Here is a 71807-nt window from a genome sequence, read left to right as displayed (position 1 = left end):
ATTTGTGTTTGTGAAAAACATGATAACATTTTTCTTTCATTTTTTATACTCTTGTTAATTGACGGATTACCGTTACATGTTTCATTTTAAAAATTTTAAAGTAACTTTAAAAAGCAATGTACGTATTTGTTGTTGGTTAATAGTAAATCTTGGACTAACATAGTCATATGCAGACCATGTTGATTAGATGAATCGTAAAATCTATGAGAAATAAGACGTAGCAAAATCGGATACGTGGATATACGAGAAAGAAATGCAGACAGTATCAACGTTACAAAAAGAGAATCAATTAAATCTATCTCTAAGTCTCAACAACGATATTCATCTGACACCTACTCCAGTTCAAAACTACAAAACCCAGAAATGAAAAATAGCTATGACCTCTCTTCTATTCCCTATCACACAGTGTAGTGTTGCTGGATCGTCTCAATGTCCAGGCCCTTCAGCTTCACAACTGACTCAACGTGCCCCTTGAGAGTATGAAGCTCTCTTAACCTGATAAAAATGAGGAGGGATGTGCAAGGGACAAGATTAAGCAATATCATAACTTTGATCGGTAGGTGATCGTGATTTCTCAAAAACAGTTACCTAGCAATTTCAGCGCGCTTCCTGGCCTGTTCAGCTATTTCAGACAATTCCCTATAGTTGTTTTTGTCGTTAAAGAGCTCTGAAGTATCGGGTTGCTGGAGGCCATGCAGTGTACGTTGTGCTGTAGCCCATTGTGCTTCCCTCTCTCCCCGGCCATAATCCTTCTTCGATGTGAACGCGGTCTGTGGAAATTTAATGAAAGAGTTATGTCTTATTAGTGTCTCATCTTCGTTAATACATAGAAATGGGTTGGTAATACTTACCTTGTTCTCGATCATATTATCCCATGCTTTGCCACTAAGCGCAAATCTTATAAAGAACTTGAATATGTCTAGTGGGATGTAGAAAATAATGCTGTAAAGCCATATGACACCAGCCCAGCCCCAACCTATGCCGTGGATCCTTGCAAATCCCCAGTTTGCATACACCGCAAGTAAAGTTGCAATCTATGGATGAAACAATATAGGATGGTTACATAATGTATATGTTCCTAGAGAGGGGACAGTGGAACTAATATTTACTACAATTACGTGCCACTTACCAGTTGTGCTATAAAAAAGGCAGACAAAAGGAGGAGACCGGGCCGTTCAATATAAGACCAGCTCCGTGACCTGGTGACGAAGATGAGAGCCTGGCTAACGATACTGACTTGAAGATAAAGAGCTGAATTGAGCTCGTGGTAGCTGTCCCTTATTGATCTTACGCCAAATTTATCCTGAAAATTAGTAGTGAAGGCAGAGTATCTGTAACTTGATTTTCTGATGCTGGATTATTATAAGTTAGGTACTACACCCCATTTGCGTTTCAAGAATAGTGTTTCCTACCGTGAAAAAGTCAGATTCTTGAGCAGCCCAAAAGAAAATAACGGTCATCACTGCAAGGTAAGTGCCAAGAACAATTCCAGTGAAAAAAATTTCCTTCAGCTTCCACGAGTCGGGCATGGGCGATGGCTTAACTTTGTCTTTTGAAATGGTCATAATGGTTCCATCATTAAGGATTGCGATAATCAAAACCATGAAAGGTGAGAAATCAAATTTCCAGATGAGTGCGATGAGCATGAAACCAAGGACAATACGAATGGTTATGGAAACTGCATAGATTGTGTAGTTCTTCATCCTCTGGAATATGGCACGGCTGGTCAAAACAGCACTCACAATCACACTTAATCCTGGCTCTGTAAGGACTATATCTGATGCACTCTGGGCAGCGTCAGTAGCGTCGGCCACTGCAATGCCAATATCTGCTTTCTTTAATGCTGGGGCGTCATTGACACCATCTCCCGTCATTCCACAGATATGGTTTCTTTCTTGCAGCTTCTTCACAATCTCGTATTTGTGTTCTGCGTCGCTCTCCAAGTCAGTAAGCAATCACCAATGTAAAAATGCATGAACTTAACTAATCAACAAATTTCAACTTTCAATATACATGTAGGGGGATTATTTGGTAATTTATGTAGTTCTGATTTGTAAAATCTTGTCAGGCTCACCGGGAAAGACACCAGCAAATCCATCAGCCTTCTCAATTAACTCTTCCACGGGGAGGTGTGCAATACTTTCATCTTTGTGCTGTCCAAGAAGTGAGGAAGAAGGATACATGTTCGTTCCCATTCCCAGCCTTCTACCTGTCTCCTTAGCAATTGCCAGTTGATCACCAGTGATCATCTTAACATTGACACCAAGATTAAGGGCACGCTTAATTGTCTCTGCACTGTCATGCCTTGGAGGGTCAAAAAGTGGCAGAAGTCCAACAAAGACCCAGGGTCCTCCAGCACTCTCCTTGGTTTTTTCTGGTACAGTCTGTGAAGCTGAAAACAGTCAAAGATATACATTCGGATACCTTGAGGAAGAAGTATTATAATATATGAACCTGTTGACAAACAGCAAGGGAACGAAGACCGCGTTCAGCAAACTTGTCAATGATGGAGTGAACATTCCTTTTTACATCATCCTTTAAGTGGCAGAGCTCAACTATCTGATTGAACATTTAAAACAATAATGGATCAAGGATGACTAAGGATTAGAACTATGCTGCAGTTACAAAACAAATCTATAACTTTCAAAAAATGATATAGTTTTAAAACCTGTTCGGGTGCACCTTTGCTCACTCGGTGCCAATTGCCATTGTCATCTATATATGTAATGGCTGTACGTTTGTCCACGGGATTAAAGGGAAGGAAATGCACCTCAGTAATTCCTGCTCTTGCCTAGACGAACAAAGAATGGAACAAGACTCTTAATCCATGGGTATTGTTGAATGCTGAGTTTGTTAATTCATATTAAGAATTTTCTGTTTATAGTCGTAGCATCATAAGATCTGCTCAATTATAAATACCTCCTTGGGATCAGAAAGCATCCCAACAATGCAAGCGTCAATTGCATCCTGATTCTCCACCCTTGAAGCTCTAGCCCCCAACAGAACTACTGTCTCCTTGTCCATGTCCTTCACATATACCTATAGATTGCGAATCCATGATTAGCAAGTATTCCTCTTAAGTCGGAGTTAGTATACAATAGTAATGCTATACCCCTGAAAAGTTAATCAGATCACTTATTTTCGATATAATTAGTTTTCCTTTGTAAATCACCAACCTCAATTAAGCTTTTGTCCACTGTGAGCTTGTTTAGGGTGAGAGTTCCAGTTTTGTCACTACACAGAACATCCATACCGGCCATTTCTTCAATTGCAGTCATCCTCTTAGTGATTGCACCCTGCTGTGACAACCTGTGCGATCCAATTGCCATTGTTACAGATAAAACAGTTGGCATGGCAATGGGAATGCCTCCAATGAGAAGAACCAGAAGATTGTCTATTCCATCCCTGTATTTTCTTTGCTGAATTGGGAACATAACTAATATCTCGATGATGATCCCCACAGCAATAGAACATATGCAGAAGTTACCTATGGACGTTAACACCTAGCCAAATAGAAATGCAAATATGCAATTAAGATTTTGAAGGAGAATTAGCAAACTTATGGCCAGATGCGATGCATAGTACCCACAGAAATTGTTGGTTAACAAAATAGGGAAAAAGAATAAAGGTCTACTAATGAAGCATTCTATTTCTTGATTTTTGCTTCCTCTTCATCAACTACTTTCAATTCATGCAAACCAATTAATCATCAAGGTAAGAAATGTAAAAGGTTTTACCTTCTGGAAGTGCCCAACTTGCTGGGTGCTGTCAACGAGATGTGCAGCTTTACCAAAAAATGTGTTAATTCCAGTGGCAATGACAATAGCCTCGATCTCACCTTGTTTGCAAGTGGAACCTGAAAATACTCCAGACCCTGGATGCTTCGTCACAGGCAATGACTCGCCAGTGAGTGCAGATTGATCAATTTTAAGTGGATCCCCTTCTAGTAGTCTGGCATCTGCTGGGATGATATCTCCCAACTTAATGCTGACTATATCCCCAGGCACCAGGATGGCAGCTTCCTGCTCACTCCATCTGCCATCCCTCAGTACCTATGTGTGAATAAATTTATTACAATCAATTTCAGGCCAATAATAATAATAAAGTAAAATGCTTCTTGCGATAAACATGAAAAAGAGATCACCTTAGTCTTAGGTGCAAGGCCTGCCATGAGAGCAGCTGCAGCATTGCCTGCATTATTCTCTTCAATGAAGCTAATGGTGGAGTTGATGATTAATAAAGCTAGTATGCCGACAAAATCCTGCCAATCTGGCGGTCTTCCCTGTGCAATTGTTTTTTTTTCAACAGTTGTGAAATGTGAAGGAAGAATGATCAGATGAAGAAATCATGGAGACATGCTTCAATAAAAATGCTTTGGTCGTGCAAATATGTATCTTACCTGTCCGTTAGCCAACGCAATAGCGATAATGGCAGCAGATTCCATCACCCATGACAAAGGATTCCACATAAATCCCAAGAATTTGAGGAACTTGTTTTCCTGTTTTGTGATTAATTATAGAAATGACTGTTTTATTGCCATGTGATAAGCCGAAGACATATTGAAAACGGGAATAACAAAAGAAGAATACCTCCTTCTCCTCTAGCTTGTTGGGGCCAAACATTTCGAGCCTCTTCTCAGCCTCACTGCTTGTCAATCCCTCCTTTGTACACTGCAGTTGAATAAATACTTCCTCCAGGGGTATGTGCTCCTGTACTCCAAGAAAAAATAAATAGAATTTGAATAAACAAGACAGATATATCGTTCTAAATAAAAGACAAGCACTAAAAAAAATCTTATTAACAATATTATCCTATTCTTAAACACTGAAAATATCGCGCTATATTTCCAATTATTGATCTAGATCTTTTAGGCAGAGACAAATCACAGTAACTATTTGTCTTGTAACACTTTCACCTTACGTTCGAGACTTCGAGTAGATTTCTCGTACAAAAATTACACAAAGATACACCTATTTCTTATAGCTGCTGCTGTGTAAAAGATCACCAGAGACCAAAGAAAATGCATATCCTCAAACTTGATTCAAAGCACTAAACCAATTGCAATTACATTTGTCTATTAAACTCCACGGTATTGATCAATTCGTGAGAATATATCTGACGGTCGAAAATACTCATCTTTTGGGAAGTAAAGATTCAATAAACTGAAAACAATGCTGAAAAAAAAGCACATGATAAGCAGTAAAGAATCATCCGAATCGGCATAAAACGAGAATCAAAATGCAACACGATTCAAATCAGTGGATCTTTTACGTAAACAGAGAACATGCATGTACAACAGTACAAGTTTAAATACAAAACCAGTGATCTCTCGTAGAAGAAAAATAAAATCGAAAAACATGATTAAAAGATGAATTTCCAGGATTCAAAACAACAAAAATTTCATACCAGATCTACATTCTCCTTCTTTATCTCCTCCAAACCGATACCACTATTCGCCGCCATGGTCTACTCTACTTCACTCTACCCAAAAAAAGAACGTGCAATTGACGGTGATCCTCTATATTAATCTGCCAAAAGGCTTCGAGATCGAAAACTTTCGTATCCGCTTCAAAAAAATCCAACTTTGGAACACGATCGAGAAAAGTATCGCTCCGCTTGCTAGGGCTCCATGTGAGTTCCGATATTGTTTGGAGAAGGTCGAGTCCTTATATGAGTCGAGAGTCGCGGTAGCATTTACTATTTTTTTGATTAAAAAAATTAATTAAACTTTATAATAGTGAGAAGATGATGGATTACCAATGCTTTATCAACTGCCGCTAAATGCCTTTAGATGCCATTTAATTAATACTTTATTTCATAATTTAAATATCTTACTAAGCTGATGAATGGTATCGTATTATGAGTCCGTTTGGATTTTTCATTTATTTTTTAAAATAAGTGCTTTTTTAAGCTATAATTTTTTGCTTTAGAAAAAACTCTTTTTTTGACTTAAAAAAATGTTTTTTAAGCACTTATTTGGTCATCCAAACACCTTATTTGCCAAAAAAACATTTTTTTAAAAAAAAATAGTGTTTTTTTGGCCTGACTTTTGATATCAAACGGGGCCTATATCATTAAAGACTGACTTTTGATATCAAACGGGGCCTATATCATTAAAGAATTTAAAAAATCTCTAATTTTGTAATGAGAAAATCGACCTATTTGGGTCTTGGTCTATCGACGGATCAAAATTAGGTATTGGTTATGTGAGCATAATTAGTTCTTTTTGTTCTTATCTCGTCGGAATTAGTGTTATATGCTATTTTTATAAGAGCATGTTCAATGGTGAGATGAAGTTGATAACTTTATTGCATGATGATGTGAGCGATGAAAACTTCATTGCTTGGTTCTACGAGGGTGAGATGATGTTGTAGAGAGGATGTTAAAATATTAATTTTTTATTTTATTAAATATATTTTTATTGAAACACAAAATAAATTTGTACAATTAAAAAATTAAAATTACACATAATTAAAATTTTAATATTACAAAAAAATAAAAATACACGAGATTAAAAAAATTTAAAATTACAAATAATTAAAACAAATTACCAATAACAAAATAAATTATTTTTCAAATCAAATTAATTTTTTTATCATTAATTTTATAATTTTAAAATTATTTTTTATATTTTAAAGGGTCAGATTAATCTGAACCGTTGGATCTCCAACAGTTTAGATTAATCTGACCATTGGATTTAAAAAACAAAATAAAAAATAAATAAATAAAAAAAACAAGATTGCAGGAGGGTCTCCGCGCGGAACCTGCCTGCATCATCGCACGAGGAGCTTTCCTCGTGCGATGTCCTCGCCCCTTTAGGAAGTGGGGCGAGGAAGCCCACTTCCTCGTGGGGCTTTCTCGCTTCTTTTACATGCCCTAAGTCATAATTATTCAATGTTACGCTAACGCACGATCAAAATTTTTTGATGATATAATAACAATAACCAACCAAACACAATCAAATATGTGTTTTAAGAAATGGTCGTGTTATATGGTTATTATTATATTGTTGCAGCTGTTAAATTGTGGATTATGAGGGAAATTTTAGAATCATTATGAAAGGTAACAACTTTTTTTAAAAAACTTAATTTTCAGTTGAAAGTAGCTAGGTAGTATTCTATTTTTGTTTTTTGTTTTTATTACATTCTATTTTTGTTAAATGTTAAGAAGTAAGTATAGGCATATAATATAATAATAATAACATACTAAATGTGACTACGTGATAATGATAGGCATAAATCTTTTTCTAAAAAAATAATGTGGCATTGATTTATATTTTGTCCTTTTCTTGTTTTGTGGGCTTTCATACAAATAAAGCAAGAATTGGATGGAGGCGAGGGATTCTTGTTGTATATTTATGTATGTTTAGCCCGGGTCAAATGCCTACTGTTCAAACTCTTTCTTTCTCTTATTGTTTGGCATGTGTACATATAAACTAGGTTAATATATGAACATATTAAAGTTATTTTATTTATTTCAAGTAAAAAATGTAATAGTAATATAGGCATATTTATTCATTTTTCTTATTTTTACAACGATCTCTTCTTTAGAAGTTTGAACTTTTTTGGATGTCATAAAACAAGATGAAAAATAATAAAATTTCATGTTGTCACTTGTCACATATAAAATGAGGTTTTCGACCTCTGAGAACTGCTAATTTGGGATAATTTTATGAGTAGGTAAACATGATTTCATCTAGTCTAAGCAATTCAAAAACATAAAAACAAAATAATTAGTTAATTTAGAATAAATGTACAACTTATTTATTACCATCAGTATTTTAATCCAATAAATGATTATATCATAATGTAATATGAGTTATTTATATTTCAAATTTTAAAATAAAATGATTATAATTTACACACTTATATATATATGTATGTATACTTGATGTACCTCAATTAAGTGATCTCCCTGAATGAGCTAGCTAATCAAGCTAATGAAACTTCTCCAAGAGATAATGAGCTGTTGCTGACCTGAAATCACGAACAAGAGTGTTAAGGGGGGCCAGAAGGTGTTCCGACGTATCCTCTCTGACGCTCAAGTCAGATGCTAGGATAACGAAATATGATGAGTAGTGTGTGCATACGAGTGAAAAATTGAGATCCAAATAATGAAAGTAAACCTGATATTTATAGGAGAGGGCTCCGGATCTTACGCTTACCTTCCTTATCAAGAACCTGAGAATCCCGAGATCACAATCCCGAATATCTAGGCTGAGATCTCGGCCGAATCTTGTTCAAGAAAGGAAACATTAACATGCACGTTTCATCCGAGCTAAACTACCATCACCAAGACACTATATTGTTGCTCTCCCTGGAGTCATATGGAGAGTGGTGAGTGAGCTATTGCTGAACCCCTGAACTCACCATAAACACTGGTCCTACCATCTTTGTTACGCCTTAAACGCATAAAAATCTTGTGTTATGAGATTAATATTTTTAATGCATTAACAAGTCTCATAATATTATGTTTTGATGATTACAAAAACTCGATTAATTGTTACTAACCATTTAAAGTGAGATTTTGCAGATTAGATTTATTGACAAATAAATTATTGAAAGTTATTTTGAAGCTATCAATGTATTTATGAAGTTTCATATTGCTCATATAATGAACACAATGTTATGTGGATGCCATGAAATATTGTTATGAGGATATGAAGAAAGGGACAAGAAGAAGCCAAAGTATGGAGCAGCAACTTCAGAAATTTACTGGGAATTTTATATGCATTGAAATCCGATCTCCACCGGTCATAATCTAGATGAGGAAGTTTTAAATCTTCTGTCCAAATTTGAGAGAAATCCAATGGCCATATTGAGAGATATGATTTTTTCAAATATGCTGCACAATACCTACTCCTGCAAGGAACGAAACCATGAAGAGGCAATTTCAAAAATTTACTGGAAACGTTTGAAACATCTCTTATCCCTTTTACTGCTTTATTTACATTAAGCATTTATTTATTGCACTTATATTTGATTGCTTTAAGTCTTCCGCTTGCGTACTAACATAATCGTTTTAAATTGCTAAATTTGCCAATAGAACCTAAATCCCCCCCCCCCCATTAGGTTCTAACAAGTGGTATCAGAGCCACACTTTTGAAAAATATTTCAAAAAGGCTCTATGGCAAATCTAGCTAGCGATTATGCTCAAGGGCAATCAATCAATCGTCTTCCTCTTTTCAACGACATAAACTACGGATATTGGAAAAATTGAATGTCCCTATATATTCAATCCGTAGATTATGATCTTTGGAAAGTTACGGTAAAAGGTCCCTACAAACCAATGAAAGAGGTTGAAGGGATTAAAATTCCTAAGGGAATGGATGACTTAACCAAGGAGGACATGCGATTAATTTCTCAAAATGCTAAAGCTATGAATATTTTGCATTGTTCTTCAGATATGAACGAGTACAACCAAATATCAATGTGCTCATCTGCTAAAGAAATATGGGATAAATTGGAGATATGCCACGAGGGAACAAACCAGGTCAAAAAAACAAAGATTGACCTCCTAGAGCTCAAACATGAGACATTTGAGATAGAAGCCTATGAAGATAGCGATGAGGAGAAAGCCAACATTTGTCTCATGGCCAAGGATGATGACAATGCCTCCGACGACGATGATGAGGTACCATCTTACGATGAATTACTACAAGCTTATAAGTTTATGTTTGACATGACTAAATCACTTAGAAAAGAAAATAGAAACCTCAAACTTGAATTAAAAACTAAGGAACATGAAAACCTAAGATTAAAGGATGACATAGATCACTTAGAAAAATCATTTGATAAGTTTAATGTTAGTAGTAATAAATTGAATAATTTACTTAGCATGTAAAAATGTAGTTGTGATAAAGGTGGAATAGGGTACGGTAAGAAATCAATAGACTTTACTAGCCTCATTGCTAAAGCAAAAATGAGATCACCCTCTACTTGCTCTTATTGTTGTAAAATAGGTCGTGCTAGACATAAATATAGATCTTTAAGATTTCAATATGATCAAAAGAGCTATATGAAATGGAGGCCTAAGAGTACTTAACAACTCATTATTCGATATTATGAGATCATGATCTAAGGGAGTTCATCATAGACCGGTTTAAACTGCCTTGACTTGCGACTGGTCTTCCTGATGAACGCTGCTCTGTCCAAGGAAATAGGTTTTTAAAGAGGTCATAGTCTTACCTGCTACTGGGAGCACTCTTAGAAAGTGGCGATGATGTTGCTATGAGAGACTGAACTCTTAGAAGTCTATTTTGTATCTCTCTTTTCTAACACTGTGGACCCAAAAGAACTAAAGGGTATCAAAATCAAATTCTTGTAGGAAAATAGGAAAACTGTTCTTTCTAGCATATGGTATCTAGACAGTGGATGTTCTAGACATATGACGGGGAACAAGGGGCTACTCCAATCGATCAAACCAAAGGAGAAGGGATCTATCACCTTTGGAGACAACAACAAAGGAGTTATCGAAGGAATCAGCTCAATAGGTATTTCTAAATCCTGCTTGATTGATGATGTACTCCTAGTGAAAGGACTTAAACATAATCTACTAAGCATAAGTCAATCGTGTTATAGAGGTTATGAAGTCAAGTTTACTCCCCAACACTGCACTATATCACTCACATCTGACAAATCCATAAATTTCAAAGGATATAGAAGTGAAAATGTTTACAAGGTTTCTTTAAATAATTTATCTTTATCAAATATTAAAAGCCTTGTATCCTTGAATGTTGATGACAACATTCTTTGGCATAGACTACTAGGTCATGTTGATCCTAGTACAATAGAAAAACTTTTTAAACTTAACTTAGTTGTTGGTATGCCAAAACTCAATTTAAAATTAGATTCTGTTTGTGATGCGTGTCAACTTGGCAAACACACAAGGGAATATTTTAAATGCAAAAATTTTGAAACGCCCGAAAACTCGCGGGAATTTTTTTTTTAATATAGATTTAAATACCACATATATGCCCATACATATAAGCGTCATTACTAAAAATAATTTTATTCCACGTGATATAATATATAATAAATTGATTGAACTCTAGCAGTTTAAATTGTTCGAATAATTTAAAATAATGTAAGCGCGAGAAATACGATATCGCAAAATGCGGAAATACATAGTTTAAAAATACTCGAACATGGTAAAATCATACCGTGAAAGGTAAAAATAGCAAACATGCACTGTAAATAGTTCAATACAATCCTCAGAATAATCTCATAAAAGTGCGGAAATAAATACTGCAATGGTCACGGGCAAGCAAGCTAGCAATGGATGCTCAGAGGTCCTCGCCACCAATCGGGACCACATCGGCTACGAAATCAAACTCACCTGCACCATTTAGATCTAGTGAGCCTAGAGGCCCAGCATGCTCTATAATATACATAACGAATACTACTAAATAAAACCACATGCAAGCACGACGCATATAAAATAACATGAGGATTTAATGCATGCATGAACGTAAAATCATATGCATAATAATAAATCGTAACATAATCATATCATAATTACATAACATAAATATGACATGTCATAGTCATAAAAATATTTGTTGTGGGTCATATCAGTGAAGTGTAACCTAATTCGATTGATCAATCTAAATCCATCATACGTGGTGGCGGTCTGTGGGGTGTAACCCCTAACGCCCTATGCCACTTCACCCAACCTTTGGAGATCCATAGACTCATAATCGTAAGTGAAAAGGTCATCGGGCCCGGTATCCCGATCTCCAGTCCCGTGTTTGTCACAAATCACATCAATTTTCCCAAAATTATTTTTCTTCACATGCCATCAATTTAACGTAAATCATATGCATGAATCGTGAATTAAAATATTAATTTTTCTTGAAAACTTTGCCCGTAAATATATATTTAATTCATGTTTATAAAAATAATATTCATATAAAAATATTACATATACGTTTATTAAATATATTTACGGACTATTATTTTGTCACGGCTGGTTCGAGTTGCTGCCCCTTAACTTAAACCCTTTAACTAAGTCTGACCCAATTACACTTATTTAATTCTTAAAGCTCACTTTTATATCCTAAGCCCAAGTAATTATTTAATTGAAGCCCTAATAACGCATTTTCTAGGCCCAAGTGGTTATTTAAGCACAATAACTAATTTGAGCCCAAATAATAAAATTAAGCCCAGTTTAATAACTTGGGCCCTAACTAAACTGTTGGCCCAAATTAAAATAAACTGACCTGGACCCATCCAAAACTTATGTCCCGAAACACTAACTTAAGCCCACTTAATTATTTAGCCCAATCACTAACTTGACCCTAATACATTGACCCGACCCGGATAATTAAGTCATAACCCATGACTTGACCCGACCCAGATCTCGACCCAGACCCAGCCCACTAAAAAAAAATCCCAGCCCAACAAGCAGCCCCCTTCTCCAAGCCTATCACCCGAGCGCCCCTTCTCTTCTCGGTACCCAGCTCTGGTCACCATGACCGGAACCCGGCCGGCAGGACCACCCCAGGGTCCTGCCGAGCTTCCCTGGACTGTCCATGGCCTGAACCATGAGCCACACGGCTCGGCCATGGACCAAGAGACCACCTCAACGCACGCGCAGAACCCAGCTGCACCAACACTCACAAAAGCCATACGCCATCGGCCTTACACCCTAAACACTTCCAGCCTCGAACCCAGCTCTAGCCAGCCAACTAACCCAGCCCAGCAACCTTCGAACCCGCCCAGCCAGATAATAAGATGAGACCGAGCCATCAAAATAAGAAAAATGCGAACAACGACAACAAATGGAAAAATTAGTGCGCAAATCTTAAAACCGTGAGCTCAAACCACAAACTACAAGCACAGGCACAAATTTTTAAACCATAAAAGTGCATATAACGATCTAAATGGCGATAGACAAAAAAATTCGAACATGCCTAAATCGATAAATGAGGGTATGGAAACGAAGCTCGTTGCGTGGTGATCAATAATCCGCAAACATCTTGAAATTCTACCAAACTAACAGGTGAGGTGTGTGCAAAGTGAAGGAACGACTATGGAGTTCTGTTTCTCAGAAAGAAATCGTGTGAGGGAGAGGAGGGATTTGGGTAGGGCTTCTCACAGTTAAAGAGAAATGGTTCATGCATGGGCCGCTGAAATTTTGGGCTTAATAAAAAAATAAGTCTTAGCCCATACCAACATTTTTGGACTCAAAAATAAGGGCAAATTTTCGGATTTATTAAAATTTCATTTTAAAAAGTGCCCTAAAAGTCCATAAAATGGCCCGATATGCTGAAAAATGGACTTTAAAATATTTATATATATAAAACTGAAATTTTTCAATAAAATAGATCTTAAAATAATTATATTAGACTCTTAAAATCCTTAGACAAGAATATCGATAAAACATTTATCTCGATCGGTCGTCGTCCCGTCAACTAGCTCAAAAATAATATTTTTCCAAAAAAATTTCATAACTCCTAAAATACCCGGATTAAAAATTCTAAATAAAATTTAAAACAGCTAATCATGATAAATGAAAGTCGTTTAAACCTTTAATTTAAATTATTATATTATTCTATTTAAAATATTAATTATCCTAATTATGCATACGGTTTATGTAAGAGGAAATTCTAGGCGTTACAATTCTCCCCCCCTTAAAAGAAATTTCGCCCTCGAAATCGAGATACGTACCGAAAGGATCCGGATAACGCGTCCGCATTTCGGTCTCAGCCTCCCAGGTGGCCTCCTCCGCAGAATGATTTAGCAACCGGACCTTGACCATGGGAATATCTCGCGTCCTCAGTCTTCGCTCCTCACGTGCCAAAATCTGCACCGGTCCCTCCTCGAACGACAAATCTGACGCCAGCCGTAGAGGCTCAAAATCCAGAATATGCGAGGGGTTGGAGATATACTTTCTCAGCATCGAGACATGGAATACATTGTGCACCGCTGCAAGACTAGGAGGCAGTGCTACACGATAAGCCAAGGTACCAATCCTATCCAAAATCTCAAATGGACCGATAAACCTCGGACTGAGCTTGCCCTTTTTACCAAAACGCATAACGCCTTTCATGGGCGCGACTCTCACAAATACATGGTCTCCTACGGCAAACTCAAGGTCGCGTCGTTGTCGATAAGCATAGCTCTTCTGACGACTCCGTACGGTCCTCATCTTGTCTCGAATCCGCAACACAATATCTGCAGTCTGCTGCACCAACTCAGGCCCTAAGAGAATCCTCTCACCAATCTCATCCCAGTGAACGGGAGATCTACACCTTCTCCCATAAAGAGCCTCATAAGGAGCCATACCTATAGAAGCTTGATAACTGTTATTGTATGTAAACTCTACTAGAGGTAGCCTCGACTCCCATGAGCCCTGAAAGTCGATCACACAGGCTCTCAACAAATCCTCAAGGACCTGAATAACCGCTCTGACTGTCCATCAGTTTGGGGTGAAAAGCAGTACTAAACTGTAGCTTCGTCCCTAAGGCTGCATGAAGACTCTTCCAGAAAGAAGAAGTAAACCTCGGATCTCTGTCTGACACAATCGAGACTGGAATCCTATGAAGTCTGACAATCTCTCGGATATACAGCTCTGCATACTGAATCATGGTGAAATTAGTCCTCACCGGCAAGAAATGCGCCGACTTGGTGAGTCTATCGACAATCACCCAGATCGCGGTGCATCCTCTAGCGCTCCTTGGCAATCCAACCACAAATCCATAGTAATGTTCTCCCATTTCCACTCAGGGATAGGGAGTGGTCGAAGCAACCCTGCTGGTCGCTGATGCTCTGCTTTGACCTGTTGACAGGTCAAACACTCGGATACGAAGCGACTAATGTCTTGCTTCATCCCTGGCCACCAATACAATGACAGCAAGTCTCGGTACATCTTCGTACTCCCAGGATGGATGGAGTAGGGAGACGCGTGCGCCTCGGTCATAATCTCAGTCCTCAACTGTCCCGAACTCGGCACCCACATCCGACCTTTGTACCGTACAATGCCATCATCGACTGTATAAAGTAGGCCTCCCTTGGCCTCATCCCTCTGCCTCATAAGAACCAACTGCTCATCAGAAAACTGTCCATCTCTAATCCGATCTCGTAACGTAGGCTGTACTGTCAAAGCGGATAAACTTGGCGTGAGACCACACGAGTAGACCTCCAAATCAAACCTCTCTATCTCCGTCTGGAGAGGCCGTTGCACAGACAAACAAGCCACTACTGAAGTTTTCCGACTCAATGCGTCAGCCACCACATTAGCCTTACCCGTGTGGTAGCTAATGTCACAGTCGTAGTCCTTCACTAACTCCAACCATCTGCGTTGCCTCATATTCAACTCCTTCTGCGTGAAGAAGTATTTGAGGCTATTGTGATCTGTGAAAATCTTACACTTCTCACCATACAAGTAGTGCCTCCATATCTTGAGTGCAAACACTACTGCAGCAAGCTCTAAATCATGCGTCGCATAATTTTGCTCATGAATCTTCAGTTGTCTCGACGCATAGGCAATCACCCTGTCACACTGCATCAAAACAGCGCCTAAACCCAACTTAGATGCATCGGTGTAAACCACGAACTCCTCATGATCCACCGGCATTGCCAAGACTGGCGCGGAAGTAAGAGCTTACTTCAATCGGTCAAAGCTCCACTGACCCTCCGAGCTCCAAACATACTTCGCATTCTTCCTGGTCAAAGCAGTCAAGGGCCCAGAAATAGAAGAAAAGCCCTTGATGAATTTCCGGTAATAACCCGCTAGACCCAAGAAACTGCGAATCTCCGAAGCATTCTTCGGAATCCTCCAACTCTGAACGGCTTCCACCTTGGACGGATCAACAGCTATCCCATCTCTAGAAACAATGTGACCTAAAAACGCCACACTATCCAGCCAAAACTGACACTTACTAAACTTGGCATACAACTGCCGCTCCCTCAAAATCTGCAAGGCTGTCTGCAAATGCTGTCTATGATCTTCCATGCTCTTCGAGTAGATCAAAATATCGTCGATGAAGACAATAACAAACTGATCAAGATACGGCTGAAACACTTGGTTCATGAGATCCATGAAAACCGCTGGAGCGTTCGTAAATCCGAAAGGCATCACCATAAACTCATAATGGCCGTATCGTGTCCTAAATACAGTCTTGGACACGTCCTCCTCCCTGACCCTCAACTGATGGTATCCAGACCACATATCGATCTTAGAAAATACCGAAGCTCCCTGTAACTGATCAAACAGGTCATCAATCCTCGGCAACGGATACTTGTTCTTCACCGTCACCCGATTGAGCTCACGATAGTCAATGCAAAGTCTCATACTTCCATCCTTTTTCTTAATGAAGAGCACAGGTGCACCCCAAGGTGAGAAACTAGGACGAATGAAGCCCTTCTCAAGCAATTCCTGGATCTGTTCCTTCAATTCTTTCATCTCGGTAGAAGCAAGATGATACGGTGCCTTAGAGATGGCACGGTACCTGGCAGTAACTCAATGCCGAATTCAACCTCTCGGACTGGCGGAATCTCGGCAACATCCTTCGGGAAAACATCTGGAAAGTCACGGACCACATCTACATCCTCCACTGATCCCAAAGATGGTTCTGCCACTGCAACCACACTATCGAGAAATCCATGGCAACCCCTACGTAATAAATTCCTCGCACGTACGCAAGAGATAACGTGCGGGACTCCACTACTATGGGCTGCATAGAAGAAAAACGGGTCTCCTCTCATGGGGTTCAATGCTACCGACCTCAACCAAAAATCAATCGAAGCTCCATTGGCCGACAACCAATCCATACCCAAATAAGTTCAAACCCTGTCATCAGCAAAACCACTAGATCAGCTCTAACCACATGCCCCTCAAACTCCAACTCCAAACCACTGATAACACTGGTGGTAGAGAGAACCTCACCAGAAGGCACGGTAATATTGTACCCTGAACTAGACACCTCGGGTACAATACCCACCCGCTCAATAAAATACTGAGAGATAAAAGAGTGTGTTGCTCCAGAATCTAACAACGCAAATATCGCAACACCTCTAATACTAATTTTCCCTGCACGCAGAAAAGTTTCCAAACAGATATAGACTGTACCAACTAGCATAATAATTCATCCCAGTTGCCAACAAAATCCATCCTAATTACGCAAATCCATAAATTCAACAATTCCAATAAAGCTTAAGCATGCAGTTCTAAATCACAAGTACAAACGATAGCATAATCGTCCAGGCAAATCATTAACTAAACAACCCAAGAGTGGCGGTGTAGTAGCCCGTAACCAAAATCAATGATTAAGGATAAATCAACGCTAATTAAATAGATTGGGTACCGGACGAATCGGAAGCTCCGATGCAGAATCGGACGTTCCGATCGAGATCGGAAGCTCCGATGCAGGATCGGAAGCTCCGATGGTATTACGTCAGGCATGACGTGTGGCAGGATCGGAAGCTCCGATCGCCCCTATCCGAAGTCAACCAGTGATATTTTGACACATGGCAGATGAGGATCTTCGGAAGCTCCGATGGCAGGATCGAACGTTCCGATCGAAGATCGAAAGTTCCGATCGATGTCTATAAATAGAAGGCTGAGGCTTCACTTTCATTTGCCAATTCCGAGTTTTCCTTTCCATTCTAGTCCTATTGGAGTAGTTCTAGTCTTCCTAGGCTTGACCCGGGGGTTGGCGAGGCGTTCGATAGTCGTAGCGGAGTTGTGCCCAAGTTCTGGAGGCATCGACATCAAAGGGCTAACGACGAACGAAGGTATAGCTTTTGCTTCCTATAAATATTTAGGAGTATGAAATAGCTTAGTTAAGGCTTTTAGAGCACTTTAATGATAGTAGTATCATTTGGCAGTGTAGAACAGACTATAGGCGTGGACCTAGAGTTGGTAGAGCTTGCACTGATTTGAGGTACGAAAGTACTGTTCGAGATATCCTGACTGAGTATGCATGTATTATGTGACTGCATGGTTTATATGTCATTGATTTATGCTGCATTCATTTGCATACTGAGCTATCTCCTTCGATATGTCTATTAGTAGGGTTGTACCCTATCCTGTTAGTGGATGGACTTCCATGGCTTTGGGTCCGGTAAATCCACTGGTATTATGGTATGGGAGCCACCTTCTGAAGCGACGGCACAGCGTTCTACATACCAGGGCCCGGTCTGTCTTTGTATCTGATCCTTGACCTCGAGTTATAGGGAGTTCACTTTGCATGCATGTATACTCATACTCTCGTACTGAGCGTTTTATGCTCAAGTCTCGTACTCTGTGTTTCTGAACACCCTATTCCATGGGGCAGGTTTGCGATTGGATGAGGCGGGTGGATCCAAGAGGGGCTAGGCAGTGGTTGACCAGCTGGAGCTTCGTCTAGGTTTTATTCTGTTGTTATTTGGATTGATACAGCTGTTCGATCTGGTTGTATAATATTTGGGTATTTACAGATTCCTTTACTTGGGATTGTATAATGTCTATGTTTTCCACAGTTTTATTCTGATATCCATTTAATTAAGTTAATTGCATGCCTAAGTTCTGTTTAGTAGGTGATCCAGGTAAGGGTCACTACATTTATGGTATCAGAGCATGCAAAGTATTCTTGGGATTTAGATTCTACATAAGATAACCGTTAGGTTAATTTTGTAGATGGCAGATCGTGATGACCAGAGCTCTCATGGCAGTATTGGTGGGCATTGGGGTGATGCCGACCGGGAGCCTCGTCGGAAACGCCGCCATCGTCATCGATATGAGGACCGTTTCAGTGTACGTCGATTCTTGCAGATGGGGCCTAAGCCCTTGGGCGGAGGCGAGTCTCCGAAAGAGGCGGAGAACTGGTTAGACCGCATGGAGACGACTTTTCAGACTTTCCAATGCACCGAGGAGCAGAAGATGGAGACCCTAGGTTATCTTCTGGATGGACGTGCGCGCAGGTGGTGGAGGTTTACTTCTGCACCTTTTGTTGCGGTGAGAGGAGTGGCCACCTGGGCCGAATTCCGCACAGCTTTCCACAAGCTATATTTTCCTCCTGCACTCCGACAGACGAAGGCAGGTGAGCTTCTGAGCTTGCGGCAGGGAGCTTTGTCTATTGATGAGTACCAGCAGAAGTTCTTTGATCTGTTAGCCTATTGCCTGGAGATTGTCGACAGCTCCGAGATGAATTATAATCTGTTCCTTCAGGGCCTTAACCCTGAGATCCATGACCGTGTGGCGGTTGGTGACGACATGTCCTACGAGGGTTTGGTGAGCCGTTGTCACCAGGCGGAGGACAGCATTCGACGGAACAGGCCTTTCTCTCAGTCGATACCTGCTAGTTCTTTGGGTCCCCGTGCCCAATCTTTCAAGAAGTCTGGATCTACTTCTTCTTCCTCTGGTTCTGCTGGTGTTGTCCGTTTTGAAAAGAAGGACAAGTGTGATCACTGTGGGAAGAACCATCCATCCGACAAGTGCCGTAAAGCTTTTGGAGCTTGTTTTCATTGCGGTGAGGTGGGTCATATCCGGAGGGATTGTCCACTATCTGGGGGAGGCGGTTCTGGTTTTGGTTCAGGATCTGGTTCTCAGGCCACCGTTCAGCAGAGGTCGTAGGGACAGCCTGCTGGGAGTTCTCATTTGAGGCCATGAGCTTCTGGCCAGGTGTTTGCCCTGAGACATGATCAGGCAGTGGAGGAGAATGAGAAAGTCATCGCAGGTACATTTCTGCTTTATGTACACCTGCTCTTGTACTTATTGACACTGGTGCATCTCATTCCTTCATTTCTACATGTTTTGTTAAGAGGCATAAGTTACCATGCATTGCACTAGACGTAGTGATGTCTGTTTCTACTCCGACGGGCCAATCTGCTTTGGCTAAGCGTCTAGTGATGGGTTGTCCTTTAGAGTTCGAGGGAAACATTCTGTTAGAGAATCTCATGGTTCTTGCAATAGATGACTTCGATTGTATTCTGGGGATAGACATGCTGACTACCTATCGAGCTTCAGTGGACTGCTATAAGAGATTAGTACGCTTTTATCCGGAAAGGAGTGAGAGCTGGTTTTTCTATGGTAAGATAGCACGACCCCCGATGCCACTGGTATCTGCTTTGAGAGCCTATCGAGCTCTAGAGTCTGGCAGGGAAGGTTACCTTATCTATGAAGTTGATTTGTCCGCTGAGAGCATCGGGATAGAGAGTATTCTTGTTGTGAATGAATTCTCAGATGTATTTCCTGATGAGATTCCGGGTTTTCCTCCTGTTAGGGAAGTCGAGTTTGGCATAGAGTTGATGCCGGGTACTTCACCTATTTCTCGAGCACCGTATCGTCTGGCTCCATTAGAGATGCGTGAGTTGAAGAATCAGCTACAGGATTTTTTGGACAAGGGGTACATTCGTCCTAGTGTATCTCCTTGGGGAGCTCCTGTTCTTTTTGTAAAGAAGAAGGATGGGTCGATGCGGCTGTGCATTGACTATCGGCAGCTGAATCGAGTCACTGTGAATAACAAGTATCCTTTGCCTCGTATTGATGACTTGTTTGATCAGCTGCAGGGCACTTCAGTTTACTCCAAGATTGACTTGAGATCTGGGTATCATCAGTTGAGGGTCCGAGATCAGGACATAGCCAAGACTGCATTCCGTACTCGCTATGGGCATTACGAGTTTCTAGTGATGCCATTTGGTTTGACTAATGCGCCGGCTATATTCATGGACCTGATGAACCGTGTCTTCAGGGAGTATTTGGACAAGTTTGTCGTGGTCTTCATTGACGACATCTTGGTATATTCGCGTAATACGGAAGAGCATGTTTCTCACTTGCGGTTGGTACTACAGACTCTTCGGGATGAGCAGTTGTATGCCAAGCTGAGCAAGTGTGAGTTTTGGATGGATCGAGTGGTCTTTCTTGGCCATATCATATCCAGGTAGGGGATTTCTGTTGATCCAAGCACGATTGAGGCGGTGCTTAATTGGTCGCGACCGACGACGGTTGCTAAGATCCGTAGCTTTCTGGGTAGAGCAGGATATTATCGTCGCTTCATTTTGAATTTCTCTCAGCTAGCTCGACCTTTGACGCAGTTTACCCGCAAGGGTGTGGATTTCGAGTGGTCCTCCGAGTGTGAGGAGAACTTCTGTGATCTTCGACGGCGGTTGACTTCTGCACCAGTGTTGGCATTACCGTCAGGATCTGGAGGGTATGTGGTGTACACTGATGCTTCTCTTCAGGGGTTAGGTTGTGTCCTGACACAGAATGGGCATGTGATCGCATACGCTTCTAGACAGCTGAAGCTTCACGAGGACAACTACCCAGTCCATGATTTGGAATTGGCAGCCATTGTGTTCTCTTTAAAGATCTGGCGTCATTATCTGTATGGCGAGAAATTTGAGATCTTCACCGACCATAAGAGTCTCAAGTATTTGTTCACTCAGGCGGAGTTGAACATGAGGTAGAGACGTTGGATGGACTTGCTTAAGGACTATGATTACGAGATTAAGTACCATCCGGGAGCTGTTAATCTCACCGCTGATGCATTGAGTCGCAAGGTGCGACTATCCGCACTTCAGACTTGTTCGATGTCTAGTGCGATCAGTGACTGTTGTACTTCAGGATATACTTTCAAGCATAAGAAAGGTATGCAGAGTATCCAGATGTTTGCGATATTATCTGAGCCATCTTTGTATTCGCGGATTCGAGATGCTCAGATGTCTGATTTGAAGACCCAGCGTTTAGCTCGTCTAGCTAACGAGGGTAGCTCATCTGGATTTCATTATCATTCAGATGGCTTTCTGTATTTGTCTGGTAGGCTTGTGATTCCGCAGGATGTAGAGTTGCGAGAGGAGATTTTGTCTCAGGCGCATCGCATTAAGTTGAGTATTCATCCTGGAAGCAACAATATGTACAAGGATCTACGTACTCGTTTCTGGTGGAAGGGAATGAAACGCAGTGTTTATCAGTTTGTTTCGAGATGTTTGGTGTGTCAACAGGTCAAGGCAGAGCACCGACGACCTGAAAGATTGCTTCACAGTCTGCCTATTCCTGAATGAAAATGGGAGTTTATCACAATGAACTTTGTGAACCATTTGCCGGTATCCCCGAGAAACTGTGATGCTATCTGGGTTGTGGTGGACCGAATCACCAAGTCAGCGCATTTTATTGCCTATAGCCGGGAGTACAATATGGATCGTATGGCTCGGTTGTACATTCAGGAGATCGTTCGACTTCATGGAGTGCCTGTGTGACGCCCGGGTCTGAAGAGGCAGGGAGTGATCGCCGGTGCCAAGAGGTTGCACGGACAATGAGCGGCTCCTGGTAGGCTTCTAGGCGGAGGGAGACATGAATGAACCGATCTTGTGCCGGAATAAGAGGGGATTCTGAGACTGTGTAGGTATGGGACTACATAATTGAGGAGGGCTTAAAAGGTTTCATATGTACTGCTCATATCACGAAGGTGCATCTTCTTTTCGGAAGCTCATCACATAAGAACTCCAAAGTTAAGCGTGCTTGACTTGGGGCAATTATAGGATGGGTGACCCCCTGGGAAGTTTTCCAGGGTGCGTGTGAGTGAGGACACAAGCACGCTGAAAAGACCCGTCTTGATACAGTGGGTCGTTACAAATGGTATCAAAGCCGACCTCTCTTAGTACGGTATGGTTTGGGGACGAACCAAGCGGAAGCTGGTGGGCATGTGACGCCCGGGGCTGAAGAGGCAGGGAGTGATCGCCGGTGCCAAGAGGTTGCACGGACAATGAGCGGCTCCTGGTAGGCTTCTAGGCGGAGGGAGACATGAATGAACCGATCTTGTGCCGGAATGAGAGGGGATTCTGAGACTGTGTAGGTATGGGACTACATAATTGAGGAGGGCTTAAAAGGTTTCATATGTATTGCTCATATCACGAAGGTGCATCTTCTTTTCGGAAGCTCATCACATAAGAACTCCAAAGTTAAGCGTGCTTGACTTGGGGCAATTATAGGATGGGTGACCCCCTGGGAAGTTTTTCAGGGTGCGTGTGAGTGAGGACATAAGCACGCTGAAAAGACCCGTCTTGATACAGTGGGTCGTTACAGCCTGTGAGCATTGTCAGCGATCGGAACCCCAGGTTTACTTCTAGATTCTGAGGGAGTGTTCAGCGTGCGATGGGTACTAATCTCAGTTTGAGTACTGCCTATCATCCGGAGACTGATGGTCAGTCAGAGCACACTATCCGTACTTTGGAGGATATGCTTAGAGCGTGCGTCATGGATTTTGGTTCAGCCTGGATGGATCATTTGCCATTGATCGAGTTCGCGTACAACAACACCTATCATACTAGCATTGTGATGGCACCTTTTGATGCGTTGTACGGACGACATTGTCGTACTCCACTTTTCTGGGAAGAAGTGGGGGAGAGACAGGCTGAGGGGCCAGAGTTAATCCAGCAAGCTACAGAAATTGTTGATCAGATCAAGAAACGAATTAAAATTGCACAGGATCGTCAGGCCAGCAATGCTAACACTAAGCGTAGGCCTTTGCAGTTCGATATCGGGGAGAGGGTGTTTTTGAGAGTGTCACCTTTCCGCAGGATTCTCAGATTCAGCCTTAAGGACAAGTTGTCTCCCAGATTTATCGGTCCGTTTGAGATCTTGGAAAGCATTGGCGATTTGGCTTATCGACTAGCTTTGCCACCGCATCTTTCCAGTATTCACGATGTGTTCCACGTATTTCTGTTGCGACGATATGTGGCGGATGAGTCCCATATTCTACAGCGGTCTGAGGTTCAGGTGAGCAAGGATTTGACCTATGTTGAGAAACCTATTCGTATCCTGGATCATAAGGATAAGGTTTTGCAGAACAAAGTCATTCCTCTGGTTTTAGTTCAGTGGCAGCACCGACGCACTGAGGAAGCTACTTGGGAGCTTGAGGACAGGATGCGTGAAGACCATCCTGAGTTGTTTTGATTTCATTCTTAAGTTGTATTCAGTTGCAAACTCTGTGTAACACCCGGTATTTTAAATACGTAAATCCGCATGCATAATTAGGATATTTAATTACTTAAATTTTAGATTTATGGGTTAAATAATTATGTGAATTATTTGTGCATGAGTTAATTTATTTTTAAGCATTTAACCCATAATTAGTGATTTTTATGATTTTTAGTATTTAATTATTTTTGATCGCGTAGACGGGACCGTGGACGGACGAGATGACAACTTTCTAGCCAATTTATTCCATGAGCATTTTTAGAGCCTAAAAATATTATTTTGAGTTTTATTGCCTCAAAATTTTTAGTATTTAATTTTATATAATTTTAGGAGTCCATTTTTATCCAAATTTAGCCATTTTAATGACTTTTAATTATTTTTAAAATTCCCTAAATTTGTAATTTCGGGATTTTTATATGTTTAGCTTAAATTATCATATTTTAACTTTTAATGGGAGTTTTTAAATTTTATATTTTATATTTAAAACTTTTAATTATCCTAAAACCTATTTTAATTATATTAAAAACCCAAAACCTAATCTACCCAAAAACCTAACCGATCACTCACACATTCAGCCGCCTCCCTCCCTACTATTCATCATCTTCTTCCTCGAACCACAGCCAAGGAGGTTCCATAGCCGAATTTCTTCGAAGTTTCAAGGTCGTCCCGGAATCGTCCCACGCACGTTTTTCTCTTCAATTTCGGTGAAAGGCATGATTTTCTTCCATTTTTTTCGTACCTATCAGATATTATATTGTGTGGATTGTGTATGCATCAAAAACTTTCAAGTTTTTCAGAAAATGGTTCGGTTGTTTCGGTTTATGCGCAAGGTTCCTTGTTTTCCTTCTTCATGTTCACGTTTTCAGGTCCAACATGGCTGGTATGGCTGCTGGTCAGAGTCCTAGGTAGGGTGAGGAGGGTCTGGACCGAATGGCTCGAGGGGCTCGAGCCAAACGAGCCCAGGAAACCACCTAGAGTCGATCGGGTCCCAAGGAAGCGCAGCTAGGGTTTCGGGGAAGGGGGCTCGGCGGTTGACCGGTGGGATGCATGGGCCGGGGGCAGGGGCTAGGTTCGAACCGCCCAGACGTGGGCTACGTCTGGGCGGCGGGGCTCCGGCCAGGGGTGGCCGGAGCAGGGCGGCAGCAGCCCTAGAAGGGCTGCTGCTCGCGGCGGCCGAGAAGGGAAGGGAAGGGAAGGGCTGATCGGGTTTAGGGTTTCAGGGCTGGTCCGGGTCGGGTCTGGAAGTTTGTGGGTTAAGTTAGTTGGGTCCGGGTCCGGGTTAAGTTAGTTGGGCTCGGGTATTTTTATTTTTAAGTTTTTAGTTTAATTAATGGTTTAATGGGCCTAATTAAATCTCAAAATTTAATTGGGTTCCATTTAATTATTTTTGGGTTGAATTTAATTATTTGGGCTTAAATAATTTTAATTAAGTGAGCCCACTAATTTTTATGGGCTTTAGGGCCCATAAAAGTTATTGGGCCAGTCTTTGGGCTTTTGGGCCCATTGGGCCAGTTTAAGTTGTTTTTGGGCCTAGAATGCTTTAATGGGCTTTAATTATTTAATTGGGCTTAGAATAATTTTTATTGGGCTTAAATATGTTATTGGGCCAGTCTCAGTGTTAATGGGCCAGATTTAAGTAAATGGGCTTGAGTGTTAGGGCCAGCAGTCCAGTACAATCCATGAGAAATTTTCATGTGTCCTGATTATATATTTAATTATTTTTATGCATTGAAGTTATTTTAATATTTAGTAAGAAATTAAATTAAATATATATGAAGGACACACATTTTATTTAAGTACATGCATTCATGAAATAATTTTATGCATAATTAAATGTTTAAGGTTGAGCAATAATAAAATATTTTATGTTGGAAGTTGAAGTAGTATGACAATTTAAGGGGGGTTCGTCCCCATATGTGAACTATTGAAGGGCAGCTTACTGCCAATTTAAGAGGTGATTCGTCACCGCCACGTACGTTGGTTTCCACGCTGATCAGTATTTAATGTATGATTTAAGGTTACACTACGGATACAACCATGCGATGTTAGAAATTTAACTGCTCAACAATGTTTATGTATTATGTTATTTAAGTTAATTTAAGTTATGTTTATGTCATGATATTTTTAAGCATGCTCATTCATGTATATGTTATGAATTAGTATCAAAGTGATTTAAATTATTTTAAACCCTTGTTATGTTAGCATGTTGGGCCTCTAGGCTCACTACACTGGTATGGTGCAGGTGAGTTCGTAGAGGAGGATGTAGCTCTACCGGCGGCGAGGACATATGAGCGGACATGCAGTGACCCCGTGACCGTGATAGATGTCTGAGTCACATTGCATGTTTTAATTATGTCAGCATGTTACACTTTTTAATTATTTTTCAGTGGTTGTGGTTTTGAATATTTTCAGTGCATGCAAATTTTACATCATTTTTCTTATGCAGTAATTTTTAATTAAATGTTTGACTCAGATATTTATTTTATTTAAAGAATGCAATTCTTATTTAAGTTATTTATTTATTTATTTTAAATCTTTTAATTATGTGCATGTATGTATGGGCATAGATGTGCATATTTTATTTAGTAAGTATATATATATAAAAAAAAAATTCCGCATATTTATTTATTTTATAATTATAGAGTTAGGGTCGTTTCACTCTGTAAATGTTTGATTTGAATAAAGAATTTTTCTGATTTCTGTATTACATTCGGTACTTAAGATCTGATTTCGAGGACGAAATATCTTAAGTGGGGGAGAATGTAGTAGCCCGTAACCAAAATCAGTGATTAAGGATTAATCAACGCTAATTAAATAGATTGGGTACCGGATGGATCGGAAGCTCCGATGCAGGATCGGACGTTCCGATCGAGATCGGAAGCTCCGATGGTATTACGTCAGGCATGACGTGTGGCAGGATCGGAAGCTCTGATCAGGATCGGAAGCTCCGATCGCCCCTATCCGAAGTCAACCAGTGATATTTTGACACGTGGTAGATGAGGATCTTCGGAAGCTCCGATGGCAGGATTGGACGTTCCGATCGAGGATCGGAGGTTCCGATCGATGTCTATAAATAGAAGGCCGAGGCTTCACTTTCATTTGTCAATTCCGAGTTTTTCTTTCCATTCTAGTCCTATTGGAGTAGTTCTAGTCTTCCTAGGCTTGACCCGGGGGTTGGCGAGGCGTTCGATAGTCGTAGCGGAGTTGTGCCCAAGTTCTGGAGGCATCGACATCAAAGGGCTAATGACGAATGAAGGTATAGCTTTTGCTTCCTATAAATATTTAGGAGTATGCAATAGCTTAGTTAAGGCTTTTAAAGCACTTTAATGATAGTGTATCATTTGGCAGTGTAGAGCAGACTATAGGCGTGGACCTAGAGTTGGTAGAGCTTGCACTGATTTGAGGTACGAAAGTACTGTTCGAGATATCCTGACTGAGTATGCATATATTATGTGACTGCATGGTTTATATGTCATTGATTTATGCTGCATTCATTTGCATACTGAGCTATCTCCTTCGAGATGTATATTAGTAGGGTTGTACCCTATCTTGTTAGTGGATGGACTTCCATGGCTTTGGGTCCGATAAAACCACTGGTATTATGGTATGGGAGCCACCTCCTGAAGCGACGGCACATCGTGCTACATACCAAGGCCCGGTCTGTCTTTGTATCTGATCCTTGACCTCGAGTTATAGGGAGTTCACTTTGCATGCATGGATACTCATACTCTCATACTGAGCGTTTTATGCTCACGTCTCGTACTCTGTGTTTTTGGACACCCTATTCTATGGGGCAGGTTTGCGATTGGACGAGGCGGGTGGATCCAAGAGGGGCTAGGCAGTGGTTGGCCAGCTGGAGCTTCGTCTAGGTTTTATTCTGTTGTTATTTGGATTGATACAAATGTTCGATCTGGTTGTATAATATTTGGGTATTTACAGATTTCTTTACTTGGGATTGTATAATGTCTATGGTTTCCGCAGTTTTATTCTGATATCCATTTAATTAAGTTAATTGCATGCCTAAGTTTTGTTTAGTAGGTGATCCAGGTAAGGGTCACTACAGGCGGCTAATCATAAATGAGAATTACATGTGATAAGCGAAGTGTCGGGATCAGCCTCCTCAGCCTGCATCACAAACAGGCGCCCCGTCATCTGCTTCCTCCTCGGACAGTTCTTCGAAACGTGACCCGACTCCACGCAGTGATAGCACCTGCCTAAACCTGCCATACACTGACCGGAGTGGGGCCTCTGACACAACCTACAGACGGGCACTCCTCCAGGGTTAGGGGCAACTGCCCCCTGCTGCTGCTGCTGTCTGGGCTGGCCTGTGGCCTCTGCTGCTGGGGCTGCTGCGGTCTAGGGGGATTTGTGAAACGACCCTAACTCTATAATAAATAAATATGCGGAAATTTTTTTTTTTTTTTTTATACTTACTAAATAAAATATGTACATATATGCCCATACATATATGCACAGAGTAAAAATATTTAAAATGAATAACCAATTAAATACTTAAATAAAAATTGCATTCTTAAAAATATAATAATAAATATCTGAGTCAAACATTAATTAAAATATACTGCATAAATAAATAAAAGTTTGCATGCACTGAAAATAATAAAAATATGTATCATGCTGACAACACAAAAACATGCATAGCGACTCAGAATATTTCACGGTCACGGGGCCACTGCATGCATGCTCATACGTCCTCGCCTCCGGTGGGTACAACGTCATCCTCAACGTACTCACCTGCACCATACCAGTGTAGTGAGCCTAGAGGCCCAACATGCTAACATAACAAGGGTTTAAAATAATTTAAACCAATTTAATACTAATACATACATATACATGAATGAGCATGCTTAAAAATTTCATAACATAACTTAACTTAAATAAACATAAATAACATTATACATAACATTATTGAGCAATTCATTTTCTAACATCGCATGGTTGTATCCGTAGTGTAACCTTAAATCATACATTAAATACTGATCAGCGTGGAAACCTACGTACGTGGCCGGTGACGAATCACCTCTTAAATTGGCAGTAAACTGCCCTTCAATCATATGGGGACGAATCCCCCTTAAATTGTCACACTACTTCAACTTCCAACATAAAATATTTTTATTGCTCAACTTAAACATTAAATCATGCATAAAATATTATTTCATGAATGCATGTACTTGAATAAAATGTGTGTCCTTCATATATATTTAATTTAAATTTCTTATTAACATATAAATATTAAAATAACTCAAATGCATAAAAATAATTAAATATATAATCAGGACACATGCAAATTTTCTCATGGATGGTCCTGGACTGCTGGCCCTACACTCAAGCCCATTAACTTAAAACTGGCCCATTAACATACTTAAGCCCATTAACTTAACTTTAAGCCCAAATAATTAGTCTAAGCCCAATTAAATTAAATAAGCCCATTAAAATTACACTAAGCCCAATAACACTTAAACTGGCCCAATGGGCCCAAAAACCCAAAGACTGGCCCAATAACTTTTATGGGCTCAAAAGCCCACAAAATTAATGGACTAACTTAATTAAAATTTTAAAAGTCCAAATAAAATTATTTGGGAGTCCAAATAATTTTATTTCAATTTATTAGTCTCAAAAACACATAATTTTGTAAAATACTTAAAAAATAAAATACTCGAGCCCGGCCCACCAAACTCGGACCCGAACTCACTGACCCGACCCACTACCTAACCGACCCGACCCGGACCACTCAGACCCGACCCGGACACCTAAACTAGCCCAGCCCGATCCCCCTCCCCCCCTTGCCTCTCGGCCGTGAGCAGCAGGCCCTCTTGGCCTGCTGCCGGCCGGCTCCGGCCGCCCCTGGCCGGAGCGCCGCCGCCCGGACGTAGCCCACGTCCGGGCGGACCTAACCCAGTCGGGCCCCAGTCCCCATGCAGCCAGGAACCCTGAACCCGAAGCCCCTGAACCCGTAACCCTAAACTGTGACCATCTTGGGGCCGATTGATGTAGCTCGGTCATGGCTCCATTCCAGCCTGAACCGTCCGACTCCAACCGACCCTAAGGCTCCTTAGGACCCTCCTGAACCCTAGCCAACAGCCCTTGACCGATCTATATCAACAAAACGTGAACATGAAGCAAGGCCAGAAAAAAAAATCGAACCCTTCAACTCTTTTCTAAAAAAATTTCGAAAGATTTAATGCATAAACCATCAACACAATATAGATATCTGATTGGCACGAAAAGTTGAAAGAAAATCATGCCTTTCACAGATTTGTAGCGTTAGAAACGTGTACGACGGACTTCGGGACGGCGGGACGACAACGGGGTACCTTGGCCTTGCTTGGAACCTTCGAATTAATTGGCTATGGGGTCTTGGAGGTTGCTGGAGCGTTGGAGGGGATGATGAATAGTAGGGGTGGCGGCTAGGTGTGTGATCGGTAGGTTGAGGGATGGGTTTGGGTAGATTAGGTTTTAATATATAAGGAAATAGGTTTTTAGGTTAATTAATAATACTAGAAAAATCATATAAATTTAAGCATCCTAAATACACGTTCAAATCATAAAATTAGATTAAAATTTATAAAATCCCGAAATTAAAAATTAGGGGAATTTTAAAGATAAGAAAAAGTCATTAAAATGGCTTAACTTTGAATAAAAAGGACTCCTAAAATTATATAAAGTCAAATACTTAAAATTTTGAGATAATAAAACTCAAAATAATATTTTAAGGCTCTAAAAAGGCTCATAAAATAATTTGGATGGAAAGTTGTCATCTCGTCCGTCCACGGTCCCGTCTACGCGATCAAATAATTAAAATACTAAAAATCATAAAAATCACTAATTATGGGTTAAATGCTTAAAAATAACTTAAATCATGCATAAATAATTCACATAATTATTTAACCCATAAATCATAAATTTAAATAATTAAATATCCTAATTATGCAGGCGGATTTATGTAATTAAAAATACCGGGTGTTACAATTCTCCCCCCCTTAAATTGAATTTCGTCCTCGAAATTAAGGTACTTACCCGAACAACTCCGGGTAGCGAGTCCTCATGTCTGCCTCGGTCTCCCAAGTAGCTTCCTCCTCCGAGTGATTCAGCCACTGGACTCTGACCATCGGTATGACCCGCGTCCTAAGCCTCCGCTCCTCTCTAGCCAAAATCCGCACTGGTCTCTCCTCGTAAACAAGATCTGGTGGCAACTGTAAGGGCTCAAAATCCAACACATGCGACGGGTTGGAAACATATCTCCGAAGCATGGATACATGGAATACGTTGTGCACTGCCGCTAGCCCTGGAGGTAGAGCTAAACGATAGGCCAACGTGCCAACTCGCTCCAAGATCTCGAATGGCCCTATGTATCTCGGATTAAGCTTGCCTCTCCGCCCAAAACGCGCTACTCCCTTCATAGGTGACACCTTCAAGAATACGTGATCACCTACCGCGAACTCCAAATCGCGTCGTCTGGCATCCGCATAACTCTTCTGCCGACTCTGCGCAGTTCTCATCCTATCTCGAATCTGCGTCACAATGTCAGCTGTCTGCTGCACAATCTCTGGACCCAACAAAATCCTCTCTCCAACCTCATCCCAATGCACCGGAGATCTGCATCTCCTCCCATAGAGCGCTGCATATGGAGCCATACCTATAGACGACTGAAAGCTGTTGTTATAGGTAAACTCCACTAATGGCAGTCTAGTCTCCCAAGATCCTCGAAAATCGATAACACAAGCTCTCAGAAGATCCTCGAGAACCTGGATCACTCTCTCGGACTGACCATCTGTCTGGGGATGAAAAGATGTACTGAACAAAAGTCTAGTCCCCAAAGCTGTGTGCAGACTCTTCCAAAACGCTGAGGTGAACCTCGGATCTCTGTCTGACACGATAGACACTGGTATGCCATGCAGTCTAACAATCTCTCTGATGTAAAGCTCTGCATACTGTGTCAAGGTGTAGTTAGTCCTTACCGGCAAGAAATGAGCTGACTTGGTGAGTCTATCCACAATCACCCAAATCGCTGTACATCCTCTGGTACTCCTCGGTAAGCCAACTACAAAGTCCATCGTAATATTCTCCCACTTCCATTCCGGAATAGGGAGAGGTCTAAGAAGTCCTGCTGGACGCTGATGCTCTGCTTTGACTTGCTGACAAGTCAAGCACTCTGACACCACTCTCCCGATGTCACTCTTCATCCCGGGCCACCAATACAATAGCTGCAAGTCCTTGTACATCTTCGTACTTCCGGGGTGAATGGAGTACGGAGATGCGTGAGCCTCTGTCAAAATCTCAGCTCGCAACTGATCGACGTTCGGTACCCACATCCTCCCACGGTACTGAACGATGCCATCCTCCACTGTATACAAGAGATTTCCTCTAGCCTCATCTCTCTGTCTCCATCGCTGTAACTCCTCATCAGTGGACTGCCCCTCTCTAATCCGATCTCGCAGAACTGGCTGCACCGTCAACACTGACAAGCTCGGTGCATGGCCACTCGGATAGCACTCCAAACCAAATCTCTGAATCTCGGTCTGTAGTGGTAACTGCACAGTCAAACATGTTACCACTGATGACTTCCGACTCAAAGCATCGGCCACTACATTAGCTTTACCCGGATGGTAGCTAATGTCACAATCATAGTCCTTCACCAACTCCAACCATCTGCGCTGTCTCATGTTCAACTCCTTCTGGGTGAAGAAGTACTTGAGGCTCTTGTGATCGGTGAAAATCTTGCACTTCTCGCCGTAAAGATAGTGCCTCCAGATTTTCAAAGCGAAGACCACTGCTGCCAACTCCAAGTCATGCGTCGGGTAGTTCTGCTCATGAATCTTCAACTGTCTCGACGCATACGCAATAACCTTACCACACTGCATAAGCACTGCGCCTAAACCAAGTTTAGACGCGTCGGTGTAAACCACTAACTCCTCATGTGGTACTGTCATCGCTAACACTGGTGCTGTAGTGAGTGCTTCCTTCAGCTGATCGAAGCTCCTCTGACAGTCTGAACTCCAGATAAACTTCGCATTCTTCTTGGTCAAGGAAGTCAAGGGCACTGCAATAGAGGAAAAACCCTTGATGAACTTCCTGTAGTATCCGGCCAAACCCAAGAAACTGCGAATCTCTGAAGCATTCTTCGGAATGCCCCAATTCTGCACTGCCTCCACCTTAGACTGATCGACTGCAACTCCGTCTCTCGAAATAATGTGGCCAAGAAATGCCACCTGCTCAAGCCAAAACTCGCACTTGCTGAACTTGGCATACAACCGATGCTCCCTCAAAGTCTGCAATGCGGTCTGAAGGTGCTGTCTATGCTCCTCGATGCTCCTAGAATAGATCAAAATATCATCAATAAAGACTATGATGAACTGATCCAGATATGGCTGAAAGACTCGGTTCATGAGATCCATGAAAACCGCTGGAGCATTGGTCAACCCAAATGGCATCACCAAGAACTCGTAATGCCCATATCGTGTCCGGAAAGCAGTCTTGGACACATCTGCATCCCTAACACGCAACTGATGGTAACCAGATCGCAGATCGATCTTGGAGAACACTGAAGCTCCCTGCAACTGGTCAAACAAGTCCTCTATCCTCGGCAGTGGATACTTGTTCTTCACTGTGACTCTGTTAAGCTCTCGGTAATCGATGCACAGTCTCATACTGCCATCCTTCTTCTTCACAAACAACACCGGAGCTCCCCAAGGAGAAAAGCTAGGTCGAACAAAGCCTTTCTCTAACAACTCCTGTATCTGCTCCTTCAACTCTTTCATCTCGGTAGGAGCAAGCCTGTACGGTGCCTTAGAGATAGGCACGGTGTCTGGCACTAAGTCAATACTGAACTCCACCTCTCTCACTGGTGGAATTCCTGCCACATCCTCCGGAAAGACATCCGGAAAGTGACGAACCACCTCTAACTCTGATAATGATCTGCTAGATGGCTCTGAAGTCGTGACAATACTCGCTAGAAACCCCTGGCAACCCCGTCTCAACAACTTCCTCGCCTGAATATAGGATATCACCTGAGGAATATCACTGCTCTGAGATGCATAAAAAGTGAACGGGTCGCCCCCTGTAGGTCTCACTGACACTGATCTCCGACGAAAATCAATCGAAGCTCCATTGACTGTCAACCAGTCCATACCCAAAATAAGATCAAAACCACTCAAAGGCAAGACTACTACATCTGCTCGAATGGAGTGTCCCTGCAGCTCTAACTCCAGTCCTCGAATAACCTTCGAGGTAGACATAATCTGCCCTGACGGCATAGTAACATCATACCCGCTGTCACTACTCTCAGGTGTGATGCCTACCCGCCTGATAAACTCCAGGGAGATAAACGAATGCGTAGCCCCTGAATCTAGCAACGCAAACGTGGAGTTGCCCCCAACTAGAATTCTCCCTGCACGCAGAAAATTCCCAACAGTTTCATACCACTTCTAATTTTTTTCCCAAACGAGTCACTACAAGTTCTTAATTCTAATCACAAGTAAAACATGCTTCCTATTCTAACATGCAGTTAAATGACCCAAATAACAAGAATTTCAAATTAAATACTAAATCTTTAACCAAAGGAGAATCTATGAAAATACTAGGGATAGGATGTACCGGTGATCAAGGAGGTGTCAGGATCGACCTCCTCAGCCTGCATCACGAACACCCTACCAGCGGTGTTCTTCTTCCTGGGGCAGTTAGCAATCTGATGCCCCGGCTCTCTGCAGTGGAAGCAAACTCCTGCTCCCAATAGGCAAGGTCCCGAATGCATCTTCTGGCACTTCGGGCAAGTGGGATGAGCTATGGCATTAGGGGCCCCGCCCCTCTGCTGCTGCTGCGGCCTCTGCTGCTGTGGCCTCTGCTGCTGATTCGGGCCCTTAGCCGGCCCTGTATACTGCTTCTTCGCAGGTGGCTGCGAAGATTGTCGCTGATATCCTGTCTGTACAAACTGCCTCTTGCCCTGCTGCTCTCTCTGGATCGCTCTCCGACCCTCCTCAGAACGCAAGGCCCTGCTGACTGCAGACTCATATGTAAACACGTCTGCCATGCGCACGTCATGCCTGATCTCAGCCTTCAGGCCCTCAACAAACTGTCGCAGCTTCTCCTGCGGACTATCAGCAATCATGGGCACAAAACGACAGCCCCTCTCAAACTGGCTTATGTACTCCACCACAGATCTGTCCCCCTGACGGAGACTCATGAACTCTCGGATCATGCGACTGCGCACATCCTCAGTGAAATATTTGGCGTAGAAGATACGCCTGAACTCAGCCCATGTCAGAGTAGGTAGATGGACTCCTCGTACTGCACCCTCCCACCATGAGGCTGCATCGCCTCGCATCATGTAAGTAGCACAGCTCACCCTGTCGGCGTCTGTGATCCCCATATAGTCAAAGATGGACTCAAGTGAGCGAATCCATCCCTCAGCCACCAACGGATCGGTGGTCCCCAAGAACTCCTTAGGCCCCTTCTTCTGGAACCTCTCGGCGACGTCCTCCTCGTGGGACAGTCTGGGACGGGCTGCCTGCTGCTCCAGCAAGGCAGTAATACCCGCCATCATAGTGGCACTGGCCTGCTCCAGTGCTGTAATAGGGTGCTGCTGAGGTGGCGGTGGAGGTGGAGGTGGATGTGGAGGTCTCCCACGTCGGTTCACCTGTCTGGGAGGCATTCTGCACCACCACATATTTGTTTACGTAAATCGCCATGCATAACTAAGTGTTTTAAAAATTAATGCTAACTTAAATTCTAGAAATTTAAATCATACTATAAACATTAAAACTTACAGACCGGTAGCGTGGATTTCTGAGCTCGCAAAGCAGTAGTGACCCCTCCAAGGACCGTGCTCTGATACCAACTGAAACGACCCTAACTCTATAATAAATAAATATGCGGAAATTTTTTTTTTTTTTTTTATACTTACTAAATAAAATATGTACATATATGCCCATACATATATGCACAGAGTAAAAATATTTAAAATGAATAACCAATTAAATACTTAAATAAAAATTGCATTCTTAAAAATATAATAATAAATATCTGAGTCAAACATTAATTAAAATATACTGCATAAATAAATAAAAGTTTGCATGCACTGAAAATAATAAAAATATGTATCATGCTGACAACACAAAAACATGCATAGCGACTCAGAATATTTCACGGTCACGGGGCCACTGCATGCATGCTCATACGTCCTCGCCTCCGGTGGGTACAACGTCATCCTCAACGTACTCACCTGCACCATACCAGTGTAGTGAGCCTAGAGGCCCAACATGCTAACATAACAAGGGTTTAAAATAATTTAAACCAATTTAATACTAATACATACATATACATGAATGAGCATGCTTAAAAATTTCATAACATAACTTAACTTAAATAAACATAAATAACATTATACATAACATTATTGAGCAATTCATTTTCTAACATCGCATGGTTGTATCCGTAGTGTAACCTTAAATCATACATTAAATACTGATCAGCGTGGAAACCTACGTACGTGGCCGGTGACGAATCACCTCTTAAATTGGCAGTAAACTGCCCTTCAATCATATGGGGACGAATCCCCCTTAAATTGTCACACTACTTCAACTTCCAACATAAAATATTTTTATTGCTCAACTTAAACATTAAATCATGCATAAAATATTATTTCATGAATGCATGTACTTGAATAAAATGTGTGTCCTTCATATATATTTAATTTAAATTTCTTATTAACATATAAATATTAAAATAACTCAAATGCATAAAAATAATTAAATATATAATCAGGACACATGCAAATTTTCTCATGGATGGTCCTGGACTGCTGGCCCTACACTCAAGCCCATTAACTTAAAACTGGCCCATTAACATACTTAAGCCCATTAACTTAACTTTAAGCCCAAATAATTAGTCTAAGCCCAATTAAATTAAATAAGCCCATTAAAATTACACTAAGCCCAATAACACTTAAACTGGCCCAATGGGCCCAAAAACCCAAAGACTGGCCCAATAACTTTTATGGGCTCAAAAGCCCACAAAATTAATGGACTAACTTAATTAAAATTTTAAAAGTCCAAATAAAATTATTTGGGAGTCCAAATAATTTTATTTCAATTTATTAGTCTCAAAAACACATAATTTTGTAAAATACTTAAAAAATAAAATACTCGAGCCCGGCCCACCAAACTCGGACCCGAACTCACTGACCCGACCCACTACCTAACCGACCCGACCCGGACCACTCAGACCCGACCCGGACACCTAAACTAGCCCAGCCCGATCCCCCTCCCCCCTTGCCTCTCGGCCGTGAGCAGCAGGCCCTCTTGGCCTGCTGCCGGCCGGCTCCGGCCGCCCCTGGCCGGAGCGCCGCCGCCCGGACGTAGCCCACGTCCGGGCGGACCTAACCCAGTCGGGCCCCAGTCCCCATGCAGCCAGGAACCCTGAACCCGAAGCCCCTGAACCCGTAACCCTAAACTGTGACCATCTTGGGGCCGATTGATGTAGCTCGGTCATGGCTCCATTCCAGCCTGAACCGTCCGACTCCAACCGACCCTAAGGCTCCTTAGGACCCTCCTGAACCCTAGCCAACAGCCCTTGACCGATCTATATCAACAAAACGTGAACATGAAGCAAGGCCAGAAAAAAAAATCGAACCCTTCAACTCTTTTCTAAAAAAATTTCGAAAGATTTAATGCATAAACCATCAACACAATATAGATATCTGATTGGCACGAAAAGTTGAAAGAAAATCATGCCTTTCACAGATTTGTAGCGTTAGAAACGTGTACGACGGACTTCGGGACGGCGGGACGACAACGGGGTACCTTGGCCTTGCTTGGAACCTTCGAATTAATTGGCTATGGGGTCTTGGAGGTTGCTGGAGCGTTGGAGGGGATGATGAATAGTAGGGGTGGCGGCTAGGTGTGTGATCGGTAGGTTGAGGGATGGGTTTGGGTAGATTAGGTTTTAATATATAAGGAAATAGGTTTTTAGGTTAATTAATAATACTAGAAAAATATCATATAAATTTAAGCATCCTAAATACACGTTCAAATCATAAAATTAGATTAAAATTTATAAAATCCCGAAATTAAAAATTAGGGGAATTTTAAAGATAAGAAAAAGTCATTAAAATGGCTTAACTTTGAATAAAAAGGACTCCTAAAATTATATAAAGTCAAATACTTAAAATTTTGAGATAATAAAACTCAAAATAATATTTTAAGGCTCTAAAAAGGCTCATAAAATAATTTGGATGGAAAGTTGTCATCTCGTCCGTCCACGGTCCCGTCTACGCGATCAAATAATTAAAATACTAAAAATCATAAAAATCACTAATTATGGGTTAAATGCTTAAAAATAACTTAAATCATGCATAAATAATTCACATAATTATTTAACCCATAAATCATAAATTTAAATAATTAAATATCCTAATTATGCAGGCGGATTTATGTAATTAAAAATACCGGGTGTTACAATTTGGGCCCTTAGACGACCCAAGGTAAGATCTCTTCGCAGGCTATTGCGAAGACTGTCCTCGAGATGGCTGCTGGAACTGCCTCTTCCTCTGATACTCGGCCTGCATCTCTCTCCTCCCTATCTCCGACCGATACGCCCTGTTCACCGCTGCCTTATACGTCGCCACATCGGCCATAAAAACATCATGCTTGATGTCGGGCCTCAAGCCGTCGGTGAAGTGTCGAAGCCTCTCTTTCTCATCCTCGGCTATCATGGGTACAAAGTGGCACCCGCGCTCAAACTGCTTCACATACTCGGCCACAGAGCGGTCTCCCTGTCGGAGAGTCAGAAAATCGCGGACCAGTCGACTGCGAATATCCTCCGTGAAGTATTTCTCAAAGAACACGGTCCTGAAGTCCCTCCAAGTCATCCCCGCCACATCCAATCCAATCACGACGCCCTCCCACCAAAGGGCTGCGTCATCTTTCAGCATGTAGATGACGCAACGAACTCGGTCAGCATCCTGAATCCCCATATAAGCAACAATCGTCTCTAAGGATCGGATCCACTCCTCAGCAACTAAAGGATCAGTGGTCCCTGCAAACTCCTTGGGATCCTGCCTGCAGAACCTCTTAGCGATGTCCTCCTCGCGAGTCTTCCTAGGCCGATCGGCCTGATGCTCCAGTAGCCTAGTGATGTCTGCTAGCATGTCCACGCTAGCTCTCTCAAATGCTGTAAGTGGTGGAGCTGGTGGCGGTGGTGGAGGTGGCTCCTGCTGATCATCACCCTGGTCCGCACCCTCGGGGTCCTCCTGTCTCAAAACGCGCCTCGGAGCCATGCTGCAATTCCCAAAAATCCTCATGTAACCGTATTGCATAACTAAGTATTTAATTTAAGAAAACGCTTATAAAATAACTTTCAATGAAATTTAACTAATGGGTCTCGCTCAAAAGCATATACTTAAAACATTTAAACTCACAGACTGGCGATGCGACTTTTGAGCTCCACGTAGCAGGCTAGCTTACCCTCAAAGGACCATGCTTTGATACCAAGTTGAAACGCCCGAAAACTCGCGTGAATTTTTTTTTTTTTAAATATAGATTTAAATACCACATATATGCCCATACATATAAGCGTCATTACTAAAAATAATTTTATTCCACGTGATATAATATATAATAAATTGATTGAACTCTAGCAGTTTAAATTGTTCGAATAATTTAAAATAATGTAAGCGCGAGAAATACGATATCGCAAAATGCGGAAATACATAGTTTAAAAATACTCGAACATGGTAAAATCATACCGTGAAAGGTAAAAATAGCAAACATGCACTGTAAATAGTTCAATACAATCCTCAGAATAATCTCATAAAAGTGCGGAAATAAATACTGCAATGGTCACGGGCAAGCAAGCTAGCAATGGATGCTCAGAGGTCCTCGCCACCAATCGGGACCACATCGGCTACGAAATCAAACTCACCTGCACCATTTAGATCTAGTGAGCAGCCTAGAGGCCCAGCATGCTCTATAATATACATAACGAATACTACTAAATAAAACCACATGCAAGCACGACGCATATAAAATAACATGAGGATTTAATGCATGCATGAACGTAAAATCATATGCATAATAATAAATCGTAACATAATCATATCATAATTACATAACATAAATATGACATGTCATAGTCATAAAAATATTTGTTGTGGGTCATATCAGTGAAGTGTAACCTAATTCGATTGATCAATCTAAATCCATCATACGTGGTGGCGGTCTGTGGGGTGTAACCCCTAACGCCCTATGCCACTTCACCCAACCTTTGGAGATCCATAGACTCATAATCGTAAGTGAAAAGGTCATCGGGCCCGGTATCCCGATCTCCAGTCCCGTGTTTGTCACAAATCACATCAATTTTCCCAAAATTATTTTTCTTTCACATGCCATCAATTTAACGTAAATCATATGCATGAATCGTGAATTAAAATATTAATTTTTCTTGAAAACTTTGCCCGTAAATATATATTTAATTCATGTTTATAAAAATAATATTCATATAAAAATATTACATATACGTTTATTAAATATATATTTACGGACTATTATTTTGTCACGGCTGGTTCGAGTTGCTGCCCCTTAACTTAAACCCTTTAACTAAGTCTGACCCAATTACACTTATTTAATTCTTAAAGCTCACTTTTATATCCTAAGCCCAAGTAATTATTTAATTGAAGCCCTAATAACGCATTTTCTAGGCCCAAGTGGTTATTTAAGCACAATAACTAATTTGAGCCCAAATAATAAAATTAAGCCCAGTTTAATAACTTGGGCCCTAACTAAACTGTTGGCCCAAATTAAAATAAACTGACCTGGACCCATCCAAAACTTATGTCCCGAAACACTAACTTAAGCCCACTTAATTATTTAGCCCAATCACTAACTTGACCCTAATACATTGACCCGACCCGGATAATTAAGTCATAACCCATGACTTGACCCGACCCAGATCTCGACCCAGACCCAGCCCACTAAAAAAAAATCCCAGCCCAACAAGCAGCCCCCTTCTCCAAGCCTATCACCCGAGCGCCCCTTCTCTTCTCGGTACCCAGCTCTGGTCACCATGACCGGAACCCGGCCGGCAGGACCACCCCAGGGTCCTGCCGAGCTTCCCTGGACTGTCCATGGCCTGAACCATGAGCCACACGGCTCGGCCATGGACCAAGAGACCACCTCAACGCACGCGCAGAACCCAGCTGCACCAACACTCACAAAAGCCATACGCCATCGGCCTTACACCCTAAACACTTCCAGCCTCGAACCCAGCTCTAGCCAGCCAACTAACCCAGCCCAGCAACCTTCGAACCCGCCCAGCCAGATAATAAGATGAGACCGAGCCATCAAAATAAGAAAAATGCGAACAACGACAACAAATGGAAAAATTAGTGCGCAAATCTTAAAACCGTGAGCTCAAACCACAAACTACAAGCACAGGCACAAATTTTTAAACCATAAAAGTGCATATAACGATCTAAATGGCGATAGACAAAAAAATTCGAACATGCCTAAATCGATAAATGAGGGTATGGAAACGAAGCTCGTTGCGTGGTGATCAATAATCCGCAAACATCTTGAAATTCTACCAAACTAACAGGTGAGGTGTGTGCAAAGTGAAGGAACGACTATGGAGTTCTGTTTCTCAGAAAGAAATCGTGTGAGGGAGAGGAGGGATTTGGGTAGGGCTTCTCACAGTTAAAGAGAAATGGTTCATGCATGGGCCGCTGAAATTTTGGGCTTAATAAAAAAATAAGTCTTAGCCGCAAATTTTCGGATTTATTAAAAGCACATTTTAAAAAGTGCCCTAAAAGTTCATAAAATGGCCCGATATGCTGAAAAATGGACTTTAAAATATTTATATATATATAACCGAAATTTTTCAATAAAATAGATCTTAAAATAATTATATTAGACTCTTAAAATTCTTAGACAAGAATATCGATAAAATATTTATCTCGATCGGTCGCCGTCCCGTCAACTAGCTCAAAAATAATATTTTTCCTAAAAAATTTCATAATTCCTAAAATACCCGGATTAAAAATCCTAAATAAAATTTAAAACAGCTAATCATGATAAATGAAAGTCGTTTAAACCTTTAATTTAAATTATTATATTATTCTATTTAAAATGTTAATTATCCTAATTATGCTTACGGTTTATGTAAGAGGAAATTCTAGGCGTTACAAATTTTGCATCAACTTCTATGCCCCTTGAACTTTTTCACCTAGATCTATGTGGTCCCTCGATGAACGCTAGCCTAGGAGGGAAGCTTTATGCATTTGTCATTGTGGATGATTTCGCACGTTACACATGGACATTGTTTTTAGCCCACAAAAATAATGCCTTTGATTATTTTAAAACTTTTGTCAAACGTGTTAAGAATGAGAAAAATCTTTCAATAAAACAGATCCGTAGTGACCACGGAACTGAATTTCAAAATGAGAGTTTTACAAACTTTTGTGAAGAGAAAGGCATCGGTCACAATTTTTTTTGTCCTAGGACTCCTCAACAAAGCGGGGTCATTGAGAGGAAAAATAGGACACTTGTGGAGATTGTGAGGATCATGATATGTGAGCATTCTCTACCAAAATATTTTTGGGCTGAAGCAATGAACATTGCCTGTTACATTATCAATCGTGTATCAATAAGGCCAATTCTCAAAAAAACTCCATATGAATTATGGAGAGGAAAAAAGCCTAACATTTCATACTTTCGGGCCTTTGGATCAAAATGCTTCATTCATAATAATGGTAAGGACAACCTTGACAAATTTGATGCCAAATCCGACAAAGGTATTTTTCTTGGGTATTTTACTACGAGTAAGGCTTTTAGAGTATTTAATAAACACACTTTACTTGTTGAAGAATCAATGCATGTTGTATTTGATGAATCTATGTGTGGGGCCTCGGGTTGCTAATCTCAAATCTTAAGGGGCAATTAATAAATAAGCATCATTAATCTAATAAGAAAAGAATAAGAATCAAGATTTTTTTTTTTTCAAAAGGAGGTAGGCTCGGGCGGTTAAAAACTATCGCCCGGGCGCCCCTGATTTTTCCAAAACAGAAGGCTCGCGCTCGGGCTGCTAAAAACTACAGCTCGGGCGCTTCCTGGGCAGAATTTCACCCTGTATATCAGCAGCCATTCTTGATCCTTTCCATCCATTCCAAGCTATCAAATTCAAGTATAAAAATGTATATTAACATAAAACAACATCTAAACATGTAATAAAGTATTGATACTTTAAACTAAAAGTTTTACAATGCAACAAAAGCAACAAAAGACACAACTAGTCGCTAAGCTTTCCAAGTCCAAAACCCAAATGTTCTCTAACATGTTTATAAAGACTTAGCTACAACGTTCCATCTCGAACAACCCGAGTCCACATCTAATCATCTCTCATGAGCTACCCACGACGCCTTGGCCAGCTCCTGCCCCATCTGTTGTCATGCACACATACAAAACAAGACAACAGCCGGATAAACTCCGGTGAGAAATCAATCTCAGTATAACCAACATATAGAAAGCGTTAAATAAATCATATCGACTCTATTTTAACCCGACTCAACAAATAGAGTAAATTAACGCTTCGCATAAGAACTGATTCATATAACTTCGAGGCCATCAAGATTCATAAATGATCTTGACATGGATATACATCTAACGAGTTCGTAACTGACTCGCAAATAAGGTTAACAGCAACCTTGGCATAGAATCAATTCAATATAGCATCATATCAACTCAAATCTAAAGATCCATTACCTGATATGGATCGACAACATCATAATCAAATCAAAAACATAAACAAGTATGTGGTTTTTGCGGGCCAACTCAATAATAGTCATTCTTGAGTTTCAAAGTCCCTACTTCGCGATGTCGTCATTATACCTTCGTTATTATCGATTCTGGACTCTTCAAATCTGAAAGATATATCAAATACACAAATATCAAACTTCATTCCAATCTATTGTATCAAAATCGAGTCGAAAACTTCATAAGATCGTCAAACGATCGCATTTCAAACCTCAATCAACTTTCTTCGGTTTAACTCGGCGTCTTGAATTGTTGGCCTTCAAAACTCGACTGAAACTGAAGAATAAAAATACTATAACATTCATAACATCTAGATAAAGACTTCAGCTCAGATATAGGCTATCAAAACAGTCTAAAAACTCAATTCAACGGCGTAGCGATTGAAAATCGGTAACCGACGTAATACCGAAATCATTTCTAACTTCAAAACCAATTATACGTGTATTCAATTCAACAAACCAGCTGATATATCATTCCAAACCTAATCTCAATAGCTATATCAATTGATATACATGCTGGAATCAAAGTTGAATACAAATAACACAAACTCATCAATCCAGTTTCGCAATAGAATCGCATAAACGTCGATATACATAATCAAGAACTCAAAATCTGTTATCTGCCATCTACTGATTTCGAAATCCATATAACACAACATAAAACTTACACGAGATCGAAGCCCTCATCGCAAGGATTCTAGAACAATTTACGGAATCAAAATCGGATAACCGGAGCAAAAGTTACGACGATTTGAAAATCAAGATTTCAAAAGAACACAAAGATCTCGACTTTCTGGTTAAAACTTCTGAATTCTCTAATATCATGCATGTGTACATGCTGATTAGACAATATAATCTGATAACTTCAAGAATAATTGCAGTTTAGCCCCTCAATTCTTCATTATTTGTAATTTGGTCCTCGACCCTTATTTTAATTCAATTTCAATCCTAAATAATTTAAGAATATTAGAATTTAAATTGAAACTCTAAATATTCCCAAATTAAATATACTCGAATTAAAATTAAATAAATTCGGATTAATAGTAATTAATCCCGGGCCTTACACTATGTCTATAGTTTCTCGTAATACTAATGATGATGTAGAATTACTCGAAGAAGAGATGGCCTCCTCAAGCTTAAATAAAATAGATGTTTATGTTGAGGAAACACAACTTTCGAAGGATTGGACTCTTCACAAAGATCATCCTATAGATCTTATTATTGGAAGTCCTTCGAAGGGAGTAACCACTTGCTCTTCACTTAATAATATCTGCAATCATCTTGATTTTGTTTTGCATGTTGAACCTAAGTGCATTGATGATGCTTTGTTAGATGATTCAAGGATTATTTTTATGCAAGATGAATTAAATGAATTCAAGCGCAATGATGTTTGGTATCTTGTTCCTAGGCCGCATGATAGATCTATTATTGGTACTAAATGGGTCTTTAGGAATAAACTTGACGAGCATGGTACTATCACTAGAAATAAAGCTAGGCTTGTAGCTAAATGATATAGTCAAGAAGAAGACATAGATTATGATGAAACTTATGCGCCTGTTGCTAGACTAGAATCTATTCGCATGTTGCTTGCTTTTGCTTGCTCTAGAAATTTTAAGTTATTTCAAATGGATGTCAAAAGTGCATTCTTGAATGGTGAATTAAAAGAGAAAGTGTACATTGAACAACCTGATGGCTTTGTTGATGCATTATTGCCTGATCATGTATATAGATTAAACAAAGCTTTGTATGGTTTGAAACAAGCTCTAGAGCTTGGTATAAAAAACTATCAATTTTCCTTCTCTCAAATGGTTTTTCGAGAGAAAAGATTGACATTACCTTATTTACCAAAAATGTCAAAGAAGATTTATTGATTGTGCAAATTTATGTTGATGACATAATTTTTGGTTCTACTAACGAAACTCTCTGTCAATATTTCTCCAAGCTTATGCAGGAACACTTTGAGATAAGCATGATGGGGGAACTTAACTATTTCCTCGGATTGCAAATCAAACAGTGCAAGGATGGGTTCTTTGTGAACCAAAGCAAATACATCAAGGAGATTCTAAAGAAGTTTGGGATGGAGAACACAAAATCATCATCTACACCAATGAGCACAGCAATCAGACTCGACAAGGATGAAAATGGTAAATCTGTAGATCAATCTTCCTTTCGTAGTATGATTGGCTCCTTACTTTATGCTACTGCTAGTAGACCGGACATTATCTTTAGTGTTTGCTTGTGTGCACGATTTCAATCATGTCCAAAGGAATCGCATTTGTTCGCCTTAAAACGCATTTTCAAATATCTTTCAAATACTCCAAATCTCGGCTTGTGGTATTCGAAAAATTCTTTCTTTGATTTAAAAGCGTACTGTGATGCCGACTTTGGTGGATATAAGGTGGACAGGAAAATCACTAGTTGAACTTGCTTCTTTCTAATTGTTTAGTTTCTTGGTTTTTAAAGAAAAAAAATTGTGTTGCGTTGTCAACGATCGAAGCCGAATATATGACTGCCGGTAGTTGTTGTGCGCAAATTCTTTGGATGAAGCATCAATTGCTTGACTATGGTGTATCTTTTTCAAAAATTCCTATTTTCTGTGACAACACTAGCGCCATATGTCTTACAAAGAATCCGATTCAACATTCGCGCACCAAACATATTGACATTCGTCATCATTTTATTCGTGACCACATCGAACAAAATGAAGTTGAACTTCAATATGTTGACACAAAAAATCAAATTGCCGATATTTTTACAAAACCACTAGATGAAAATACTTTTATTCGTTTGCGTGGTGAACTTGACATGATTGAGTTGTAATCACTTGTTGACATATTCTAAAGATAATATCATATTAAGGGGGAGCTTAATATTAAATTCGAGCAATTTAATGTTGGATAATACAAATTAATTGTATTTATTCAATATTATACGCTCATATTTTGTTATTTATGTGTTGCATTTTAGAAATCATATTTCAATTCTCATGTTTTTGCATTTAATTTTTCAGTCTTTTTGATATCACAAAAAGGGGGAGAATTAGTTTGGTTAAATACTTTAACTAAGGGGGAGAGTTAATATAGTTAAATGCATGGAGAATAAAATTAGTTATTTGATAAACAAATTGTTTTTAACTAACGATTTAATTAAGAGGGAGTTTTTGCATAGTTTTATTTATGCAATTTTATTGTGAAATTGAAATTATTTATTTAATATTGTACATTTATTTCTCCTATTTAACCATGTTTTGTGATCATAAAAAATGGAGAGATTGTTACGCCTTAAACGCATACAAATATCGTGTTATGAGATTAATGTTTTTAATGCATTAACAAGTCTCATAATATTATATTTTGATGATTACAAAAACTCGGTTAATTGTTACTAACCATTTAAAGTGAGATTTTGCAGATTAGATTTTTGACAAATAAATTATTGAAAGTTATTTTGAAGCTATCAATGTAGTAACCCGTATCCAGAATTAGCGATTAATGAGTATATTAATCGTGTAATCATGTTTAGATTAAGTAAAACATGATTAAGGAAATTCCAGAAGGGTTAACGGAGTTCATAAATGGATCCAGGACACTCGAAAATGGCTTAAAAGGCCCCAAGACTCGAGTGGGATCGGAACCACCGATCCAGGATCGGAGCTTCCGATCTTGGTGACATCGGAACCACATCGGAAGCAAGGAGATCGGATCTTCCGATCAGCGATCGGAGCTTCCGATCGACTGTCGGTGACAGGTGTGTGGTTGCATGTGGTTGAGATTGACACGTGGCATCGGAGCTTCCGATTGGAGGAACGGAGCTTCCGATCTGCCGGAACGGAACGTCCGATCGAGGAACAGAACTTCCGATCGACGTCTATAAATATAGGGTCCGAGCTCCTCATTTCTTGCCAATTCCGAATTCCTCTCCTTCGCCCTAGTAGCTCTATTTTGGGCTTTGGATACTCTTATTTTAGAGTTGGAGTAAGGAACATATTTTTTAGTATAGTCGGACAGTGTCTGACATAGTAGCGGAGCAGTGCTCGAGGCTGTGGAGCTGCAGCAGGGGTGTACCCCTAGTTGCGAGATAGTCGCCATCAGCGGGCTGACGACGGACGCAGGTATAGCTATGGTCTTCTTAAATTATTTAGGAGTATGCAATAGCTTAGTTAAGACTTTTAGAGCTTAATTAATGATGCATGAATATTTGCATTGTAGAGTTGATGATAGGCTTGGAACCTAGAGTGGGAATGCTAGGAACTGCCTGTAGTAAGGTACGCAAGTACAGACTGAGATTGCCAGCGGGTTTTGCATGCTTATATGTTGCATTTTGTATGTCATTTATTATGCAGCATGTGCATATCATATTGTGCCTGTCCATCTTGTGAGATGAGCCATGTAGGGCCGCTCAGCCCTGTCTGGACGGTTGATGTATAGGGCCTATTGACTGACGGGTCATGGGTGGCTAGCATCGGGGGACACGGTCCACGTCCTGTAGGAATGAGCAGTGTACGCAGGGTTTGCTCCCCGGGTTATACCACTCATGTCCTAGGCGCCATTACTGAGCAGTTATATACAGTTATCCCAAATATGGATACCCTATCATTTGCATGCATTATATTTGTATGTTTTACCCAGTGCTTTTGTATTGAGCTTAGAGCTCACGTCTAGTCTTTTCTGTGTATTTGGACACCCCATTCGACGGGACAGGTGTAGGTGCAGGATTGAGCACCAGGAGCTTGGAGTAGTCAGTGACCAGTGAAGACAGCAAGATTAGCTGTAGATTTTGCCTTTAGGTTATTTATTCGATTTGGTTGTATAAATCGAATTTATTTAACCGGTTGTATTCCGTCGATCTGTTTTTATTTAAGTCTTCCGCAGCGATTTATTTAATGCATGTTTAATTATGCTCTTAACTCTGATTAGGTAGTGGATCCGGGTAGGGTCGCTACAATCAATGTATTTATGAAGTCTCATATTACTCATATAATGGACACAATGTTATGTCAATGCCATGAAACATTGTTATGAGGATATGAAGAAAGGGACAAGAAGAAGCCAAAGTATGGAGCAGCAACTTCCGAAATTTACTGGGAATTTTATATGCATTGAAATCCGATCTCCACCGGTCATAATCTAGATGATGAAGTTTTAAATCTTCTATCCAAATTTGAGAGAAATCCAATGGCTATATTGAGAGATATGATTTTTTTTCAAATATGCTGCACAATACCTACTCCTGCAAGGAACGAAACCATGAAGAGGCAATTTCAAAAATTTACTGGAAACGTTTGAAACATCTCTTATCCCTTTTACTGCTTTATTTACATTACGCATTTATTTACTGCACTTATATTTGATTGCTTTAAGTCTTCCGCTTGCGTACTAGCATAATCGTTTTAAATTGCTAAAGTTGCCAATAGAACCTAAATCCTCCCATTAGGTTCTAACAATCTTAGCTAGCTTACTAAGGTGGCCGAATCAATCTATTAAGCTAGCTCCCTACTGACATCGGGGCCGAGTTGAGCTCCCAAAATCCCGAGCCGATCTGGGAAATATGGTGAGGGGGCTTGGCCGAGCTCCCGAGCTCCCGAGCTGACCCGGGAAACATGGTGAAGGGGCTTGGCCGAGCTCCCGAGCTGACCCGGGAAACATGGTGAGGGCTTGGCCGAGCTCCTGAGCTTCCGAGGCCGAGCTCCTGACCTGGCCCGATTGAATGCCAAGAATCTTCTAGCTTAGGGTCATCGATAAGCTGAAATAATTTTCTCCTTCGGGTATCAACACCATGGTCTATATGTTATGAAAAGATAGAAACCTTAATAAAAATAATTATATTAAAAAGATAAAATCAATGGCAAGTTATCAAATTCGATCCAAAGATTTTAAACGCGTGTTTTACTTCGAACACAAAGTTATTTGGCTTAAATAAATAAATAATTGTTTTAACTATTAAAATAAAAAAAAAATCAAAAATGAAATTCTAACTAAATATCAAAATGGCCCCTCCTTAAATCTGACTTCGAATTAACCCCCTAAAACCCCACTTTCTTCTCCCCCGCGCTTGAATCTCACACTGGAGACAAACGAACGAGCACGGGCGAGCTCAAGATCACGTAAGCTGCTCAGTTTTTTTTCTACACGTCCGCTTTAGTAAATCAGTTCCTTCGGTTGCAAGTGTCTGATTTGTTTGTGGTTTTTCAATCTACCTCATAGTTCCGTGGTGGGCTGTTTATTGGATAATTGCGATGGTTGGTATCTCATTTCGTGCAATTCCAGGGTTCTTATTAGGGGCCATAGTTATTTAACCAAGTATGATATGCGCTACTTCTCTGTTGATTGTAGTTCTTTCTTGGCTTGCTGGCTCGAACATATCTAATTATGTTATGGTAAAGAGATGGGTTTCTGAGTTGTCATATCGTACAACAGTTGTAATTGTTTTCAAGTGCATTAAAGCTGTTGCAGGTTTATCTTTTATAGTTGTAGATCATTCAAGAATTTTGATTTTATATGCTTGTGATTCACATTTACATCATGTGCGGCTCATTCTAATTCGAGCAGCCTGTTCTTTTATCAGGGTTACTCTACATATTTTGCTTGATGCCTAGCTCCTTTATCACGAATCTTTCGAGATGAGTATGGCAGTTGATTTAAGAATGCTCGAGTCAGTTCATGTTCCCCAGTCTCTGCACAAGAGAAGAAGAATTTCTGTAGATGGAGTGGATAATTTTCTGTCATATCAGGTTTCTCGGCAAGTTGAAACTTCCTTACCAACACTAAGGCGCTCAGATTATTATACAAAACCCTGCTTAAGTGAGTTAGCTATTGAGGAGTTTACAAATCCAGGTTACTGTGGCAGAGTCCTAGATTTTACTGTTGGAAGGGTTGGTTATGGATGGATCAAATTTGTTGGGGAGACTGATATCAGATGTTTGGATTTAGACGGCATCATCAAATTCAATAGATGCGAAGTTATTGTCTATGAAGATGAAAGTTCCAAACCTGTGGTTGGTCAGGGCCTCAACAAGAAAGCTGAAGTAACATTAGTCCTGCGACCAAAACCTTTGGATTATTTTACCAAGGGCCACCTAAGAAAAATTGTGGGAATATTGAAACACAAGACAGCGAGTCAAGGGGCACAATTTCTCTCATTTGACCCACTTAATGGTGAATGGAAATTCTTGGTACAACATTTTAGCAGATTTGGTCTGAGTGAAGATGAAGAGGATACTGTGATGAATGATGTGTCTCCGGAAGCTAGAGTTCCAACTGAATTGAATGACATCGAGGATTCAGATGTTGATGAAGTGACTGCCTTAGAGGATCCAACTCTGCTGTCACATTCTCTTCCTGCTCATCTCGGGCTTGACCCCATCAGGATGAAAGAACTGAGATTGTTATTGTTTCCTGCCGAGGAAGTTGAGGAAGATGGTTTTAGTGGCATGCATTCACGTGATAGTCCACCATTTGTGAAAGAACCATCAATGACTCCATTACACTATTCTTCTTCAAAGACAGAGCGTAAGTTGAGCCCCCATTTGGTTCGCAAGACTCCATTAGCTCTAATAGAGTATAACCCTGGAAGTTTTAGTTCTAACTGCCAGGGGTCCATGTTGATGGCTCAACAGAACAAAGGTTTGCATCTAAAGGCGTCTACATCTGAAGGTTTTAAGCTGGATCTTAAACTTCTCAAAACACCATTAGCCGGAGGTCATTCACATATTGTAGTTGATGCAGCATTGTTTATGGGTAGGTCTTTTCGAGTAGGATGGGGACCCAATGGAGTTCTTGTTCATTCTGGTATGCCTGTTGGCAGTGCTAGTGCTCAATGTGTATTATCCTCTGTGATTAATCTTCAAAAGGTTGCAATCGACAACGTGATTAGAGATGAGAGCAATCAAGTGAAGAAGGAACTTATTGACCTTTGCTTTGACTCCCCCCTCAATATTCATAAGGAATTGAATCATGAAATAAAAAGAGTTGATCTGGGGACTTTTGATTTGAAGCTTCAAAAGCTTGTCTGTAACCGAGTGACACTTCCAGAGGTTTGTCGAAGTTACATCGAGATAATTGAGAAGCAATTAGAGGTGTCAAGTGTACCACCCCTTTCTCGTGTTCTATTCATGCACCAAGTAATGGTTTGGGAATTAGTAAAAGTTCTCTTTTCTGCGAGGAAACTGAGGGCAGAATTTAAGTCTCTTGAAGCCGATGATGAGGAAGATATGGTACCAGATGGGAGGCAAAAATATCCTGAAGTTGACCCGGAAGCACTGCCAGTTATGAGGCGCGCAGAGTTCAGTTATTGGCTTCAAGAAAGCGTTTACCACCGTGTACAAGAGGATATTAGTTCGCTAGACGAGTCCAGTGATTTAGAGCACATATTCTTGCTTCTTACTGGTCGTCAGCTGGATGCTGCCGTGGAGCTTGCCGCTTCTAGAGGGGACGTAAGACTATCCTGTCTGTTGAGCCAGGCTGGTGGGTCCCCTGCAACTCGTTCAGATGTTGCTCATCAGCTTGATATTTGGAGAAAAAACGGAATGGATTTTAATTTTTTTGAAGAGAATAGGGTAAGGCTTCTTGAATTACTTGCTGGAAACATTCACGAAGCTCTGCACGGTGTAAAAATTGACTGGAGAAGATTCCTAGGACTGTTAATGTGGTATCAGTTTTCACCTGATATTTCATTGCCTGTTGTTTTTAATACTTACCAGAAGCTTCTTAATGATGGAAATGCTCCATATCCTGTTCCAATTTATGTTGATGAAGGACCAGTAGAAGAAGCTCGCAATTGGGAAATAGGTGAACATTTTGACCTTGCATATTATCTTATGCTTCTTCACGCTAGACAAGAAGATGATTTTGGTGCTCTAAAGACCATGTTCAGTGCCTTTGCCTCAACAAATGATCCACTTGATTATCACATGATTTGGCATCACCGTGCAGTTTTAGAAGCCATCGGAACTTTTAGTTCGAATGATCTCCATGTTCTTGACATGGGATTTGTTTCTCAGTTACTCTGCGTAGGGCAATGCCACTGGGCCATATACGTGGTACTTCATATGACACACCGTGAAGATTATCCATATCTGCAAACTAATGTCATAAGGGAAATTCTCTTCCAGTACTGTGAAGTTTGGAGTGCACAGGACTCACAATGGAGGTTCATTGAAAACCTAGGCGTTCCTTCTTCTTGGTTGCATGAAGCTTTGGTGAGCTTGTGTTTCTTGAACCAGTTTCAATATTTTCGTGGATTAATAATTTTGCTTTGCCTTTCTTTAAGCTCATCATGACCAGTTTTACTAAAATCTTGTTCTTATTTGTTGCTGGTACTATTGAGATTGCATCGCATGCTCATGTTGTACTAGGAATATTGAATGAGTCAAATCTGTTAAATGGAGGCCTCAGTAAAATAACTTTTTCCATATAAAATATAAATAATTGCTTTAGCTTAGGAGTGCTTCTTATTCACTTCCACTGATGGTGGCAATGATGAAATTTTTTTCTCACGGGTTACTCATCTTTTCTCTTCTTTCTTTTTTCGATGCAGGCCATATATTTTAGCTACAATGGTGACCTAACGAAGGCCTTGCATCACTTTATTGAATCTTCACACTGGCAGAAAGCTCACTCAATTTTTTTGACTTCAGTCGCTCATTCTCTGTTTTTGTCAGGTAGAAATTTAGCTGGTCTTTTCTTTATGATATTCTCCACTGAATCGAATTTGTTGTCTGTCATTGATCGGTTGGTTCTTTTGAATTGTTTTATGTCAGGTGAGGTACTTTGTAGTTATATATTTAAAGGGTGCCTAGGTTCAGACAGCTTTCAGTAATCTGAGCTGAATTTACAACTGTTTAGTCTTTTTTTTTTAAAACCAACTGTTGAGTCTTTATGCGGTGGAACTTTGATTTGCGTGCTTACCTACAGTGTTCTTTTCCATTTATCTGCACGACAATGTTTTCCGGTTGATCTGTGCAATTAGAAGAGGATATGGAATTGAATTCTCCTGCAATCTGACTGCATTTTACAGCATGTCATTAATTTGGTTAAATGGGAAGTGGTAGAAATATATTGCATTTCTTCAGAAAGTAAAAGTTTTTGGATGTATGTTCTTTTGGGTCTGGTGTTTAACTTCCACATGATATATTACTCAAATAGTTTGTTCCGGATGTTGTTTCTATGGCAGATTAAATAAGCGATTTTGTTAATTTCATTGTCATGCAGCAAAACATTCAGAGATATGGAGGCTTGCAACTACCATGGAGGACCACAAATCAGAAATTGAAGATTGGGACCTTGGAGCCGGAATTTTTATTTCATTTTATGTCTTGAGAAGTTCATTGCAAGAAGACAGCAATACCATGACTGAACTGGTACACTCTGCTTTTCTTTTTGTAGTTGCAGAATTAGTAATTCTCAGTATTGAGATCCTTTGGTTATGAGGCTGATATTATGTTCACTGGTGCACCAATTACGCTTCCTGATATTCCTATGATAATATTTTGCCCATACTTGCATCCTTTTCTTGATTATCCAGTCTTAATTTGGCAGGGCACTCTCGAGAACAAGAATGATGAATGCACGGATTTTATAGAACGCCTGAACAAATGTTTGGCTGTTTCGGGAAGCAAATTATCAGTTGATGCAAGGTATTGATGTTTGAACTTTGTATCTTTTGTTGCGAAAGCCATCTATTTGCGTGCCTCTGTTTCAGCAACATACGAACAGCTAATCGATTATCTTTACAACTCAGAGCCGTGTACTCGAAGATGGCAGAAGAAGTCTGCAGCCTTCTTCTTTCCGATAGTGGCGAAGGTTCATCAGGCGAGGTTCAGTTAAGCTGCTTTGACACGGTTTTTACTGCACCCGTACCTGAAAATGTACGCTCATACCACTTGCAAGACGCCGTTTCACTTTTCACATCATGTCTTTCAGAGATGGCACAATGATCATTTTCTTCCCCCTTCATATTATATGAACAATACTTTGTGGGTAGGGAATGCGGTTGATTGAAACTGTAGCATATGGTGTGGGTGCTTCTATGATCCACCGGGTGAATTTCACCCGGTGGATCTGGGCCATTCATTGGCCTGGGCCCCACGTTCAGGAGCCAGGCCCCACACACAAATTGTGTGGGGTCAGGGCCAATGAACGGTGAATGAATTTCATCCGGTGCAGCATAGAATAGCCATATGCTGTTGTAAGCAAGCATAAGCTTGGTATAGCAGAGGTGTCAGTGGGCGGGAATTTCTTTTACAGATACTGGGTTTGTCCTCTTTAAAAATATTACAATTACGTTTCATTTTTTTTTTTTTTACTTCAAGGTTACGAATGATAATATAATATCTATTGAATCGTATTTTTTTAAATCGGTAAATAAAAAATCATTCATAAAAAATATTTACAAACATATATATCCTGGCGATATTACGAATCATAGTTACTGAAATGCAAAATCTTGAGGACACTAACAATATAAATTTCTAAATACATACTTAACAATTGTTTGTAATGCATTATCCTTTATCGAAAAGCGTAAAAGGATACTACCTAACAATTTCATTTAAGTTTGAATTTGCACTCTTTCGTGAAGTATGAGTTCAATTTCATTTATTAAGTCGACATATGGTAATTCTAATTTAAAAAATTTTCCGATAAAAAAATTGTATTCTTTCAATTTTATCTTATTATTTCTATTTTCTAAAGTATGTTTTGGTATAAATAAAAAATGAAAAAAAAAATAAAAATTAAGGCGAAAAAACCCTAACCCTAACCTAATTATGAACACCGATTTAAGTTACTTGTATTTCTATGTTCACTTCGTTAATGGCACTAGGTATAGTGAGAGGATTACGGGCAGCAGCGAAAAATGTCGTCCAGCATCGGCAGTGGAAGCCCATTTGCAATGTTTCCACTAATTCAACACGAAGTGACGTCTCGGAAATGGAAATATCTGCGTTTGAAGGCAAAATTCTCCGCCTGATTCGCAAAGAAATCCAGTACGCGCTCGATTACTCCCCTCCATCCCCGGTATTTTTTGTGCAACCATTGTTTATTTATTTATTTTTCGCTTTTGGCTTCATTTCAAGTTCATTTCACAGTTACAGTATTACTTTTATATTATTGAAGTATCCTGAAGGCAGTCAGTTTGTTCTGATAAACTTTGGCATTTTGAAATTTGGAAAAATTTGAGGATGAAATGGTAGGTAAACTGAATCATTAAAGAAGAAATTGGCAGCTAAATTCTTGGTTGCGCGCGCCATATGAACTTCTCAGAACTTGTATTATAATTTTTGAGATTTCTATAATAATCCACGCGAACAATTGATTATATTTAAGTTGACCATTTCTGAAGGTACCAAACTATCAGTACTATTTTTATTCCCCTGCGCCGGTGCAATTGGGTCAATTGCTTGTATTAAACATGATTAATGGGAAAAACTATCCAAATCGGTTCAAAGTTCATAGTTGCGGCTTGATATGTTATAATTTAATAGAGTCGGATAGAAGAAAGAGAAGAGGATGACAAAACAAACTCACAAATTCGATGTGAATCCAGATGGCTAAATCCAGGTTGCCTGAGTCTACCATTTCCCACTTTCCATTATGTGTCAATTGCACGGCTCTGTGAATACTCACCTGGCACATATGACATAACATGGTTTTGTTATGTTTTTCCTTGATCTTGGGGTGAAGTTGCTGAGGGAACGGTGGGCCTGCAGGAAAGATTATGGAATTTACTCGTTTGAAGGGAGCCTCAGTAGTTTAAGAAACATTATTTTGATCAAATAAACATTGGATTGTCATATAATTTCAATTGACTTTTCCTACATAATATGTGCTGCTGCTGCAAGGAACCAGATCCTTTGTGAAGACGAACTTATCTGACGCTCTATCAAAAGCAAGATTTAAATGAAAAATTTACGGTAAAAAGTTAAAGAGCTTATTTCTTATTCGTTTTTGAAGATACATAACTAAAGAATATGTTACAGATACATGTGGGCAGAAGTGAATTGCTACTTTTATGTGTTCTATAGCTTATTGGTTGAACCAGTACACTTCAGTAGTTCTCGTTGATTTTTTTTACTTGAAAATATGCTTGATGAAGTGCTCAATTGGATTAATTGACCAAGTGTGGTAGAAAACAAAGAAACACCTAATTATGTGCTACAGCATATACCAGAATTTGGTGCGTTCAAGGTTGATGAAAGGCCAGGGGAACAGTTCATTCGGTTACACAGGAAATATGGTGAGACTGAAGATGTCAAAGTTGAAGTGACAATGTTCGATGGATCTGTTCCATTTAAAAAAGCAGGTGATGACTCAGACAATGAGGATGGCATGAAGCTTCATATTACTTTAATTGTTGATATTTTCAAGAGGGGGAGCATCAATGTATTGGAGTTTGTTTGTTCTGCATGGCCGGATAATATTGAAATTCGCAAAGTTTTCACTCGGGGTCTGGAGCAAACGAAGGATCGACCTTATTTAGGCCCTGATTTCAAGTATGCGCCTTTTGTTCAAAACCAGCAAGCTTGTTCATTTTCCTTCACAATAGAAGTTTTGAGACTGAGTCCTCACTGTATTTTCATTTGCATCTGCATTAATTCATTGTCGTGGTTTCAGGGAATTGGATGATGAAATGCAGAATTCACTTTATGATTTCTTAGGAGCAAGGGGCGTCGATGACAATCTGGCTGTGTTTCTGCATCGATATACAGCCAACAAAGATAAAGTTGAGTACGTTCGTTGGATGGAAAAGGTTTACCCTTATTTTCAGAAATCAAGAAGCTAATATCTGAATTTGAGCCTTCATGTCTGAGGTCGAAGAAAAAAAGGATGAATTTTAAGTGGTGAGCTTTGTACTTGTTAAGTTGAGCACTTCAACTTTTGTTCAGTGTTTTTGAGGCCCCCAATTGTCACTTTCTCCTATCTTACTTTCTGCCATCCAAAGCAGACCAATCTTTGGTTCGCATCTTTGTAAAACCTTGAAATTTGAGAATAAATTGCATTTGGATTTTTCTAAAAATATTATGAAAGCAAGAATAAATTTTAATAACTTGTAATTTAAAAAATGCTGGCACATAACAAAATTGTCAAGATGGTTTTTCAACTATATCATTCTGGTTTGATCCTTTTTTTTTTTTAAATTTCCGGGAATTTTAGTAACTTGTAATTTTAAAAATGCTCGCATATAATAAATTTCACAAATTTTTTGAACACGTTTTATTGAGTTTTGGTTATCAAAATATAAACAATATCTTGAAAATATTTATCCAAATGGACATTAATTATCCTTCTTTTTGTTTCTTGGATTTTTGCCACCAAATTCGAATTTTTTTAATTTAATTTAATTCTAAAACCATAATCTTCATGGCGTAAACAGATACACTCTTCACTAGATTATTGATGATCAAGTATTAATATAACGATTATCAACTTATTAATAATCCTTAAAATTTTGTAATTGTTCAAAAAAAGGCGGATCCTTAACTCACGTAAATTGATAAATGAAAATGCCCAAGAGTGAAAAATGGGAAAGAGTAAAATAGATTAATTAATATAAGCAAATTTGTCCAATTTAAAGGGAAAGTATTAGAGGCGTTCAGAAAATTGTGATGAATGACACTTGATTTTTTTTTAAAAAAAAAAAAAATTATTTTCCAGTTTTATTATTATTCTTGAAATATACAATGACCATCACAATCAAATCAATCATACTCGTTTTATTATTCCATATACTTTTATAATTTTTTTGGATTTTGTTACGGAATATGAAAAACTGTTTGAATTCAATTTGAGAAAATCAGAGACTTTTTATATTTGCTGTAATTTGTTGTTCCCACTTTTTCAAGAAAATCTGTAATCTGATTTTTAAAAAAAATAAAAAGAAAATATGTAATCTGGTTGCTTTTATAAGTTTATTATTCATTTTTCGTATAAGGTCAACGTTTCCAGAATCAGATTTTTAACTTCAAAAAAATAATAAATCAGATTTTAATATAGAGAATAGTAAAAATTTAAAATAAAAATACCAAGTCGAATTTACAATTATGACACACCCCTCTCGACTCTCGAGATAAGTTTTGCCAAACCCCAGGGGTAGTTACGTCATTTAGTCAGAGCATCCTCCCCAAAGAACATAATCAACACCTCAGAATTTGAGACAATTGGACTGTAGATTACAGTGTGCTTACTTTGCATCGTTAATCTCCATAAATTCATCCGAAAAGAGGGGAAAACCAACATCTACCACTCGGATTCGAAATCTGAAAGTTGTAGAAATTCATTAAATGGGGCAAAAACCGGGTAGATTCTTTGCATGCAAGAAAGTCTGCCAAGGATCTCTGTTTTACAAAACTGCTCTATACATCATCACCATTTTGGCCGTGTCCAGTTTGCATTTTTCAAAATTAATATTTAATCTAAGGTGTGTTTTCACATTTCATTCAGTGTCTTTAAGGTGGGTTTTCCTGGGATGCCGCTGTTCCGTGGAGTGCTTGAGTTTTTCTTTGATTATCAAGTTTCATCCTTTTTTTTTCCGATTATTGTTGTTATAATTTTTCTTGATTAAACAGGTGAACAGGCAAATGGGTTCTACTCATGTTTCAGTGAAAAAGCTTTCCAAGGAAATACTGAGTGTTGGGAAGAAGCTCCAAGCGTTACCATCCTCCGTCGATGAGCTACTCATGCTCCTTGAGGTAAAGAGTTCACTTGTTCAACGATGGGGTGACTTAGTGATTAAAGAGGGCTAACGTTTCCAATGTGAAGATTTCTATGATTCAGTGGGGGGCCTTAGCTTGCACCGTCTATTCCACCACATTTCACCAACTTTGCATTAGTCGGTTTTGTGTTTCTTAGAGTGTTGATTTGTATAAGTGGGTTCAAAGATTCCATTTTTATTCATTTAACAGGGACCAACTGCTATGAATGTCTACTTTTTGCAACATCTTTTTAGTTGAATATCAATAACTTTTTGGGGAAAAACCCTTCTGAAACTAGAAGGGTTTGAGACACTGGACAGCCTTGTACAAATCTAAGCACGTTTGACAGGGTCAGCCATTTTATTTCACTCCTTTGTCTTGATGTAAATGATTTTTGATGTGACTCTGTAAATTACAATCAGGAGCCATAAACTTTTTTGGGAATGATTATTATTAGACATTAGTGCTGACGAAGTTGGTGCTTCAAAAGGTGGAAAGTTTTCGAGTTTAAAAATGTTTTATATTTTCCATTTTTCCAAAATGTGAACTTGGCTCTCTTATTAGGTTGATCATAGTTGTGGTACAATTTTTGCGTTTCTCGTAGTCTTTGTGGTAAAACCGTTGGTGTTTCTTGATGGAAACAGGAATCTGGAAGGGTAGAGTTGTTTACATTTTAAGCTATCTTTCTCCCTTTGGTTACAATTTATGGAGTTGATAAATTAAGGGGGTCATGCACATCCTTTTTTGGAACAAGAAGATGGGTGAACCTAATTTGATCTTCTGAATATTAAGTTGTGGAGCATCTCCTTCTTGGTTGCAAATGGTGGTCCGTTAAAGGCTCATTAAATTTCTTTTCTCTGCTGCATTTATGAATTCAATTCCACCAATCTGCACCATGTGCATGTGGAAACTGTAAACTTTCCTGTGAAGCATTGTCTTGTTTGATGATTAGTTATTCATTTTCCTCCTATTTTCTGCTTTGTATTTTGCAATGCTAAATCATTTTGATCGCAGCATGTGTGCTGCTCACTTTAAACTTGGACATTTATGGTGGGCGAAAATGCTTTTCTTCATTAAGATCTTCCAATTCAATCACATTCTTTTGCAACTGGGTGAATAAAGACATTATTTGATTTTTTCCTTTAGAAAACTGAGAGCATTTTGACCAAGGTGGATCAACAGCCGCCCAGTGCTATAGCATTGGCTCTTGTTCCATTGATGCAGACGTTGATCACCAATGAAATTATGCATCACGCGGATGTTAATATCCAAATTGCTGCCGCATGTTGTTTCACGGAGCTTACAAGAATAAGCGCTCCTCAGCATACTTATAGTGGGGCTGAAATGAAGGTATGTAAATATGACCACTTATTCTCTGCCATCCACTTGTATCTCATTATTCCTCAGAAAAGCACTATTTAGCAAGTTCGGTTAATGGTGTCAGGAATTTTTTCGATTATGCCTCATTGTGTTGAAACATTTGTCCTCGGAATCTGGTCGCAATTATGATAGAGCTCTTCATATGCTTGAAACTATAGCTAGACTGAAATCATCTGCAATTCTTCTGGATGTGGATGGCGATGAACTGATTGTTGAAATGTTCCAACTTTTCTTCAGTGCCATCAGGTAAGTCTGCAGAAAGGTCCTGTTTATTGTACAGATTTAAGAAACTAACCTCCAATTGACTCTCAATTTGAAAGGGTTAATTAGCATAATAACGGGGTAAATAACCTTGGTCAATGTATTTGACTATGATTTGAAAGGCCAAAAATCAAATGGGAGTGGGTAGGGGGTTATATATCTAATTGGTTCCATTCCTGAATTCAACTCAACTCAATTAAAAAAAAATCTAAATCTATAATTTTCAGAAATTGTTCAGTATTCTCAACATTCTAATCAAACAAGCATCCTCACACTTACAATCAATTAACTATTAAATGAATAATCATCACGGAATCACATATTTTTGTCCAATTTTTTCAAACAATTATGTTATATTCCCAAAATTTTCATTCAATATTTACACAGTATCACTATGTTAAACATCGCATTAGCTTTTCAAAATTTAAAACGAAACGATATTTCAAACATAGTAAAATACTACAAATAAAATTTTCAAAATTAATGAGTTGAGTCGAGTTTAGGGGAAACACAACCTTACCAAATGGCCCCATAAACTCTAGTAGTATGCTTGAAGTTTACATATTTTGGTCAAATGAGTGGCTCAGTGTCTTAAAATGCTCTGTAAACTTTTCGTATATTTAAAGATTATTTGACTTAGCTATGACATCAATTTTTACTTGGTATTTCTTATTGAACAAACAATTATGGAAGTCCCGACCAGCCTGCTGATACTTTTGTACATATGGAAGCGATAATGTCTTGTGTGATACAAGAGAGTCGCAAAATCTCATTTAAACTTCTGAGACCGCTTTTGGACAGTGTCAAAACGAATAATAAGGTAGTCACGCTCTCCCTGATTTTAATGCAATTGCAGTACCCAGAATTTATTGTCATTCCTTTTCACCTATTATAAAATAAACTGTTTCCTTGTACAGAATATTTCACTAATGTCCTGGGAATTGGGGAATGCTGTCTTTAGAAACTGCTCAAACAAACTCCAGCGTCCTCTAAAAAAAACAGTGAGGGCAAAGAACCTGGATGTTGCTGAATATGCTGTTATAATCGCTTCTCTTTGCCAGGGAGAGCCTAGTAAGGAAAACATGGTTCGTTCCGACAATAATAATTCTAACTTCAATGGGGTCCTTTGTTCCTTTGCTTCTGCTTTAATTGAGAATACACACACACACACACATAATTATTATTTATTTCCGTCTGGTGGAGGACAGATATTTGATTGACCTTATAGAATCTGAGAACCATTCAGCATGATAGACTAGCATGTGTATGTGGACAATGAAATACACTATACCTAGCCTCCGGCTAGGCTCTTCTTTGAAAGCCTAAGGTGCCAACTACTTCTGAAATTAGAAGCTCTAATCAAATTCTGAACTATATTTGGAACATCTTTTGATCATATATTACATAAATAATTGTTATCAGCCAAAGTACATTGGTGGAGATTGAAAACATTTTCTTGGTCTTTGAGATTCTCACAAGCCTTGAAAGATGTTAACCTTTTGAGATGCAATGGGCCCACTCCACCTGCAAATATTTGGTTTGAGCTCAGTCTCCCATGAGGCATCCTTGTTGACCTATAACGACCGAGTGACGAAAATCGTACCAACCAAAGTGGTCGGCGAGAGAGTCCGTTCATTGTGTCAAATTGACAAGTATGGTTTCTAATAGAGAAGCTTGGAACGTTAGTATGGTTCTAGTTGCGAAGCTTGGAACTTTGAGAGGGAAGTCAAGGCTTGATAAGTTTTCCCCATTAAGGTGACTTTTTTTTAAAAAAAATTAACATCCGCCACAAAAAATGCCACTTCCCTACAATGCCCCGAACACTGATCAAAGAGCCACATTGCTTCCACAAATCGGAGATATATGCTGATCGGTACGTGTGGTAAGATGCAGCACTTGTGCAAAATAAGGGTATTGAAGAGATACTACACGAATAAAAAGCTAGAAATGGATGCTAGGATGTATGAATGGAGAATTGCATTTTGCCAAACTAATGTGACGAGTAAAGTTTTTTAAAAATAAAATATCCTTCCCATTAAAATCTTACTTTTGTTGTCTCCACGACAACTCAAAGTTGTTAGCATCCAGCAACAATTCTCTCTCTCTCTCTCTCTCTCTCTTCATAACCTTAAAGCACCATAACATTCCTAACAATACAAGGAGAACTAATACCTTTTGTGCCACATTAGATTACAAATACAAATTCATCATCGCATTGGATGATGCAGGTGTTGACTCCATCGATTTTCATTTTGCAAGTATTTGGAAGTAGTTCAGTTCATAAAAGGGCTTCCATCTGCAAAATTCATTCCGAGGGTAGTACTAGGTCAATAATAATATAAATCGCAGGCATGTCTTTTTTTTAATCTTGTCTAACGATCTCTAAACCATGAAATCAAATTGATAAGTATAGTTTCTAGTTGAGAAGTCTGGAACCCCCGAGAGGGAAATTAACGCTTGATAAATTTCCCCATCTATGGAGATATTAAGGCGACCTTGTTAAAAAAAATCAACATTTGGCACACAATAAAAAATGTCAGTTTCCCACTATGCATCGATCCCCTAATTAATGAGTCACCTTGCTTCCGCAAATCGGTGCTATATGCTGATTGGCAACCTAACATTCCTAACAATACAAGAAAAGTAATAACCTTTTGTGCCACATTAGATCATGACCACATATTCATCATCACATCAGACAATGCGAGTGTTGGCTCCAAACTTCATCCCGAGAGTACTATTAGGTCAATAACAAGATAAATATTATTCATTTCCTTTTTATCGTGTCTAACAATCTCTAAAACATTAATCAAACTGATAAATATAGTTTCTATCAGAAAACTGCCAAAGAAGAAGACTCCTCTGCGCTATCTCATCCACCGGTCGAGCAAGATATTCCAAGAGATGCATCTCCCATTCTTCCGCATCATGATCGCACCACTGGAGCTGATGACATTGAAAATGTGGAGATGGACACTACAGCTCAAGACGACCGGTCGGATCCAAGTGTTGATGAGGCTGGATCCTCTCGCTCTACTGCTCAGTTCGAGGCAGATGCACATTTTGCTGAAGTCTGCACTCACTTGGAGAAGGTCCAAATCCTAATGCTAGACTTCAATGATCGTCTGGTAGCCTCTGGAGTCGGTGTTTCTGATCTATGCCAAGCTGTGATGAGAAATGTGACTGAACTCAAGTCTGAATTCAAGTCTTGCATGAATGATATATTCCCGTGAAAATCTTTTGTCCCCTCCACGACAACTCAAAGTCGTTAGCATCTACCAACAATTTTCTACGCTGTCATCATATCCTTGAAGGAACCATAACATTCCTAACAATAAAGGAAAACTAATTACCGTATGTGCCACTTGAGATGGCGACTACGAATTCATCATCCAATTGGATAGTGCGGGTTGGCTTACAAAAGATTGTTATATCCAACACGTTTCTTTTCTTCAAAACTGGTTAGACTTTATTATACTGATGAGAGTTTTGTGCCAAGCATGTGTATTAATCATAAATTCAAGACATGCTTCATTCTCTTCATAAATAATAAAACGGAGAGTAGATCTATAGTAATGCAACCTAGTACGAGATGAACCGTTGATTTGCACAATTGGTGATCGCGTTAGGTTGAAAAGCCAGTGGCGCGAAGCTACCGTGCGCTGAATTATCTGAACGCCTCTAAGTCAGAATCCGGGCTAGAAGCGATGCATGCGCCCGCCGGCAAGCCGTCCGCTTGCCGACCCGCAGTAGGGGCCCTCGGGCCCCCGAGGGCACGTATAGATGGTCTCAATATATATCCATGAGACGAGTCATCTGATCTATATGTACAATGACAAGTAATACTTTTGCATACAAAGTAATACTTTTTCATGAATTGAGTCGAGTCGGAAATCCGTTTCAAAACACTGACCCACGAAACTGTCTCATAGGACTTTTGTGTAAGACATAGAACCTATAATTTATAGATGGCCAGAGAATGTTTATGCATGTTGGACCCTAGCTCTTGGAGTACCATTGATTATGATGTACGCATGCTAATAACAATTGCCACTGTCTATGGAGTAAATCAATGTCAGATATGACTGCAAGATACCACTAACTGCTAAATATGTTAGTATCCAAATATTAATCCAATAGGATGAGGATACGGTATTCAGTGCAGCACTAACTGAATCCTAAATATGTCAGATATGGTCGGACTATTTTTAGAAGTTTTTATTTGTCAAAGGTTTTTTTGAAAGAGAGTGAAAATTATTTTTAAAGAACAAGAAAATTTATGCTGGTATTCATGCTTGTGCTATATAGATCAATTTTGTCCAGAACAAGCTCGGACTTAAGATTTTCTTGCCTTGAGTCGAAGTTCAAAAGTTGGGTATCTCAAACAATAATTTGAATTCAAAATTTCTATAATTATTAAAAAAATTCAAAACTAAATTTCTGGAGTATGGACACAAATATAATCACAATAATATATAATATCTAAATATTTATAATATAATCAAATAATATTCATTTGAATATAAGGAAGACAATTTTATTCCTTGCAACAGTAGCCGTTTACATACAAGGAAGACAATTAATTTTCCTTGCAAGAAATCTGCTGTAATTCATAGATCTATGGCTAGAATGCATGCAATATTAGAAAAGAAACTAAATAAAAATCTTTCTAACTAATTCCTTATTTCTGAATCTTCCATGCACTAATCTCTTGTGCACCATATCATCGTTGATTTAGCTGTTTGTCCTTAATTCTCGCCCATTACATCTCCCTCCCCTTGGAAATTATGCTTGTCCTCAAGCAGGAAAAAAGGTTATTCCAGAATCTTCCAAATTGTTGTTGCTTTCTTGTAGTAGGAGTTTTTCAAGGATTAAGTGCAAATGGCGGTAATTCCTAAATTCTTCACATTTTTACTTTGGATGATCTCGTTACCATTTGAGGAACCATGGTCCGCCGTCGCACTCAATGTGGAATGTGGCCAATCCTTGATCGTCTTTCTCCGGTCCGTATTGGTGTCGGAAAAACTTTTCACATTGACTAAGATATCTCATCGGGTCTGATTGGCTATTGCATTAGGGAAAATCTAGCGTCAAATTATGAGGTAGTTTCAATAAGCCATCCTCGCTATCTCGATGTGTCCTTCAGAAAGCTGGTTGGTGAGGCCTCATTGATTGTTGTTGTTGTCTTTGCCCTGATCTTCTCTCGATTGCTGCTTGACTGATCTTTGGATATCTCCTCCAATTGATCAAGAAGAGTGTGCTGCCTCTTTTCATTGGCTGCCTTGTGTCTTGATACAGCTTCATGAAAGCTTCGAATCGTGGCTGTAGTGCTTGGAATCTCCCCATGATGACTGGCTTTGGTACCAACTTGTTATGGTCCCAATTTTGGATCACGTTATGGAATGATCAATTTATTTTGGATAAGGTTTTGAGGCTCATCGAGAGAGAACCTCGCAATCTCACATTCACTGTTTGATTTTAGAATTTTGGATAATTTTATTCCTTTGCAACAGTAGCCATTTAAATAAAAAGAAAACAATTAATTTTTCTAGCTAAAAATCTGTCACAAGTCCCTTATCCATGTCTAGAATGCATGCATTATTAAAAAAGAAACTAAATAAAATCCTTCTAATTATTTCTTTAATTCTGAATATTCCAATTTCCAAACGTTGATCTCTTATGCACCACATCATCCCTGATTTCAGCAGTTTGTCCTTACTTCTCACCCATTACACAAGGTTTTATGAAATACTTATTTAGCGACTTGGATGGATGAAAGAATTAGGCATTCCCTTAGATTGTGAGTATACACTGAGACTAACCAAATTCCAGAATTAGGCATTCCCTTAGATTGTGAGTATACACTGAGAGTAACCAAATTCCAAATTAATTTACGGTGTCAGATGTGTATGGGGATTTGAGTCTTATTTTGAGTTATCAGTTTGGATTACTAATTTTTGGTCCTTTTTGTTGTGTTGATCTCTAGTCCACCCTTGTAATTATCTTTTATGATGAATACTAATGAGTTTCCTAAAAAAAAAAAACCAAGTTCCAAATCAATTTTAACCTTTTTCATGTTATGGCATAGAATTAATAGCATAAAATGTGCAAATTTAGTCTCGTAAAAGAAATGCCATTGTTGGAACACTCAACACATCTCAAAATAAAGGCGCGACAATTGTATACGTGTATTGCCCAATTTTAGATATGTGAAACTACTTAAAAAGAGACTATTCGTAACACGTGGATCACAAGTATCATAAATCCTATATATGGTTAACATGGGGCGAGAAGGGATTTCATCTTGATAGATGCATTGATTAATGCTTTCGCATGGCCCTAAAGAGGGAATGGAAAGGATATAAAATTGGAGAAAAGGAAAGATATTTTTAAAGAGCCAAAATTCTAGACTGATATATTTACTCAGCGTCGAAGGTAATGAATAGGGCTATGTCTCGTGGGGTCCCTGCTTCCTCAAATCAAATGGAGTAGGAAAGACTATATTGAAGCAAAAGCCAAATTTGAGTTTTGTAGGTTGAAGTGCTGAGCCCAAATAAAGATTCTTAGATTGAAGTCTTGATGCATTGCCGCTCTATATTCATAGATAGAGCAGATAATAACATGCTGTGGGATGATAGCCTTTTGTTTTTCTTAATGAGGGGGCTTGTACTCCCAAATTAGGGCTGAAGGAGATCTGAATCACATCAAAGTACCAGAAGTATCTATAAGATTAAATTCACTGAAGTCGATCTACTCTGACTATCAAAGTTGTTTGTATTTCTAGCCTTAGAAAATACTCAGTTAGTTGCTTCCTAAGCAGAAAATCTCGTTTCCATTGCTGTGGCAAATTCCAAGAGTGCCTAGAATCTGCTCATGTTTATCCTTCGCATTGATAATATTATTATTTATATAATGGGATTACCAGATAATGCTCCGTATTGTAAACCTGGTGATTTCATATTGCTCAGAATTTTCTTCATTGGATTTAAATGTGTGACAATTCTCTGGTCAAATTTAGCAATATCTTTTCATACCAGGCTTAATGCTTCAAAGTTTATTCTTTCTGGATCTATACCCCTTCCGAAAATTATTCTACTATTATTTTTCCTGCTTTTATCATCTCAAATTAAGATTCATTTTTATGTTTTTCTTATGTGGGTAAGATGGCAAAAGAAGTTGGTTCAACTGACCGAACATCCAAGTCAGGTGAACTTTCTATTCATGAGCCGGAAGATTTCAATCCATATGCAAAGAGTGCTGGTGGAGAGGACGCGAAAAAGAAGAAAGAGGACATGACAGTGAAAAAGAAGAAAAAGGGCATGACACCAAAAGAGAAGAAAGAGGGCATGATAGATCAGCCGACTGATGTCGAGACCTCATCAAGGCGGAAACTACTGAAAACGGAGGGTATGAAAAAAGGTTCTAACATCCAAAAGAAGACTGGTAAGAGTGTTACTGGATCTAGTGCTAATACAAAGAAGATAGATGAACAAACCAATACTAAGACCAATTCAGAAGGAAAAGATGAATCACCATTTCTGGATCAACATGGGAATGAACAAAGTAGAAATGAGACAAGTCTCGAGAAACATGAATCATGTGATGCAAAGAAGGTAATTGAATTCTATCTGCTATTGATATTTGATGGATCCTGCAACTGTAAGTTCTTTAATTTCATAGAGTAGCAGCTTCTCTTTCTCAAACTGCAAAAGCTGTTCGAATGGGAAATGGCTCCAAAGAAGGAGAGAGAACAAAAATACCTTTTAACATTTAATTTAATTTTAGAATGGTTCTTAGTATCTCTACAGCAATATTAATATGGAATAGATGATATATTTCTTAGCTGTGACATTGTTTGTATCTTATCTTGACTTTGCACTTCTGGAAATTTTGATTTAGAGAACAAGGTCCCATCTTGGTTTTGGGGAGGATTTGATTGATTTAAGGATAAAGGTTTGGTGGCCAGATGACAACGAGTAAGCACTAAATATTAATGTATTCTTTTCATATAATTATACTTGACAACATTTTCTACGTGTGTTCAACGATTTTCTTGTGTAACTTGAACAGTATGTCTAACTGACATCTGGATCAGAGAATGAAAGAACATGTTTGTTGAGTTTTTCTCATTTCAAAAACAGTTTGCTACTTTGGCCATTGTTTGATGGCAATGTTGTTTCGAATTTGTCATACTTGCATTTATCTCTCAGTGATGCAACTCGGTTGTATGTTGGGTTTCATGCATTCATAATAATGCATTTGGAAGTAGGAAGTTCTTGTCCTTAATCCTACAGATTTCATTTATGGTGTGGACTATGTGCATAATCAAAATTTGATCAATCAATGCAATTGTGTGCCACTTCAACAATTTTTTCTTTGAGAAAATTACAGATTAGGGTTGCTTTTATGAGTTCAAAACTAAATAATAGCTTCTTCCGCACTGGAACCGTCTGCTCTTTTCTCTAAATATTTCGAGTTCATCTATCCTTCCGTTATTTATGAAGGAATAGCGATTATGTTTTCCAGCACCATGATTGGTGTTCATTATGTTTATAATATGTTGGGCTTCGTTTTCTGGGTTCCTATGTATTTTATTTCTGTACATGCTTTCATTAGCTAAAATGACATACTGTCATGGGTGGCCAGCCTAATTTTATGGATGTTGGTGAAAAAAATGATCTCTCGAGTGTCATTGCAAACATATTTGGTGATTAAAGTTCGGATGCATGTGGAAATGAACTTCAGTATAATTCTTGATGTATTACTTCTATCACTACTTAAAAAGAGTGGTGACGGATGCGAAAGGGGAACGGGTCTTGGTATGTGGAATGTATCTTCTCGTGAAAAGTATACAAATGAGGTGCGAGAAAAGTTAGAATGTAAACTGGCGGGAGGCGGTTCGGCCTGAATAGAGATTCTAAAATCGAAAACAACTTAATTTCTTCTAGTATCACGTGTGTCTCTTATTTCTAACTCAGAAAGTGTGTTAGGCGAGTGAGAGGTGGCCGAACACTTCCTCCCTAACAACTAAATTTTGCACCTACATTCCGTATTATGTGACTCTGGCACTCTGCTCATATTCAAGGATCTGTTTATGCAGGTACTACCCAGGCACTATTTTATCTTTTGATCATGTAGCAAAGAAGCACAAGGTGATTGGATGCTTTCGTTCTTCTTGTTCTTTTAATAATTTTTTTCCGCTGGGCGTGTTTTGCTTTCGAGTGGGAATTATAAGCGACAACCTTTTCCGGGGCCTATGAAGAAATTTACTTTGTTTTACGATACTTCTTCCTAGTGTCCAGTTGTATACTTACTATAACACAGATGCCAGTAGCTTTCTTAGGTTCTGCGTACTGCGAGTTTATTGTTATATTTATCTTCAGATCAGCCAACTATTTTCTTGCAGATCATATATGATGATGGTGATGAGGAAATTCTGTTCATGGATGAAGAAACTTGGGAACCGTTGGATGACCACCAGATTCAAGTTAGACTCGCCGTTTATTTATGGATCCATTATCGATTCTTTTATTTTAATCAATTGTTCTTATATATTCCTGTTTCTCTTACCTTTCTCTGTGCATGTGTAATATGAAACAGGACTCCAACACTGATCCTCCTGCTCCTGCCCAAAAACTTAACGGGTAAGTTTATTTTTATAATAGTATGTAGAATTTTCATTCCTCCGTTGATTCTTTGAGGTTGCTTGCTTGTACTTAAACTACGTTAACATCTTTTATTGATTAGATTTATGATTATACAATTCTGCGTTCTTCAAATCTTTTAAGATTTCTGAATTCCTGTGAAAGGCAACTGAAGAAAAAGAATGGATAAACTGGTTGTATTCTTATTAAAACGTTTTATATTCTGATCTCTGTATCAAGCTACAATCATGTTGATAAGTCGCGGTATTTCAAAGGAAATTTTTCGTTAACTGGAGCAGGTCCAAGAAAAAGAAAGGAATATCTAAGTCAGGTCCATCCAAGAAACAGAAAGCTTACGCAGCATCTGAAAGGTTGGTCATCCTTTTCTCATTTCAAGAAACCTCAGTTTGTTGATTGAGTAATGAGTATGCACACTTGATGCACAGCACACCTTCCAACATAATGTTCAGTAAGTTTTACAGTGTACTTTTTAATGGTTTCAGAGCAAACGCTGAAGAGGGTGGCGGCATCAAATCTGGAGATGTTTCAGTTCCTGTTGCTGGTGCTAACGATGAACCGGATGCTGAGATGTCCGAGAGGAACAGCACCGAAAAGAAGGATGAAAAGACAGAAACTCTGGGAACCGAAACACAGCCTAGCGATGGCGCCACCTTGGATGTGGAAAACGATTAAGCCCTCGTTAACGTTTTCGTTTCATCTTGATCCTACTTTCAAGAATGTATTAATTTAGCCTGCTGTTTTATGTCCAGATAATACTATTTGTGTGATATTTTCTTGCTTCAGTACTTTGAAAAAACCGTCGAGGATGTTTGGATGGCTTAATTGCTTCCTTTGCATTTTAGCTCTAGAATATAACCTATTGCACCACTTTAGCGCAGGTTTTGCACCAAAATAGCACAATTTTTGCACTGAAATAGCACAATTTGTTCACTAAGCACAAATGACAAAAGTGGTATCCAATCCTCTATATCAAATTTTACTCAAAAAGAATATTTCCATGACATTCTCTATTTTTTTAAAATTTATTTTCTCAAATATTTAATTCCAAAAGAAATGTAAATACAAATCTATATTAATCATGTGTTTAATTATCTTAAAC

At 39.4% G+C, this 71807-nt stretch overlaps 5 protein-coding genes across 11 annotated transcripts; 3 read left to right on the top strand and 2 right to left on the bottom strand.

Moving 5' to 3' along the window:
• Positions 1-240: 240 nt before the first annotated feature.
• LOC140891068 (plasma membrane ATPase-like) lies at positions 241-5624 on the bottom strand. Its single transcript, XM_073299328.1, has 15 exons — positions 5407-5624; positions 4590-4709; positions 4400-4498; positions 4145-4282; positions 3738-4052; positions 3177-3503; positions 2920-3039; positions 2669-2791; positions 2455-2559; positions 2075-2384; positions 1413-1927; positions 1130-1303; positions 852-1034; positions 589-770; positions 241-495 (listed from the first exon to the last, which is right to left on the bottom strand). The coding sequence occupies exons 1-15, from the start codon at positions 5461-5463 to the stop codon at positions 399-401; spliced, it is 2865 nt and encodes a 954-aa protein (XP_073155429.1). The 5' UTR covers positions 5464-5624; the 3' UTR covers positions 241-398.
• Positions 5625-13575: 7951 nt separating this feature from the next.
• LOC140868672 (uncharacterized) lies at positions 13576-14286 on the bottom strand. The gene has a single exon (XM_073272932.1). It carries the CDS (start codon positions 14284-14286, stop codon positions 13576-13578), a length of 711 nt encoding a protein of 236 aa, XP_073129033.1.
• Positions 14287-49700: 35414 nt separating this feature from the next.
• On the top strand, positions 49701-55108 carry LOC140877738 (nuclear pore complex protein NUP96). 6 transcript variants are annotated; one of them, XM_073281309.1, is made up of 6 exons: positions 49701-49817; positions 50279-52910; positions 53249-53372; positions 53923-54071; positions 54250-54347; positions 54452-55107. In XM_073281309.1, the coding sequence occupies exons 2-6, from the start codon at positions 50334-50336 to the stop codon at positions 54645-54647; spliced, it is 3144 nt and encodes a 1047-aa protein (XP_073137410.1). In that variant the 5' UTR covers positions 49701-49817; positions 50279-50333; the 3' UTR covers positions 54648-55107. The 6 variants fall into 6 exon arrangements, with proteins under 6 accessions (XP_073137410.1, XP_073137416.1, XP_073137421.1 ...); XM_073281315.1 differs by having other exon boundaries at positions 49738-49817; positions 50263-52910; XM_073281320.1 differs by lacking the exon at positions 49701-49817 and adding an exon at positions 49850-49952.
• A 137-nt stretch (positions 55109-55245) lies between these two features.
• LOC140877764 (uncharacterized protein At2g39795, mitochondrial-like) lies at positions 55246-57720 on the top strand. The gene is made up of 4 exons (XM_073281342.1): positions 55246-55326; positions 55535-55728; positions 56872-57203; positions 57325-57720. The coding sequence occupies exons 1-4, from the start codon at positions 55293-55295 to the stop codon at positions 57491-57493; spliced, it is 729 nt and encodes a 242-aa protein (XP_073137443.1). The 5' UTR covers positions 55246-55292; the 3' UTR covers positions 57494-57720.
• A 1173-nt stretch (positions 57721-58893) lies between these two features.
• LOC140874712 (sister chromatid cohesion protein PDS5 homolog D-like) lies at positions 58894-71587 on the top strand. 2 transcript variants are annotated; one of them, XM_073278067.1, is made up of 13 exons: positions 58894-59128; positions 59277-59399; positions 60549-60752; positions 60847-61028; positions 61737-61863; positions 61961-62128; positions 68207-68656; positions 68943-69019; positions 70144-70195; positions 70450-70530; positions 70644-70687; positions 70987-71058; positions 71191-71587. In XM_073278067.1, exons 2-13 carry the CDS (start codon positions 59289-59291, stop codon positions 71378-71380), a joined length of 1758 nt encoding a protein of 585 aa, XP_073134168.1. In that variant the 5' UTR covers positions 58894-59128; positions 59277-59288; the 3' UTR covers positions 71381-71587. The 2 variants fall into 2 exon arrangements, with proteins under 2 accessions (XP_073134168.1, XP_073134169.1); XM_073278068.1 differs by having other exon boundaries at positions 58894-59161.
• The last annotated feature ends 220 nt before the right edge of the window (positions 71588-71807 follow it).

The sequence above is a fragment of the Henckelia pumila genome, chromosome 1 (assembly GCF_033568475.1).
Source record: "Henckelia pumila isolate YLH828 chromosome 1, ASM3356847v2, whole genome shotgun sequence".
Lineage (NCBI taxonomy): Eukaryota > Viridiplantae > Streptophyta > Magnoliopsida > Lamiales > Gesneriaceae > Henckelia > Henckelia pumila.
This window is presented reverse-complemented; position numbering and strand designations above follow the sequence as displayed.

Coding starts and splice junctions, on each gene's coding strand:
- LOC140891068 (XM_073299328.1), bottom strand. CDS start 5,463: ATGGCGGCGAATAGTGGTATCGGTTTGGAGGAGATAAAGAAGGAGAAT. Junction 3,504..3,737: donor AAGTTGGGCACTTCCAGAAG/GTAAAACCTTTT, acceptor CTATTTGGCTAG/GTGTTAACGTCCATAGGTAA. Junction 2,792..2,919: donor TGCTTTCTGATCCCAAGGAG/GTATTTATAATT, acceptor TTGTTCGTCTAG/GCAAGAGCAGGAATTACTGA.
- LOC140868672 (XM_073272932.1), bottom strand. CDS start 14,286: ATGGCTCCTTATGAGGCTCTTTATGGGAGAAGGTGTAGATCTCCCGTT.
- LOC140877738 (XM_073281335.1), top strand. CDS start 50,334: ATGAGTATGGCAGTTGATTTAAGAATGCTCGAGTCAGTTCATGTTCCC. Junction 52,911..53,248: donor CTTGGTTGCATGAAGCTTTG/GTGAGCTTGTGT, acceptor TTTTCGATGCAG/GCCATATATTTTAGCTACAA. Junction 54,348..54,451: donor AAATTATCAGTTGATGCAAG/GTATTGATGTTT, acceptor TTTACAACTCAG/AGCCGTGTACTCGAAGATGG.
- LOC140877764 (XM_073281342.1), top strand. CDS start 55,293: ATGAGTTCAATTTCATTTATTAAGTCGACATATG. Junction 55,729..56,871: donor ATTACTCCCCTCCATCCCCG/GTATTTTTTGTG, acceptor TATGTGCTACAG/CATATACCAGAATTTGGTGC. Junction 57,204..57,324: donor TATTTAGGCCCTGATTTCAA/GTATGCGCCTTT, acceptor TCGTGGTTTCAG/GGAATTGGATGATGAAATGC.
- LOC140874712 (XM_073278067.1), top strand. CDS start 59,289: ATGGGTTCTACTCATGTTTCAGTGAAAAAGCTTTCCAAGGAAATACTG. Junction 61,029..61,736: donor CTTTTCTTCAGTGCCATCAG/GTAAGTCTGCAG, acceptor CAATTATGGAAG/TCCCGACCAGCCTGCTGATA. Junction 68,657..68,942: donor AATCATGTGATGCAAAGAAG/GTAATTGAATTC, acceptor ATTTTGATTTAG/AGAACAAGGTCCCATCTTGG.